Here is a 72,089-nt window from a genome sequence, read left to right as displayed (position 1 = left end):
GGGATTACCCCGAATCATCGTAACACAGTACGCGGATCATCAACCATAACCTTTCACTTACAAATCCTAGTATGAGCACCTCTCCCCATGAGCTTGGCCTCCCAGTGAAGACCAACTGTCAACCTAGGAACTGCGCAGGGCTTGGCCGTACAATTCACCTCAGTTTCACATCATTTCTCAACAACGGAGGCAGCCTCAAGCGTAACCCCTATGACGTGTGTTCAGAGGGAACCCATACTAAGATGCATAAACTTCCGGTTAAGCCCTACCCATAATCAGGTATTGTGGGGGTACTTACTAATTGGAAAGGTATCGCATTCAAACCAATATCATGTTTATCAAAAATCACCATCTTCTCTTGGTCATATTCACCTTCAAAAATCATTCAATGGAATGCTTCATCATTCGAAGGTTTCAAATTCATTTCAATTCACATTGTTCCCATCTAGAGTAGTCAAGTTTTATTCATTAGCACTAGCTCTAAATCATGAGGGGTGCTATCTTGCTTTGCTTGATGGAGACTAACTTTACTACTCTAGTAAACTTCTTTATTTTGACCAAAGTTAACTATAAAAGCAACTTATCGAGAAAACAAGTAAAAACTTGTAATGTATAAACTTGGGATAGGCTTATGTAAGAAAAGATAAGAATCATGGTGCCTTGCCCCAAGGGGCTTTGCACTTTGCAAGAATATTAGCTTGCCTTGGTAGTTCTCAAAGTTCTCCTCCTCCTCCTCTTGGTAGCAACCTTCTTCTTCGATGTACTCTCCGGTGCTAGCGTCTAAATTTGAATACGAGTATAATTACTCACTAATTCAATGGCTATTCCATGTATCACATATAAACACACAAACTACTCTATGCACACAAATAGTCTAAATAGGGTGCATGGGTTGTGTTATTTGGATAGAATTTACTTCTTTTCATTTAATATGTAAATGATAGTTTCCATAGGGTTCTTGAGAAATAATTTCCTCTCATTGAAATCTTCTTAAGATTTAATTTCTCAAACAATCATATATGAACTTATATTGACCCAAGTCAAATATTCATCACCATCATTTGAGAAAATGATTTAAATGAGGTAGACCACCTCATACTATTTAATAGTGCTACATATGATTTAAATCTCCAAATAATTCATATAAGTAAGTTTGGCCAGGGGTCCAAACATCACATGAATTCATGTGAGACAAGGTTTAAATGAAGTATAAGACTTCATATAATTTACTTAATAGTTTTGGACAATATCAACTACATAAACTAGCCATATTGTCCATTAATTAAACTAGGGCATGATCATGCAAAGTGACCACACCATTTTATTGCATAATCAATTAGTGTAAGTCAAATGTGAGCTATTAGAGGTGGAATTAACTTAATATCTATTTTGGTTGATTTTTAATAATTATTTGAATATGAAAAAGTCCCTGCCTTCTTCTTTTTATAAAATTAATTCTACAACTAATCTGGTCATGGGACCAGTGGCATTTTGTAGATATTTTCATTAGCTTTCCATCAACATAAAATTCATTGAATTTGGTTAAGCCAATTTGAATCTATTGAATTTCAAAGTTTGGGCAGTATTGAAATTCATTTGGAATTGTTTAAATAGAATTTGAATTAAACAGGCCGGCGGGAAAACTAACTGGGCCTAAAGATTTAAAACGGCCCAAGGCCAGCCCACCACGCGTCTGTGCCCGCGTGGGCTGCCTGACAAGGGGGCTCCACCTGTCAGCGGCGTTTAAACACCGAATCGGTACGGGGAGTGTGGAGCGTTGGATTAGATGGCGATCTAACGGCTCTGGGTCGTCGTCGTCGCCGGCGAGAGAAGCTCACGGCGCGGCGAGGGTAGGGGTCGGAGAGCTCACCGTGGCTCCGGCTAGGGTTGGCGGTGTGCTTGACGAAGTTGTGGACGACGGCGAGCCTCCACGGTAGCGGTGGCGTCGCTCGAGGTGGTCGGGATCGCCGGCGATTGCTGCAGGGCTTACGCGGCGGTGATCTCCCGATTGAGCTTGCTCCGGCGACGATTGGGTGAGTGGAGTGGTGGTGGAGAAGCAGTGAGGGGTGGAGACCAAGGTGTTGTGCTCAGATCGACGAGGGGAGCTCGGTATTTATAGAGGCGAGTGAGGGTTGCGGGGCAGTGAGGTGGTCGACCATGGCGCGGCGATTCCAGCGATCGGTCGAGCTAGACGAGGGTGCGGCGGTGCTCTACACGTCCAGGCGAAGCTAATGGCGGTGACGGCGCGGTCGGGCGACGTCGGAATAGCTCGCATTGTTTCCATGTCGGGCGGCGGCATTCACGGGATTTCCTTCTCCTTCTCCGGCGGCGGCGGTCCAGGGTCTGGTTGTGGGCATGTCTGGCGGTGTCGCGGTGGCACGGTGATGCTCAACGGCTAGCAAGCGGGGCCAGGGCGAGCGGGACGGCGCGTGTCCAGTGCTTGTCCACGTGCGACGCGAGCGGCATCCAGGGGCGACCGTGGCACGCTTTCTCCGGCGAGGCTACGGCGTCTACGGCGAGTTGGTCGGTGCTAGGAGATGTAAGAGTGTGCGGTGGCGAGCTTTGGCACGGTGGCCAGGGCAGATAGTGAAGGAGGAGAGGGGGAGGTTGTCGGGGTGGCGACATGGCTGGCATGGCCATGCCCTACCTTGCTCCTCCTCCCTCCTAGGGTTACTATGCTTCATTAAGGTTTAGAGGGGGCAAGGGGACCATTTAGAATAGGTTGGGGTAGATTAGGATGGTGGTAGATCACTATTTCAAATAGTGTCAAATAGTTCCATAGTTGTAATTTGTGAATTTTGTCCAATTTTGGTTTAATTCAAATGGTTGACCAATTTGAATTGTGTGTGTTTAGTTGAGTTGTATTTGACCAGAGATGATGAGAGGTGGTGGTGGAAAAGTTTAATTCAAAGATTTGCAAAAATTGATAAGTGTGAGATTGTTGAACTTAATAAAAAGTTGCAACTTTGGATGAGCATAGCTAATGATCAAGAAAGATTTTGGCATGGTGATCTTTACAAAAAGTGTTCACCTTGATGTTGACTTGGAAGTGGTGCAAAGAGTTAGCAAGGTTTGGTTTGAGAAAATTGAATTGCAATGGCTCAAAGTAGTGATCAGGCTATAATTTGCAGAATTGACCATTATCATATGTGAGCTGAAATTTATTTGAATTGTGATTCTTTGATTCCAAAAGTTGTAATAAGTGTTTAGTAACATTATTCAACTAATGGTGAAGACCAAATTGGTCTAGGGTCAAAATTTATAAAAATGCCATCGAGCATATGTGAGGGTTTTTAGGGTTTTGCATTTATTTGATTTTCTTTCTCTCTTTGATTTATTTGGTTGGTGATCTTCATATGATCACATTAGGGTTTTAGAGTATAGCACTGTTGACTGCCAAAACCCACCGGCGGGCAGCGGCCTTGTCAACACTGTAGAGCCGGGGGGAGCCTAGAGCTGCGGCTGGCTGAGACCCCTCCGAGCGACGGCCCGCAATGCTCTTCTGGTCACACGCGGCGTTGCGAAGTGCAAGGGCGTGCCACCTGACCTATACCTGGTCGGGGAAGGTGATGAGGTTGCCTCGCTTAGTTTCTGCAGGGCATACATGTAAACATTAAATACGAGCCTCGATCGGCTCTCAGGTTATCCTGTGAATCGGCTCAAAGAGCCGATCCACCCATGATCCGTGCGGGGTGCACGGATACTTGGCGGTCCTGCTTGATCAAGATGAAGCTAATGAGATCTACGACGATTTAGGGTTTTCACCGCATAACCGGATCATCCTACTCCGGAGTTGGGCCTTGCGGCCACGCACGGTGCTCGTAAGCCGATCCTAAACAAGGCCGGAAAACCAACATGAAGTTGATCCTAGGAACATCCCGTTTAGGACTTGCGAACGCCACCCTACGTGCCACCTGGATCCTCCCCCATTGTAAGGCCAAACTATTGCAGATATTAAACTAATCCTTGTAGAACAAGGAGCAATCGTAACGGATCAGATCTACTAAATAATGATCAAGCGGGGTGCCGCCCCCACACCGAGATAGGCGTGAGGGCGGCTAGATATGCAAGGGTTGCACTACGTAAGCATGCTTAAACGAAGAACAATGCTAACCCTAACACATCTAATGATAACTACGTTGCTCGCCATCAAAAGCGCTTCGAGTACGAGCAACGCATGAACAACGTGGGGCTTGTGCTTGCCTAGATCGCAAGATGCGATCTAGGCAGCATGTCGCTTACGATAGAAACCCTCGAGACGAAGGAGTTGGCGATGCGCCGAGATTGGTTTGTTTTTGGGGTTGAACGTGAGTTGTTGTTTATTCCATAAACCCTAGGTACATATTTATAGTCCAGGGGACTTTCTAATGTGGGCATGCACTGAACCGTGCACGACTAAGATTCTATCTCTAAACTAAAATAGGTCTAATATGTTACAGATACACGGGCGATTAAGCCCAACAGGCCGATTCATATAATTCTCCACGTATATTTCCTTAAGCCCATCTTGACTGCGGCCCACCTCTGACTCGGTCAAATCTTGGTGATAACACATGCCCCCCTGGTTTTGGAATTGGTAATTCCAAAATCACTCTGCTTTCCTTCATCGGGTCATGTCGTGGCAGAACCGTCGCGAGTATCCCTCATGATGATGCCTTGCCTTCTCAACTTCTCCGCGTGACCCGGCAGTTTTTTTTTTTCTTTTAGGCACCACTTCCTCGGAAAGCTCGCTGTGGCATTGAATTTCCACTATATCCTCCTTTGATTTAACCGCTCTGAACAGTTCTCCTTTGTATCTCCTCCGCATTAGCACTCCAAAAACCCTCCCAGCCACCATGTCTTCCTCCTCCTCTGCTCCATCGGATCTTGCTAGCCAATCCTCCACGTCCCGTGAGCCGACGCCGGAGTACGACGCGGCGGCGGTCCATGCAGCCAACACCCGCCGCGCCATTGCGGCAGGGGAGGAATCAGACCACGACTTCGCCGTCTGGTCCGAGGACGACCAGTCCTTGACGGACGGGGAGAGCGACCTCCGCTTCCTCGCCGTTGGGGAAACGGAAGAGGGGAGTGACGACGACAGCTTCTCCTGCGACTTCACTTCTTCCGGGGAGGAGGAGGAGCGAGGAAGAGGAGGAGGAGGACGACGACGAGGGCTCCTCCGACGAGCCGCCGGCCAAGCGGTTCCGCCCTTGGCCGGGCAATCCGAGCGACTTCGACGGCGACGAGGACGGCGCTGACGAAGAAGATGAAGACAACGAGGGCCCGGTCGGCGGCCATTGGAGCGACGACGAGCCCGCCGGGAGCGGCGCCAATAGTGGCGACGCCGGCGGCGACGAGGGCGGTGATGGCCCATAGATAGGACCTCTAGAATAGGGCCGGTAGTAGTAGATGGGGCAGTGGATCCCCTAGCATTCCCCTTTTGAGAGCAATTAGCTCCTTATGTAAGAAATCTCCTCTTAATCAATGAAGAACTTTTCCCCAATCTTGATTTTGCCGATTCCTTTTAATTGAGCCGATTCTCTCTTCTACTGACCTTGCCGATTCGTCCCCTTTGCCAATGCGTAATGAGCCGATAACAACGCACCGGTCCTTCAACAGAGCAATCTACCAGGCCTGCTGCCCCAGAGCCTCGGCCAACGCAAAACGGAGACGAGGATACGCGCATGAGCTGTGCGGACTGGGCCTCGATCGTGTGCGGGAAGTCCCTTATGCGGCGTCGGCCGATTTGAACACAAATCGGCTTCTCCGAGCGGAAAGCCTTCAAGGTGAGCTGCCCCCCGAGCTCTTACTCGAGGCGAGAATGTGCCACGGCCGATCCTCTTTCTTCCTCCGACAGTCGATAATCTTTCGTTTCAGCTGCACTAGCCCCACAGATTGGAAATCCTGGATTTGGTGAAGGCTTGACAATCCTCGCACAACTAGAGTCGATGGCTACGCATCGGCTGTTTCTTGATTCTGAAGTCGATGCCTGCTGCATCGGCTGTGCTCGAAAATTTTCGAATTTTCACTTTTATTTTTACGGCCGACCTGTGCATCGGCCCCCATATTCCAATACCCATCAACAAAAGATGAGACGCTTCTGTTGCATATCCTCGTATTTTCATATACCTGGGTGCCCCCCCGAGCCGATTCTGTCAAGAAAATTGATGGTATCGGCTCTGTTGGATAACATGTTGAACCCAGGCAGAAAGGTAGGTGAGGATAATTTTGGCCGATTGCTGGAATCGGCCTCCACGTTGCTTGCTCGTTGAAGGTCTTGTAAGTTCCCTTCGTAAATTTTTGGGGCCGATCACAAGGATCAGCCTCTCCTGGTTTGCTCATTGGTTTGATCTTGCTACTTGGTCAGGCTGGATGAAACCAACCCAACCTCTGACTTGATGCGCCTGCTGTCGTCCACCTTGAGTGCTCCGTAGAGTCGTGGAGGGCTAAGCTCTGTCGGCAAGACGAGTACCATGTTTGTGCCAGCCGATGTCTCATCATCGGCTTTCCTCTGTTTGGGGCGCCACTCCATTTTCCGTGGACGACCCTCTTCGTCCAGGGTTCGCTGAACTTTTGCAGCCAGATCAGGCCGTGCCTTCCTTAGCGTATGCAGGTACAACCTTTCGGCCTCCTCCAGGCCGCGCAATCGCTGAACCCTGCGCTTTTGGGAACGGCTGAGTCCGTCAGGGCACCACCTTGGCCGGTGGTACTGTCTTCTTCCACTTCTCCCTCGTCTTCGAATCCTCAAGATCTGCCCAGCGAGGTGACTCAGCGCGTTTGCTTTGTGACGGGAGAGGCCCTAGGCGCTCGAACACGGACACGTTGGCTGCCTTCTTCTTTTTCGATTGCATTACAGGCAATTGCCGATTGTGGGCAATCGGCTCATTCCTGAATCCCAGCGAGTGTGCGAAGAAGGGCAGTCCCAATGCTCGGCGTTATCGTCTTGCTCCCTTGATGCTTCCGTGGCATAGCGCTCGTGCTCCTCCTCATCGTGATCCTGCAGACGATATCTTCGGCTTCTCTAGCCAAACGATCTTCTCTATCACCGTAATTGGGTCGCCGGCGTTGACCATACTCGACTAACATATTTGTTGAGGAGGTGATCGAGAGAGGGTCGCTGATATCTTATATTCTTCACCTCTCCCTCTCGTGACATAGCGCTTGCCATCATGACGGAGCCGATCGCGTGGAGCGGCCTCTTCGTATCCTTGCTGTGAGAGCAGCTGCCCTCATCTCCATCTTTGCCAGAGTGGTTTCCAGGTCCTACCATGTTGATGCTGAGCGAGGGACCTGGCTGGCAACCTTCAGGGTAGGTGATTTCCACCATGTTAACGGCGGGGAAGGGTTGGGTGTCGACCTTCATGGCGTGCTGGTTGAAAATTAGCCGCCCCTTCTCTATCGCCGCTTGGATGTGCTGACGCCACACCGGCAGTCGTTGGTGGCATGGGAAAGCGAGTTGTGGAATTTGCAATACGGCTTTCCATTTAGCTCTTTCGCCGTGGGGAACTTGAGACCTTCAGGAATCGTCAACTGTTTCTCCTTGAGCAGGAGGTCGAAGATTTGTTCAGTCTTGGTTACGTCAAAATCAAATCCCCTGGGCGGCCCTGGTGGCTTTACCCATTTGCAGGCCACGGGGGTTCCCCCCTGAGTCCACTCAGCCACTGCTACCTCTTGGCCTCCCGCAGGCACTTCATCCTCTTCCGTATCGACCATAACTATTGCACGTTTGAACTTGTCTTGGTACAGGTCGGGGTGGCGCTGTTCATATGCTGATAGTTTCTGAACCATGTGCGCCAGCGAGGGATAATCTGCTTGGGAGGCCATGTCCTTGAGCTGTGTTGCAAGGCCTGCTATTGCCAACTCGACTGCTTCCTTTTCAGTTATACGAACCGAATAACATCGGTTCCTAAGATTCCTGAAGCGCTGGATGTATTCTGTCACCGTTTCTCCGCGCTTCGACGTAGTTGTGCTAGATCGGCAATGCCGGACTCGGAAGCTTCTGAATGGTATTGCATATGGAACTGTTCTTCCAATTGCTTCCAAGACTCGGATGGAATTTGCTGGCAGAGAGGTGTACCACCCAAAAGCCGATCCCGTGAGGGACTGTGAAAAGAGCCTCACGCGTAGCTGATCCGACACTGAAGCCGGTCCTAGTTGAGCCAAATATCGGCTGACGTGCTCGATGGAGCTGGAGCCATCTGATCCACTGAATTTGGAGAAGTCAGGAACCGATATTTAGGTGGCAGCGGGATCATCTCGTAATCGTCAGGGTACGGCTTGGAATAGCCGACTCGCCCTTCTTTTCGGCATCATGCCGAACTGGTCTCTCGGTATGGTGCTGATCCGATCCGCTGTGTCTGGCCGTAGGAGTTGCACTACGAAGATTTGCCGGGGTGGCGTACTTGGCCTGCCATGTTTGCTTTTCCGGCTACGAGCCGGCTACGGGAGCTGGGCTCGGGAGTTTCGTCGGTGTGGCGTATTTAGTTAGCCACGTCTGTTCTGTCGCCGACGTTCCTCCTGTCTTCGCCGGAGTCCCCGATGTTGCGGCCTGGTTTGTGAGTGCCCAGTCACCACAATCCGGCACATACATGCACGCGTATCCTTGAGGGATCTCCTTAGGCGCCTCCATTAAGAGCCGGTAGTCACCGGGGTCGCCACCAATTCCGTAGACGAGGAATGCCGGTGTAGTCGGCACTTCAGCTGGTGCTGCCAACGCAAACGGCAGCGGTGGACGGGACTGGAAAGGCAACTCTCCTTGATGAGTCCCGAGAGCTGGTCCTGACGGCGAGTGCTGGTGGCTCATGATCTCCTGGATCACGCGCGGAGCGACACGCTCCGAGCACGTTGACCAAGTTCTCGAGTGGCGGTGTAGCGAGTGAGCCACCGGGTAGTTGATCTCCTGCCGCAGACCCCCGGTGCGTTCCTCCGACGGGGAAGAGAGGTCTATCCCATCGAGTGCACCTTCCGGTGAGAACCCCTTCCATCCGATGCCACCGAACGGGTTCTCCGAAAAGAGCCGATGAGGTCGGCTTCGAGGGTAGCCTTGATCTCGTTGTATTGCTTCTTGAGGTCGTCGAGCGGATCCTCGTAGGTGACTGGCGTGCCGTCCGCCATCTCGGATGTAGATGGCGATGTGGTTGATGTAGACGATTGTCCCACCGGCGTGCCGGAATGTGTTGATCGCCAAAACCCACCGGCGGGCAGCGGCCTTGTCAACACCGTAGAGCCGGGGGAGCCTAGAGCTGCGGCTGGCTGAGACCCCTCCGAGCGACGGCCCGCAATGCTCTTCTCGGTCACACGCGGCGTTGCGGCGTGCAGGCGTGCCACCTGACCTATACCTGGTCGGGAAGGTGATGAGGTTGCCTCGCTTAGTTTCCTGCAGGGCATACATGTAAACATTAAATACGAGCCTCGATCGGCTCTCAGGTTATCCTGTGAATCGGCTCAAAGAGCCGATCCACCCATGATCCGTGCGGGGTGCACGGATACTTGGCGGTCCTGCTTGATCAAGATGAAGCTAATGAGATCTACGACGATTTAGGGTTTTCACCGCATAACCGGATCATCCTACTCCAGGTTGGGCCTTGCGGCCACGCACGGTGCTCGTAAGCCGATCCTAAACAAGGCCGAGAAAACCAACATGAAGTTGATCCTAGGAACATCCCGTTTAGGACTTGCGAACGCCACCCTACGTGCCACCGGATCCTCCCCCCATTGTAAGGCCAAACTATTGCAGATATTAAACTAATCCTTGTAGAACAAGGAGCAATCGTAACGGATCAGATCTACTAAATAATGATCAAGCGGGTGCCGCCCCACACCTGAGATAGGCGTGAGGGCGGCTAGATATGCAAGGGTTGCACTACGTAAGCATGCTTAAACGAAGAACAATGCTAACCCTAACACATCTAATGATAACTACGTTGCTCGCCATCAAAAGCGCTTCAATACGAGCAACGCATGAACAACGTGGGGCTTGTGCTGCCTAGATCGCAAGATGCGATCTAGGCAGCATGTCGCTTACCTGATAGAAACCCTCGAGACGAAGGAGTTGGCGATGCGCCGAGATTGGTTTGTTTTTGGGGTTGAACGTGAGTTGTTGTTTATTCCATAAACCCTAGGTACATATTTATAGTCCAGGGGACTTTCTAATGTGGGCATGCACTGAACCGTGCACGACTAAGATTCTATCTCTAAACTAAAATAGGTCTAATATGTTACAGATACACGGGCAATTAAGCCCAACAGGCCGATTCATATAATTCTCCACGTATATTTCCTTAAGCCCATCTTGACTGCGGCCCACCTCTGACTCGGTCAAATCTTGGTGATAACAAGCACATACAAGTAATAATAATCATCATGGCATATCAATCAAGTGCACAAGTCCTATGCATGGCACTATATGAAATTTAAAAAGTTTTTGTTGGTTTGAAATTTTGCTCTCTGGAATTCTCTAACTTTCTTTTTATTGAAATTTGGGATGTTACAATCTCAGATCTGACAAACCAAGGATAGCTGAACCATGCCACACGAGCAAGGTGACAAGTAAAAAAGAGATGTATGTCTGTTTCTTCTACAGCACACCTGGAACACAGAGTGCTTATGTGAGTGGAATACTTACCTGTTCTTGCTCCTGTCGGCACTGCTCTTCTTAGAAGTCTCCATCCAAATGTCTGCACTCTCGGAGTCAATTTTTTATTTCGCCAAATCTGTTGCAGGAGACGAACTGTTGCAGGATGTACTTGTCTTGGAGCCGGTTCGCCTCGTTCCCGCAATCTCTTTAAGCAAGCACGATATGCGCTTTTGGTGTTACATTTACCTGATGGTGTGAGTCTCCAGCATAAGATATCTTTCTCTTCAGAGTTGATAAGAGGAGTTTGTTTAATGATTGTAGCAAAGGGTTGTTGGAAAAGATTATCAATAAGTTGAGTGTTCCATGCCTTTTGCTCCGGGAGCCACAGATCCCTAACATAGGCCGGGTAAATATAGCCTGTTTCTTGAATTATGAGATAATCATATATAGCAGACCACTGTTGACACCAGGGAGTGCTCCAAACAGATATGCCTTCTTGTGTTATTTGGTAAAAGCAATGGGTTTTCAGAATGGGAAGCACTTTGTGGATTGAGGCCCAAAAGGCTGATTTAGGAACATTTGGATTTGGGCGCCAAATAGATGAGTCATGAAAGTATTTGGATTTGAGAACAGCATGTAAGAGATCATTAGGAGCCTCCGCAATTCTCCAGGCCGCCATAAGGATTAGGGCCTGGTTCATGGCTTGGATGTTGCAGATACCCAAACCGCCTTCATTTTTGGGTGCACATATGTCCTTCCATGCCCGGAGACACATGGCCTTCGAGTTTTCTTCTTCTCTTACCCCCGTCCACCAGAAATTGCAAATAATAGCATTAAGTTTGGCTATGAATTTCTTGGAGAAGAGAATGTTTGACATGTAGTAAACGGGGATAGAAGAGAACACATATTTAATGAGTTCTAGCCTAGCAGCATGTGAAAGCTTATCTGCCTTGTAGGTGTTGACTTTAGACTTGAATTTGTCGAAGACAAAATTGTAAGCACTTGCTCTATCTTTCCCAGGAATGACGAGAGGGTGTCCAAGATGGATGAAGTTGTTGTCTATGTTGGGAACATGAAATATTTGTTTGATTGACTGCATGGTGCTTGGAGGGACATGTTTACTGAAGATGATACCTGACTTAGACCAGTTTGGAACTTGTCCCGACCTTTCACAGAAATCATGGAGAATGGCGTTCATACGAGTTGCCTCCTGCATTGTAGCCTGTCCACAAACCAATAGATCATCTGCAAAAAGAAGAGAGTGGATTGGAGGGCAATTTGGCCCTAAAGATATGCCTGCAAGAGAGTTAGTCATCATGGCTTCCTGGAGCGCAATGGAAAGTTCATTAATTGCAAGAACGAATAAATAAGGAGATAAAGGGCACCCTTGCCTAATACCCCTGTCTCCTCTGAATTTTGCAAAAGGTTGGCCATTAATAACTACAGAGAAAGTTGGCGAAGAGACACAAGCATAGACCAAATTTATGAAATGAACATGTAGACCTTTGCGAGCAAGGGCTGCAACTATGAAATTCCATTCAAGTCTGTCGAAAGCTTTTGCAAGATCTATTTTTAGCATAAAAGCTTGATTCTTCCAGGAGCTTAAAGCAAAGGAGTGCGTTATTTCTTGAGCAATGATGATATTGTTTCTAATACGCCTACCTTTAATGAAAGCTTGCTGAGAAGGATGAACATAGTCAGGTAAGTGAGGTTTGAGTCTATTCGCTAGGCATTTAGCAATAATTTTATAAATGACATTACAAAGACTAATGGGCCTGTAATCTGCAGGAACTAAAGGAACAAGCTTTTTTGGAATCAAAGCAATATGAGTGTCATTAATATGGGATGGCATGACACCTGTTTGGAAGAAGTTTCTTACCAAGTGCACAACATCTTGTTCTATCCACGACCATGCTGCAATGTAGAATTCTACATTGAATCCATCCGGCCCTGGAGACGCATTTCGCTTCATATCCTTGAGTGTCTCCCAAATCTCCCGGCTATCCGGAATTGAGTAGGTGTAATCTTGACTTTCTTGCGGGATTTGGGATCCAAGAAAAGGCCTGCCATTGTTAGCATTTGGAGAGGCAAAAAGAGATCTGAAGTAGTTGACGAAAGTATTGCTAATCTGCTCTGGCATGAACTGCATAACATTATTTTCATCTTTGATTGATATAATAGTATTCCTCCTCCTACGTTTGATAATGGCATGGTGAAAAAATGTTGTGTTTCTATCTCCATCTTTAGCCCATTGTTTCTTTGCTCGTTGCATATAAGAATCGGTTAGTTTGGTCATAGTTTGTTCATACCTGTTGGCCAAAGCTGCTTCAATTGCATGGTCTTGTTGTTGCAACGGCTTCATTTGGATTTGCTTTATTTGATCTTCTATATTGTGTAGTTCCTGCTGCAACGGCTTTTTCTTCTTGCACCAAATTTTTAGGGCTCCTGCAAGGTGATTAGTTCTGGCCGAGAAAGATTTATTTGCGGATGAAGACCATGCAGATTTTGCAAGAGATTGAAAGTCCTGCTCTTTTAGGCACCAATTCTCAAATTTGAAAGAACATTTAACTTTCCGAATAGGACCATCAGTAGATAGTAAAATAGGCGCATGATCACTAAGGGTATGAATAAGAGGCATATTATAAACATTTGACACCGGATAAGCATGGCACCATTCAACATTAACTAAACACCGATCAAGCCTTTGATAGATAGGATTTGAAGAAAAGCGCCTATTTGTCCAAGTATAAGCAGGACCACTAAAACCCAAGTCAAATAAGCCACAATGTTTCACAAAAGCACGAAAAGCATTCATACGGGGACGATTCAGATTTGGGGAGCTTTTTTCCATATCATACAGCAGGTCATTCATATCCCCAATACAAAGCATCGGTATACTAGGGTTATCATAAACAAAAGTGGCCACTTGATCCCAAATCTGGCTAGTCTCGCGATGATAGGGATCGCCATAAATACAAACAAGACCAAAATGTTGATTACTAGTACTATTTACACATTTAGCTAGGATAACATGGAAATTAGCACTAAGAACATGCATTTGTAAATCACTCGTCCACATTAGCCACAAGCCACCAGAGCGTCCCCGAGAAGGAACCACAACACTATCAGACATATCAAACCGAGTAGTAAGATCAGAAGGCTTTACCTTGGAAGATTTAATTTCAGAAACAAATATTATTTGAGCTTTTGCGGAGTGGATCATCCTGGCAAGGTGGCACATTTTTGTACCGCCAAGGCTCTTGCCATGCCTTGGCAGTTCCAACCTATGGCTTTCATGGCGCCCGTGGCGCCTTACAGGCTGGCGCCGCTGCCTCTTGATTCAGGTACATGTTCTCGCCCCCATGTGCAATGAAAATGATGCTCCCCTCAGTCTCCATCTCAGGCCGCATCTCCCCTAGCTCCAACTGATCTGCCGGCAGGGACCTTATCGAGACAGACACCTCCGACAAAGACATCCAGATTACCACCTGGAGCCCTGTATTCTTTCTCAGGAACAGCACCGACTGAGATTTCGAGTTACAGCGGCCAACTGCGCACGGCTTAAGACGCGAAAGAGCCAAATCAGGCATGGATCCGCCTCCCAAGGAGGGAGGTTCCATTTGGGGACTTTCTGAATAGCTGTGTCAAGTAAACTACCAGCGACTTCAGGGTGGGATGTGAGGACGATCACCTGCAGTGGAAATCGGGAGAGGGGTTCTAGGAGGAAGGTGTTTGAAATGGGGAATCAGATCTAGATGAGGAAGAAGGTCTTTTGCGTGGAGGTTTGAAGGGGGTTATCAGTAATTGTGGAGATGATTGAAGGGGGATTGGTGGAGGAGAAGTCAGGGGACTCACTGGAATCAAGGAAGGGAAGAAAGATTGGGATAATTAGAGGAAGAAGATCGGCATCTCGCCATTCTCCGGCATGTCGCCAAACGCCATACGGCACCACTCTAGAAAGAAACTCGCAGCAGAGCTACTCCTGATTTGCATAGCTACGCAGGATTGTTACATACACTGTCTCGCACTTATAGATTCCTTTTTGAAAAATGTCTTACTACTAGACAACAACATGTGTGGTAGGCGCACAAGGAGATGGCACGGCGCACAAGGATGTGGTCGGGTTGACTGACTTGCAGCCATTTCCTAGTGGAGAGTGGAAAGTTTGCTCGACATACAGGGACGAGTCCTAGCGACAGGTCAAATTTCCTGCAGTACATTGCAGTTTTTTCTTGTGAAAAGTAAATGATCAAAATACAACTGCAAAGTCAATAGCCGGCCCTTTGGAGAAGTACTTTATCCATTGTAATTTCCATTTCTGCGCAAAAAATAATAATTAAATTTCCATTGTAGTATGTCTAAAGTGGAGCGTGCTGCACTTCTACCACAAGTAGCTGGCCTTTTTTAAGAAGATCGGATGATGTCGTGACAATATACCTGTATGCCTGCGCCCCCAAACCGTCTAACAACGGCATCGGATTGAGCGTTTTAGAGGGAGGACGTGTTTTGTTCGTGCCACGTTTGAGGGACGTCGCTTCCCAGTCGCGTCCCCCCAAACGTTCTTTCCAAATAAATATTAGTGCACGGAAATAAAGGTTTTCTCAAATTTGATTATATATTACAAAGTTTGAAAGAAAAATGCTAGATCTAAACCCTAGCCTACTGGCCACCAGGCGGTGCGTTCGGCGTTCGACGGCCCCGTCCCGTCGTCACCTCCCCTCCGCCGTAGTTCCTGCTGCGCTCGCCGCCTCTCCATGCGTAGGGCTGAGGCCAGACGCCGCTGCTCTAGCAGCGCGTCGTCGCCTGCTCTCCCCTGCTGCGCCGCCTGGACGGAGAGCTCGACAGCGCGGCGAATCTGTGCCCCTTCACGGGCATTTGCGTCGTCCTGGAGCTTTTTCTCCGACTCGAAGGACTCGACGAGCGTGCGTTGCTGATCGGCCGTCTCGCCCGGGTGCGGCCCGTCGTCGTCGGACCACTCGAAGTCGTCGTCGTCGTCCTGCTCCGCATCCTCCTCCTCTGCCTAGGCCTCCTCCTCCTCCTCCTCCTCCTTCATTCGCGCCTCCAGGCGCAACGCCAACGCGTCGGCCTACGCCGCCAACGCATCCGCCCGCCTCCCCCAGGACGCCTCCGTTGCTGCCAGCGCCGCCTACCGCTGCTGACGCTCCTCCACCGCCAGCTGCTGCTGGTGCTCCATCGCCTCCCGCCGCCGACGCTCGATCGCCTCTCGCCGTTCACGGTACTGCGCCTCCTGCTCCTCGCGCTGGCGTCGGTGCTCATCACATCACCGCTGGCCAATCTCCTTCATCCGGCGCCGCCACGCCTCTTCTGCCGTGGCGGCGTCGAACGCCACAATGGTGTCCGCCAGCGCCTCCTCCTTCCACTCAGTGTTCTTCTCACCTGCGGGGTCTCCCGCTGCTGACGGGCCCGCTGCTCGATTGCCTCCCGCCGCTGCCGCCGCTCTGCACGCCAAAGCTCCGTCCCGCGCCGCCATGGAGCGGCGGCGATGTCGAACTGCGAATCCGGTGGTGGAGATGGTGGTGGAGGAGACGGCGGTGGAGGGAACTGGCCATCGCCGGGGCGGTTCATTATTGCGCAGTGTTGTTCGAGCGACGAGGGCTGTGCTTGTGGCGGAGAAAGGGGTGCCGACGGCTGTGGTGGCTGCCATTGAGCCGGGGGGGGGGGGGGTTATAGACGCTAGCGTCGGGAAGAAAGCGCGGAAAGAGGTGGGAAGAAAGCGCGGGAACGCGCAGTGGCGTGCGAACACCGACGACGCGTGGAGGCTGCGCCCCTCCTTCCCCTGCTCCGTCGCTCGGTGAGCACGCGCGACGCTGGGTTGCCGATCTTTCAAGCGTTCTTGATGCAGCAGGTGGAGGTGTTCCAACCATGATCAACGCCCCCATCGCTCTCTCGTGGTGCTTCAAGGTTTTCTGCCTCCATGGCCGATTGCTGCAAAGGTAGGCCACCCCTTGCTGCCATCCTCTATGGAAGCAAAGGAATTCGAGCGACGGGAGATGGGAACCGGTGTTGTGTTGGTTTTCCAATGCGGGAGGTCAGAGGTGAAGGGGTGCACCTTCCGGCAGTGTGCTCGAATCGTTGTAACATCTGTAGCAGCTCGGCGCGCGCGTTCTGCCCCTTTTCTCGCGCCTCGTCCAACCTCTCGTGGACCAATGTTTATTTCTTTCAGAACTATTACAATTTACAATGACCAATTATGAGATGCACAAGTGGATAGTAGCATATTACTCCAATATTTACCGAGATGCAAAATTACAATACCCTAACCCGATTGTGAGATACGAAGGTGGACCAGTACCTTATTACAGCATTAGTTATTGAGATGCAAAATCATTGCCTAATCGTGAGATACAAAGGTGTATCAGTAGCATTTTACAACACCATTTTAATGCAGCGAAAACTGGCCGGCCATATAACCTGAATAGTGAAAACCGTTGCTGAGTGTAAGTGTACTACAATACAATATACGGTATACATTGCCATATCAATCAAAAGACGACAAATATGCAGCTGGCGCTTGAAACAGACAAAACCAGACAATCCAGTGATCTACCGTGGCAGAGTTGCCGATGCCATGAACTCTTGCTCCAGGCTGTAGCAGTTTTGCTCCCTTTGAGAAGGTAAATTAGCTCGGTTCCCTATACCATCTTGAACACCCAATAGCGGAAGGTTGACTTGCCTTGATCCACTGAACAAAGGTTGCATATCTTCACTTGTCACTGCAACCTGAGATGATCTTAACCTTTTGGATCTGATATCCTGCAGTTTCACCTCCACTTGTTTCATAGTAGGCCTCTCTATACCTCGTAGTCGCAAGCAAGTCTCTGCAAGGTTAGCGACATCGTTAATTTCTTCATCTGTTGCTTCTTCCAGAACTTGAGCAGCCACTATATCTGCAAGTGGTTTCTCCCTCATCTCCCAAAAAAAGTAGTTGGACAAGTTTTGCTTTAGGCCAGAATCACTTGTAAAAATAGGCTCCTTTCTCAACAGCAACTCTACAAGTACTACACCAAAACTATAGACATCACTCTTCTCATTTAACATGCCCGTGTGGTAATACTCTGGATCCAGGTACCCAAAGGTGCCTTGTATATTCGTAACGACATGAGTTTGGTCAATAGGAACCAACCTTGAAGCACCAAAGTCCGATACTTTCGCGGTGTAATTTCCATCCAAGAGTATGTTAGTGGACTTCACATCACGATGAAATATCGATACCGAAGCAGCCGAGTGGAGGTAATAGAGTGCTCCTGCAGCTTCTGCAGCAATTTTCAAACAATCATCCCATGACAGAACAAAACTGCCAGTGGTATTGGCATGGAGGATTCCAAATAACGAACCATTTGGGATGAAGTCATATACTAGCAGTGGGACTTCAGTCTCAAGACAACATCCGAAGAGCTTCACGATATTTCGGTGATTTATCTGTGAGAGGATGGCAACCTCATTGATGAACTGACTAATTTCAATTTGCTCAATGACTTTAGACTTCTTTATGGCCACTACCCGTTGGTCAGATAATATGCCTTTATAAACCATGCCATGTCCTCCATGACCAACAATTCGTGTGGCATCAAAGTTATTTGTTGCCTTTTCTAACTCTGATAATGAGAAAATCTTGGTGTTGTCACTCGCATTTTCATCAGATGATATCAATTGTTCGAGGAGTAGACCTTGGTTTTTCCGAAAGTGCTTTCTTCGTAATTTATTTTGGATGTCTTTTTTCCATCTACGGATGAAAAATATTACAATCAAGATAAAAAGCATAATTCCGAAACCAACGCTAATCCCAATGGTGATACCTGTAATGATTATGCTTGTCATTACTATATCCATGATTTCATTTATCTCATTACGATAGAATCGATTGTGTAGTAGAACTCACCTAGGACCATATTTTCTTCTTTAGTCGATCTGCACATACTTGTTGCACTGTCATACACTGTTTTTGCAGGACATTCGGTGCAAGAATAATTTCCTTGAGTGTTACGGCAAATCGCACTACATGTGCCCGGTATTTCGCACTCATCAACATCTGCAACAATGAATAAGTAACACGAGAGGAAATACATAAGCATTGTAGTTAAACTGCTAGATGGAGGCCATTCTGCAAGTAGATCAAGAATATCTTTCTTTTAGACTTCAAGTAATGATCGATTACAAAACAAACTCAAGCGGATGTACATATACACAACTTTGAGAGCTTTCTTGCAGATCTAAAAATTTCCTCTTTGAGATTGTTTTACAGTATCACTTGCTGGAAGAGAATTTTTTACGGTAGACAGGCACTCTCCCTGCCCTCTACTTTGGCCATACGTCGCCACTACTGGGCACATCCCGCCGGCTCCAGGCTCATCCCTTCCCCTCTACTACCATGGGTGTTGTCTAAGTGATTGTGGACTTGTGTCCCATGGGGACACGGTGGAGAACCTAACCTCCGGCCACGGGTTAAGTTAACCTAGCTAAGACTATTACTAAACATCCAATGGTTTTTGGCCGAATGCTTGGAGATTACAAAAAAGTGAAGTTACCATAAATAATAATGAGATTGTTGTGACTACCATTTTGCCCCTTAGATTGAAGTACTCACTGACTTTTCGAGTTACTACTCCGTGGATCTAGCGGCAGAGTACCAAATCATATTGGACAATGGATTAAGGAAAATGATGATCTATATTAATTTTGGGCTATGGTAAAAGTCCCCTTCTAAAAAGATGCACGAGCACCCAGTTATTATAGCATCTCCATAACAAAGAGAGGAGTGCATATTAGGAGGTGCGCAAGAGATGATGAGGATGAGGTAGAGTGTACCTTGACACCCGTTTGTGATATATGGATTCCCATCAAAGCCGGAGATACACTTGCAACGGTAACCAATATATTTTCGTGCAGAGTGGACACCCCAACACGTGCTATTCATGCTAGCACATGCATACCCTGTCCTGTTTTGCTGTGCTTCCCGACATGTTAAATTGGCTACGGCCCACTGTTGAGATGCTGATTCCCCAGATGCAACATAGAGTTCAAGATTTTCATTAATCTCCAACGAGAGTTGTTCTTCCACGTATGAATTATATTTGACCTTCAATATCCCATTGTTGATATCTATATAGTTTACTAGGACGTTATTGTCCGGAGCAATGTAGTAGGCATACAATGTCGAATTTGTACAATTGAGCTGAAATGACATCCTTGCAGAACAACCGTCTTCTAGGCCGAATGGGAAAGGAATACTGATGTTCCCACACCATTTAGAGCAATTGGTCTTCCGTTGTAAAGGATCATACCCTGATTTCATTAGAAAGAAAAGGTCAGTACATCTTTCATTGGATCACATCACAAAGGAGAAGAAAATTTCACCCAATACAGGAGGTCACATGCTATAATTCTTTTACTCTCTCGACGACGGGAATGGGCATATCTTTCTTCTAAGAACAAGAAGACCATACGCGCGGAAAATGATTCGTCCTGCCCGTTCCCGCGAGCGGCAGGGCGAACCCTAACTCCCTCACCGCCAGCGCCCCTCCTCCCCCACCCCACTCCGCCGCCGCCGCCGCCAGAGGGCGTCGCCGGGAAAATCCAAGGGGGCGCCAGCACCGGTGAGGCCTCTTGTCCCCCTCACTCGGCGGTGGCGGCGCGGGCCGGTGCAGTCAACGGGGGCGCGGAGCTGGTCGTGGGGCGCGGCGTCGTGGCAACTAGACGGCAGCGTGGTCTTGTCGTTCTCTCTCCGGGGCGTGGTAGGAGGCATCAGAACACAACGATTTTACCGGCAACGGTACCTACTGGTGTCACATCTACCGTCCAGTCCCTGCTTTGAGATTGGTGAGCCATTTGATATTTGTTTAATATAAAACTAATAATTGAAACACAATTGAAACTTTTATGAAACGAAAGTGATACATGAAAAATATTGTGAAAAAAACTGAAACCGATGACGTCACTCTAGTTTGTTTCAAAAAAATATCCGTGTTTCAGTTGTGTTTCAGATTTATTTCATAATTTTGTGAAAGAATTGTTCACCACATGGGTGACATCACTGCCGACATCACTACTGTAGGTGTCGTTGCCTTTAAAAAGAGGTTTTCGGGTGGCATCGGCCTTCTGCTGGTAGATGGGTTGAGCAGTTACTGGGAAGGAGTAAAAGGTGGAGCAGGGCCACTTGCCACCGCCGCTCCACCGTCACCGGCGCGTTTATTGAGATATGCATCGGTGGACTTTTTTAAATAAACAAAAAAGAGGGTACTGACAAATGGTTTTAGAAAATTGCAAAATATTCCAAAATTTTGAAGTCTAACTCTCACAAATGTCGCACGAGACCGTTATTGCAGTGCCACGTCAGACTAAATCATCAATCAGAAACCTCGTTAGCACGGCTTAAAAGCGGGTTAAGTGTTTTTTTGAAAAACAGTTACCCAATTTATGTGGGGCTTTTTTTTTATCACAAAACATAATTGTGGTGATTTTAGTGTAACTTGCTCCTTTAAAAGTTTTGGTTAACTAATAAAATTAAAGAAATTTGGCCGTGTATAAGCACTGTAAGAAAAAATAAAATCGCAGAGTAATTACCTTTGTCACGTGAACATCCATCAGTTATGTATGGATTGCCTCTGTAACCATCTTCGCAATGACAATTATATGAACTGATGTAGTTTGATCCATCGTCACTGTAATCACGGCTATGGTTGCCGAGACATGCATAATCTGTCCTGTGCCGGAAGGTGCTAGCAGGGCCGGGTTGATCAACGACGATACCCCAGGTAATATAGCCATCAGCGGTTACATCAATCGTATCCCATATGGAGCTTCGGTTATTATTGTGCTCTTTGAATTTTGGTTCTCCAATCTTTTGGCGGACAAACTTGATCTCGAAGGCACCTACCTCGGAGCTAACATGGGTGGAGCAACACCCTGTGCCGTTGCAGTTCTGTTGAGCCACCCTGCCTATGATATCTTCGTCAGGACATGTAGCACTGCACACACCCACCGTATTGTTCTTGTCAAGCACTTGAATGTCGAAGTCGCAACCGGTGAACTTCAGTTGAAAATCATCATAGCCGGTGAAGGATCTCCCAAGATTCCAGGACATGTTGTACACATCCACCTCAGATCTCAAGAAGATGGAATGGGAAAACGATGCATAAAAATCTGCATCGGGTTCGAATGAGAGATACTCCTCTTGGGCGACCTCCGTGACGCCGTCGTGCAGGAAGAGCATCGGAGCATGCGAGGAAGTGTGATTTTTGCAGATGAGCTCAAAGTCTTGTGACCGGAAGCAGCCAGGCCCGATGCCGAATGGGTACTGGAAGCTCACGTTCCCACAGCTCTTCTGACAACCGGCAAGCGAGGCGGTGGAGGGAAGAGCCGTCCCGTTCGCCGGTTGGCTTCTTTTCACGCCGGATGCCCGCACCGCTGCCGCATGTAGCAGCAGCAGTGGGAGCAACCAGGAGAGTGCGTCGAGGAGCCTCATGTTCGTCCGCCCAATATTCGAGGTGTACAAATGAAGTAGACAGGATTGGTATATTGGCTAGTGAGGAGTATCTGAAGGCGTGCGTACTCAGGAGTGACGACACAGTATATATTTCTGTCCAAAGGCGCGCGAAGGAAGCTGAATTACCTATCAATTTCATGGTATTAACCCAACACGACTTTTAATAAACGAGAAGAAAATTGAACTATTCAACAACGTGGGTGGTACGGTACGGTATGCAACGTGGGAGCAACCAGGAGAGTGCTCATGACTGCCTTCCTACTGGATTTCAACTTCAACGAAGGCATATCCCTGCTAATGATTGCTGCATCTTTTGTGGAAGGAATGAGAGGGTGGAACACATCTTTTTATTCTGTCCTTTTGCTCAAGGTGTTTGGGATGCGGTGAAGGATTTCTTTCCAATGAAACTATGCAAGAAGAAGCTTGTTTGTGCCAAGCAATGGATGGATGATTTTCTGGCTCGGAGCTCCAGCCTGCTCGGCACTGTCCTGGCGGTTACCATCTGGCACATTTGGGAGGCCAGGAATGATGCTCGCAACAATGCGACGGAGCCCAGCTGCCGTCGTGTGGCGGAGAAGATCAAGGCGTATGTTGAAACGATTGTGCAGCACCTGTCCAAGGCAGGCACGACCACTAGGTGTGTTTCCTCATCCTCAGTTCTGAAATGGAGTCCACCGCCGGCGGGTCTGGCCTTGATCAATGTGGACGCGGCCCTATTCTCGAGCTCCAGCAGCATGGGGGTGGGGGTGGTCATCAGGGACAGCGATGCTCGCTGTTTGGTGGCATGTAATGAGCGCCTGGAGCATGTCACAGATCCGGAACTCGCTGAGGCTCTGGCTTGTCGTCGCGGCCTAAACCTGGCTCGCGATGAAGGCTTCTCCAAGGTTCTGGTGGCCTCGGATTGCTTGTCTTTAGTCCTGAGACTTCAATCTGCTGCAAAGGATCGCTCGGGAGTGGGCATCGTTGTTGCTGATATCAAGAACCTTGCAGCAAGTTTTTTAGTTTGTTCTTTTGCCCATGTTAAACGTCAGTTGAATGTACCAGCTCACATTCTTGCTCGTTCTTGTGAGCAGTCTTTTAGCCAGGTCTACCGTGGTGTAATCCCGGGGTGTATCTGTAATGACTCTATTGTCTAAATAAAGTTCAGACTTTCTCTCAAAAAAAAAAAAAAAAAACCAGGAGAGTGCGTCGAGGAGGCTCATTTTCATCATACAGTATTCGATGGAATGGTTTTCTGGTGTGTTAGCTACGCAGGATTGGTACATACACTGTCTCGCACTTATAGATTCCTTTTTGAAAAATGTCTTACTACTAGACAACATGTGTGGTAGGCGCACAAGGAGATGGCACGGCGCACAAGGATGTGGTCGGGTTGACTGACTTGCAGCCATTTCCTAGTGGAGAGTGGAAAGTTTGCTCGACATACAGGGACGAGTCCTAGCGACAGGTCAAATTTCCTGCAGTACATTGCAGTTTTTTCTTGTGAAAAGTAAATGATCAAAATACAACTGCAAAGTCAATAGCCGGCCCTTTGGAGAAGTACTTTATCCATTGTAATTTCCATTTCTGCGCGAAAAAATAATAATTAAATTTCCATTGTAGTATGTCTAAAGTGGAGCGTGCTGCACTTCTACCACAAGTAGCTGGCCTTTTTTAAGAAGATCGGATGATGTCGTGACAATATACCTGTATGCCTGCGCCCCCAAACCGTCTAACAAACGGCATCGGATTGAGCGTTTTAGAGGGGGGACGTGTTTTGTTCGTGCCACGTTTGAGGGACGTCGCTTCCCAGTCGCGTCCCCCAAACGTCCTTTCCAAATAAATATTAGTGCACGGAAATAAAGGTATTCTCAAATTTGATTATATATTACAAAGTTTTAAAGAAAAAGGCTAGATCTAAACCCTAGCCTACTGGCCACCAGGCGGTGCGTTCGACGGCCCCGTCCCGTCGTCACCTCCCCTCCGCCGTAGTTCCTGCTGCGCTCGCCGCCTCTCCATGCGTAGGGCTGAGGCCAGACGCCGCTGCTCCAGCAGCGCGTCGTCGCCTGCTCTCCCCTGCTGCGCCGCCTGGACGGAGAGCTCGACGGCGCGGCGAATCTGTGCCCCTTCACGGGCATTTGCGTCGTCCTGGAGCTTCTTCTCCGACTCGAAGGACTCGACGAGCGCGCGTTGCTGATCGGCCGTCTCGTCCTGGTGCGGCCCGTCGTCGTCGGACCACTCGAAGTCGTCGTCGTCGTCCTGCTCCGCATCCTCCTCCTCTGCCTAGGCCTCCTCCTCCTCCTCCTCCTCCTCCTCCTCCTCCTCCTTCATCCGCGCCTCCAGGCGCAACGCCAACGCGTCGGCCTACGCCGCCAACGCATCCGCCCGCCTCCCCCAGGACGCCTCCGTTGCTGCCAGCGCCGCCTACCGCTGCTGACGCTCCTCCACCGCCAGCTGCTGCTGGTGCTCCATCGCCTCCCGCCGCCGACGCTCGATCGCCTCCCGCCGTTCACGGTACCGCGCCTCCCGCTCCTCGCGCTGGCGCCGGTGCTCATCACACCACCGCTGGCCAATCTCCTTCATCCGGCGCCGCCGCGCCTCTTCTGCCGTGGCGGCGTCGAACGCCGCAATGGTGTCCACCAGTGATGTCTACGCACACTCCTTTTCCTGTAGACAGTGTTGGGCCTCCAAGAGCAGAGGTTTGTAGAACAGCAGCAAGTTTTCCCTTAAGTGGATCACCCAAGGTTTATCGAACTCAGGGAGGAAGAGGTCAAAGATATCCCTCTCATGCAACCATGCAACCACAAAGCAAGAAGTCTCTTGTGTCCCCAACACATCTAATAGGTGCACTAGTTCGGCGAAAAGATAGTGAAATACAGGTGGTATGAATAAATATGAGCAGTAGTAACGGCACCAGAAAATAGCTTGATGCTACAACTGGCGTGTGGTTGATGGTGGTAATATTACAGGCAGTAGAAATGCAGTAAAACAGTAAACAAGCAGTGATAGCAGTATTTGGAAACAAGGCCTATGGATCATACTTTCACTAGTGGACACTCTCAACATTGATCACATAACAGAATAAATAGATAAATGCTATACTCTACACTCTTTTGTTGGATAATGAACACCACTAATTGTGTAGGATTACACGAACCCTCAATGCCGGAGTTAACAAGCTCCACAACATTCGATGTTCATATTTAAATAACCTTAGAGTGCATGATAGATCAACACAACTAAACCAAGTACTAACATAGCATGCACACTGTCACCATCACACTATGAAGGAGGAATAAATCACATCAATACTATCATAGTAATAGTTAACTTCATAATCTAAAAGAGATTACAATCATAACCTACGCCAAGTACTACACGATGCACACACTGTCACCATTACACCGTGGAGGAGGAATAGAGTACTTTAATAACATCACTAGAGTAACATAGATGAATAGTGATACAAAACTCATATGAATCTCAATCATGTAAGGCAGCTCATGAGATCATTGTATTGAAGTACATAGGAGAGAGATTAACCACATAGCTACCGGTACAGCCCTTAGCCTCGATGGAGAACTACTCCCTCCTCATGGGAGATAGCAGCGGTGATGAAGATGGCGGTGGTGTCGATGGAGGAGCCTTCCGGGGGGCACTTCCCGTCCCGGCGGCGTGCCGGAACAGAGACTTTTGTCCCCCAGATCTTGGCTTCGCGATGGCGGCGGCTCTGGAAGGTTTCTCGTAGCGTGGCTTTTCCGTCTCGAAGATTTAGGTCAGGGACCTTTAAATAGGCGAAGAGGCGGAGTCGGAGGGCTGACGAGGCGACGACACAATAGGGGGGCGCGGCCCCCCCCTCTGGCCGCGCCGGCCTACTGTCTGGTGGGCCTGTGGCCCCCCTCTGGCGGCTCTCGGGTGTTCTGGAAGCTTCATGCAATTCTAAGATGCTGGGCGTTGATTTCGTCCAATTCCGAGAATATTTCCTTACTAGGATTTCTGAAACCCAAAACAGCAGAAAATAGGAACTCGCACTTCGGCATCTTGTCAATAGGTTAGTTCCGGAAAATGCATAAAATCATCATAAAGTGTGAACAAAACATGTAGGTAATGTCATAAAACAAGCATGGAACATAAGAAATTATTGATACGTCGGAGACGTATCAGCATCCCCAAGCTTAGTTCCTGCTCGTCCCAAGTAGGTAAACGATAACAAAGATAATTTCTGGAGTGACATGCCATCATAATCTTGATCATACTATTGTAAGCACATGTAATGAATGCAGCGATCAAAGCAATGGTAATGTAATGAGTAAACAAATGAATCATATAGCAAAGACTTTTCATGAATAGTACTTTCAAGACAAGCATCAATAAATCTTGCATAAGAGTTAACTCATAAAGCAATAAATTCAAAGTAAAGGTATTGAAGCAACACAAAGGAAGATTAAGTTTCAGCGGTTGCTTTCAACTTATAACATGTGTATCTCATGGATATTGTCAATGTAAAGTAATATAACAAGTGCAATATGCAAGTATGTAGGAATCAATGCACAGTTCACACAAGTGTTTGCTTCTTGAGGTGGAGAGAGATAGGTGAACTGACTCAACATAAAAGTAAAAGAAAGGCCCTTCGCAGAGGGAAGCATTGATTTCTATATCTGTGCTAGAGCTTTGGTTTTAAAAACAAGAAACAATTTTGTCAACGGTAGTAATAAAGCATATGTATCATGTAAATTATATCCTACAAGTTGCAAGTCTCATGCATAGTATACTAATAGTGCCCGCACCTTGTCCTAATTAGCTCGGATTACCTGGATTATCATCGCAATACATATGTTTTAACCAAGTGTCACAAAGGGGTACCTCTATGCCGCCTGTACAAAGGTCTAAGGAGAAAGCTCGCATTGGATTTCTCACTTTTGATTATTCTCAACTTAGACATCCATACCGGGACAACATAGACAACAAATAATGGACTCCTCTTTAATGCTTAAGCATTTAGCAACAATTAATATTCTTATATGAGATTGAGGATATTTGTCCAAAACTGAAACTTCCACCATGAATCATGGCTTTAGTTAGCGGCCCAATGTTCTTTTCTAACAGTATGCATGCTCTAACCATTCAACTAGTGGTAAGTCGCCCTTACTTCAGACAAGACGGACATGCATAGCAACTCACATGATATTCAACAAATAGTAGTTGATGGCGTCCCCAGGAACATGGTTATCGCACAACAAGCAACTTAATAAGAGATAAAGTGCATAACTACATATTCAATACCACAATAGTTTTTAGGCTATTTGTCCCATGAGCTATATATTGCAAAGTTGAAGAATGGAAATTTTAAAGGTAGCACTCAAGCAATTTACTTTGGAATGGCGGAGAAATACCATATAGTAGGTAGGTACGGTGGACACAAATGGCATAGTGGTTGGCTCAAGGATTTTGGATGCATGAGAAGTGTTCCCTCTCGATACAAGGCTTAGGCTAGCAAGGTTGTTTGAAGCAAACACAAGTATGAATTAGTACAGCAAAACTCACATAAGAACATATTGCAAGCATTATAAGACTCTACATCGTCTTCCTTGTTGTTCAAACACCTTACCAGAAAATATCTAGACTCTAGAGAGACCAATCATGCAAACCAAATTTTAGCAAGCTCTATGTATTTCTTCACTAATAGGTGCAAAGTATATGATGCAAGAGCTTAAACATGAGCACAACAATTGCCAAGTATCACATTATCCAAGACATTATACCAATTACCACATGTAGCATTTCCCGTTTCCAACCATATAACAATTTAACGAAGAAGATTCAACCTTCGCCATAAATACTATGAGTAAAGCCTAAGGACATATTTGTCCATATGCAACAGCGGAGCGTGTCTCTCTCCCACACAATGAATGCTAGGATCCATTTTATTCAAACAAAAACAAAAACAAATAGACGCTCCAAGCAATGTACATAAGATGTGATGGAATAAAAATATAGTTTCACTAGAGGAACCTGATAATGTTGTCGATGAAGAAGGGGATGCCTTGGGCATCCCCAAGCTTAGACGCTTGAGTCTTCTTGAAATATGCAGGGGTGAACCACCGGAGCATCCCCAAGCTTAGAGCTTTCACTCTCCTTGATCATATTGTATCATGCTCCTCTCTTGATCCTTGAAAACTTCCTCCACACCAAACTCAAAGCAACTCATTAGAGGGTTAGTGCTTAATCAAAATTCACATGTTCAGAGGTGACATAATCATTCTTAACACTTCTGAACATTGCACAAAGCTACTGAATGTTAATGGAATAGAAAAATCCATCAAGCATAGCAAAACAGGCAATGCAAAATAAAAAGCAGAATCTGTCAAAACAGAACAGTTCGTAAAGACGAATTTCTAAGAGGCACCAGACTTGCTCAAATGAAAATGCTCAAATTGAATGAAAGTTGCGTACATATCTGAGGATCACTCATGTAAATTGGCATAATTTTCTGAGTTACCTACAGAGAATTAGGCCCAAATTCGTGACAGCAAAGAAATCTGTTTCTGCGCAGCAATCCAAATCTATTATCAACCTTGCTATCAAAGACTTTACTTGGCACAACAATGCAATAAAATTAAGATAAGGAGAGGTTGCTACAGTAGTATCAACTTCCAAGACTCAAATATAAAACAAAATTGCTGTAGTAAAATAAACACATGGGTTATCTCCCAAGAAGTTCTTTCTTTATAGCCATTAAGATGGGCTCAGCAAATTTAATGATGCACTCTCAAGAAATAGTATTTGAAGCAAAAGAGAGCATCAAGAGGCAAATTCAAAACAAATTTATGCCTAAAATTCTTCCTATGCATAGGAATCTTGTAAATAAACAAGTTCATGAAGAGTAAAGTGACAAGCATAGGAAGATAAAACAAGTGTAGCTTCAAAAATTTCAGCACATAGAGAGGTGTTTTAGTAACATGAAAATTTCTACAACCATATTTTCCTCTCTCATAATAACTTTCAGTAGTATCATGAGCAAACTCAACAATATAACTATCACATAAAGCATTCTTATCATGAGTCTCATGCACAAAATTATTACTCTCCACATAAGCATAGTCAATTTTATTAGTTGTAGTGGGAGCAAATTCAACAAAGTGGCTATCATCAAATATAGGAGGCATATTGTAATCATAATCAAATCACTCTCCATAGTAGGCGGCACCAAAAGACCACTATCATTATAATCATCATAAATAGGAGATAAAGTATCATCAAAGTAAATTTTCTCCTCAATGCTTGGGGGACTAAAAATATCATGCTCATCAAAACCAACTTCCCCAAGCTTAGAATTTTCCATATCATTAGCAACAATGGTGTTCAAAGTATTCATACTAATATGTTCCATGGGTTTTTTAATTTTCGCATCAAACCATCCATGTCTTAACTCAGGAAATAGATTAAAAAGCTCCATGTTGCTATCCAGTATGCCTAACTAGTGTAAAACAAGAAACAAAAAGATGAAATTGCAGGATCTAAAGGAAATAGCTTCGAGTACTTACAACGGCGGAAAATAGCTTAGTAGCCGAGATCCGGAGTGTGAGTACCTTTTACCTTTCCTCCCCGGCAATGGCGCCAGAAAATAGCTTGATGTCTACGCACACTCATTTTCCTGTAGACAGTGTTGGGCCTCCAAGAGCAGAGGTTTGTAGAACAGCATCAAGTTTTCCCTTAAGTGGATCACCCAAGGTTTATCGAACTCAGGGAGGAAGAGGTCAAAGATATCCCTCTCATGCAACCCTGCAACCACAAAGTAAGAAGTCTCTTGTGTCCCCAACACACCTAATAGGTGCACTAGTTCGGCGAAGAGATAGTGAAATACAGGTGGTATGAATAAATATGAGCAGTAGTAACGGCACCAGAAAATAGCTTGATGCTACAACTGGCGTGTGGTTGATGGTGGTAATATTGCAGGCATTAGAAATGCAGTAAAACAGTAAACAAGCAGTGATAGCAGTATTTGGAAACAAGGCCTAGGGATCATACTTTCACTAGTGGACACTCTCAACATTGATCACATAACAGAATAAATAGATAAATGCTATACTCTACACTCTCTTGTTGGATAATGAACACCACTAATTGTGTAGGATTACACGAACCCTCAATGCCGGAGTTAACAAGCTCAACAACATTCGATGTTCATATTTAAATAACCTTAGAGTGCATGATAGATCAACACAACTAAACCAAGTACTAACATAGCATGCACACTGTCACCATCACACTATGAAGGAGGAATAGATCACATCAATACTATCATAGTAATAGTTAACTTCATAATCTACAAGAGATTACAATCATAACCTACGCCAAGTACTACACGATGCACACACTGTCACCATTACACCGTGGAGGAGGAATAGAGTACTTTAATAACATCACTAGAGTAACATAGATGAATAGTGATACAAAACTCATATGAATCTCAATCATGTAAGGCAGCTCATGAGATCATTGTATTGAAGTACATAGGAGAGAGATTAACCACATAGCTACCGGTACAGCCCTTAGCCTCGATGGAGAACTACTCCCTCCTCATGGGAGACAACAGCGGTGATGAAGATGGAGGTGGTGTCGATGGAGGAGCCTTCCGGGGGCACTTCCCCGTCCCGGCGGCGTGCCAGAACAGAGACTCCTGTCCCCCAGATCTTGGCTTCGCGATGGCGGTGGCTCTGGAAGGTTTCTCGTACCGTGGCTTTTCCGTCTCGAAGATTTAGGTCAGGGACCTTTAAATAGGCGAAGAGGCGGAGTCGGAGGGCTGACGAGGCGACGACACAATAGGGGGGCGCGGCCCACCCTCTGGCCGCGCCGGCCTACTGTCTGGTGGGCCTGTGGCCCACCTCTGGCGGCTCTCGGGTATTCTGGAAGCTTCATGCAATTATAAGATGCTGGGCGTTGATTTCGTCCAATTCCGAGAACATTTCCTTACTAGGATTTCTGAAACCAAAAACAGCAGAAAACAGGAACTGGCACTTCGGCATCTCGTCAATAGGTTAGTTCCGGAAAATGCATAAAATCATCATAAAGTGTGAACAAAACATGTAGGTAATGTCATAAAACAAGCATGGAACATAAGAAATTATCGATACGTCGGAGACGTATCAGCCAGCGCCTCCTCCTTCCACTCAGTGTTCTTCTCACCTGCGGGGTCTCCTGCTGCTGCCGCCGCCTCACGCTGCTGACGGGCCCGCTGCTCGATTGCCTCCCGCCGCTGCCGCCGCTCTGCACGCCAAAGCTCCGCCCCGCGCCGCCATGGAGCGGCGGCGATGTCGAACTGCGAATCCGGTGGTGGAGGTGGTGGTGGAAGAGACGGCGGTGGAGGGAACTGGCCATCGCCCGGACGGTTCATTATTGTGCAGTGCTGTTCGAGCGACGAGGGATGTGCTTGTGGCGGAGAAAGGGGTGCCGACGGCTATGGTGGCTGCCATTGAGCCGGGGGGGGGGGGGGGGTTATAGACGCTAGCGTCGGGAAGAAAGCGCGGGAAGAGGTGGGAAGAAAGCGCGGGAACGCGCAGTGGCGTGCGAACACCGACGACGCGTGGAGGCTGCGCAGCACCGACGGGACGTCGCGCCTGCACCTCCGTCGCCGTTAAGGCAAAGCTACGACGCTTCGGTCGTGTGTCACTGCGCACGAATAACTTCCGCCGCGAGGTAGGCGACGGTTAGATCCAAACTTAAATGTGCCACTGACGCGTTGGCCCCGCCACTTTCCGCCTCGCTTTACGTTGTGTCCGGCATGCCCGGAGCGTCGCCCGTGGGGCGGGGACGGGCTCGAGGCGCCGGACACCGTATCGGGCCGCGCCGGATAAAAAACAGGTTTGGGGAACGCGGCTGAAAACGTTTTTTTTGTCCGGCGTCCCAAATCGCTTTGAGGGAAGGTTTGAGGGACGCGAGTGGAGATGCTCTAACTTCAGCCAGGTCTCACTCCAGCGTCGCAGCGGCATAATTGTTATACTTCCCCATGCTCCTTGCTTGCATTCCACAGGGAATAGAACTTCTGGCTGCTTCTACCAGAAACTGCTTCGAACAAAGTCTGGTTATCCCAGAAGGTCAGCTTCATGGACGAGGCTACCGCCGCAACTGCAGCGTCAAAAGCTATACAAGATACCTAGGAAGTATTGGGTGTGAGTTCAAGGAAAATAGGAGTTAAAGTTAGGAAGGGCTGGCAGTTGACGGAGTGAAGAAAGGCAGTAGGCTGGTAAGTGGTAATGGGAAAGTTCCAAGCCCCAGCAGAGGGCAATCACAACCTGACGTCTTTCTGCTTGTGCGACGCATGGATAGGCTGCAACAGCAAGACCATCTTTAAGTTGAAGGTTCTGAAGCGCAGCCGCGTGGGAACAAGAGCCCATGCGTCTGAAGTTCTAGTGACGAAGGATGGCACGGAGGAGGGAGAAGAGGAGAAAGGGAGGAGTACGACGGTTAGGGCATCTACAGCGATGCGACGCAAACGGACGGCGATCGTTTGCGTCCGCCCGGATCGAGAATGCGTTTGGTACCATCTTCAGCGGGGCGACGCATCGTGATCGGGCCGTCCGCAACGACACAAACTTGTCACATATTTGCGCCTGGAATGCGTCGCGGCGACGCCCCAAGTGACCGCTCGCTTCTCCACCGGACCCGCCTGGCAGCGAGCCTGTATCCAGGCCATCGCTTCCGCGGTTAGCGCTTCCGCGTCTGCGCTGCAGCCTTCGCCATCAATGTCGCGGCTGCCTCTTCTGCGCGCGCACTGGCGGGCGGCGGCTGGGTTTCTGCGCCGTCTTCAATGGCATCGTTTCCCGCGCGCGAAGGGCCTTAAAAGTCCACCTGCATCGTTCTTGCCATTGCCCATGCCTCCACTCCCAGCACCACTGCCGCGCGCCGCCGCAATATCATGGGGAAGAAGAAGAATGACTTCGAGGTGTCCGGCAGCGGCACCAAGAAGGTGGAGCGGCCGCACAAGGTGCCACTGCCCGTCAGCGTGGGGCGCCTGATGCACGCGAACTGGACGCCGTGCGACGCCTGGGGGTACGTGCACATGCCTGGCGGCTGGCGCCTCAGCTACCGCCGGGTGCCCATCCCGCCCGTGCCTGCGCGCGAGCCAGATAGGAGCACCAAGATCCGGCGAAGGAGGCGGTACCTGCCGCCGGACCTCCGCGGCGATCCCGCCTACGCCATCGACTCTGACAGCTGGCGCAACTAACTCGAGACCGAGAGGGATCTGAGGAGGAGGGCGGGCTTCATGGGCGACATAGACTTCCCCTTTGACCGTCCACTGGCGCCTCGTCGTCGAAGACGGCAGGCGCCGACGCCTTCACAGGACAACCCCGACGACGACGGCGAGGACTACAGCGAGGCGCTGGCGTACCACAACGAGGAGGCCAAGGACGACGAGTACCCAGACAACATGATGGACGACGAGATCGCGAGGCTCGGCGTCCTCATCTCGGAGGTGGACCGACCTGTGCAGCCGCCGCTTCCCCGGTACGCCACCGGCATCATGCCGCCGGGCCTCACGGAGGAAGAAGCCCTACGACTGGCGCTACAGGACTCGGCCACGCCACCGCTTCAACCGTTGCCTCCACCTTCGCCGTACAACCCGTGGGGGCCTCCACCTCCGGCCTGGGCTTCTCCACCTCCGTCACAGGCCTGGGCTCCTCCACCTCCACCTCCGCCACAGGCCTGGGCGCCTCCACCTCTAGCACCACCAGCGCGCCCGGCTTATGTTCCGCCGCTTCCCAACTGGCCGTGGGTGGTACCGGAGTTCGTCGTGATCGACAACGACGAGGAGAACCAGTAGGCGCAGGCGTTTAGTGTTTTTCCCCTGTCTTTTACTATGTAAATTATGTATTCACTACTCATTAACCCGTGCAAACTTGCACGGGCTAGTTATTTAGAAAACATGAAAGTAAAGAAGTATTTGAAAAACTTTGTACGTGAATTTAGTTGGCCTGAAACATGTGAGAATAGGAACATACGTTTGAAAAGGTCCAACTGATCAATATATACCATGAACCGCTCCTATTGATCAATATATTTCATAGTTATGGAAACCTATATTAGAATGTGCTTATTTAAGGAACCACATGCCTAATTCATTGAGAATAAAGAGCAATACCATTCCGTAGTCATTAGAGTTTGCTTAGTTAATACGATTCGACATACAATTATACATGGATGGCATCAAAGAATAATAGTTTATCTTGAACATAAAGGATGTAGAGCTATAAATTTATTCGCTGTGTATCAATAGATAGCAACACAAATTTTATTTACATTGGTATATGTACCAATCCAGGAAAGTAAAATAGAACAAAATATGTTCGTGCATGTCAGAATAAGCATTTTATGTCCTCAACAAACATAAATAAATTTCGTTCTCTTAAAATAAAAATAGAAGAAATTTGTCTTGTTTGCATGGAGCACATTTTAAGATCGTATGAATAAAAAATTGCAACCAAGTAACTTGAAAATTGACCTTATTTTGAAGTTCTTGTCAAGCTAGTTATTACTGTAACTAATCATCTGCAAGCGTAGCCTGACTCCATGTATAGGCATGCATCACCCAGGTTGCCCTACTTGGCTTGGATTTATTCAGTTATGTTAAATGTTATAATGGTAAGAATTGATTTTGGAAAAGTTATGGAGTTCCATCTATCATAGTCCGTAATGCCTAGATTTTTTCCTAGAGCTTCTAGCTTTTCTGCCAAGTGAAACTGATATTTATTATATGCACAGTTCGCACTGGCTTAGAAAATAGGGAAAATATATTAAAAGAAAATTTTATGAACACGGAATCGTTTTCCTTGGTTAGCCATATGTTGAAATATAATTTATATCTTGGATCAGATTGTGATAACCGAGGGGAATTCTAGTTGTGTGTTGTGAATTTAATATAATAATATATGGAAGTGTTCTAGCGATAACGCAAAAACAATTCATTCCTTATTTTCACACTGACCATGCGGTCTAGATGAATTAGAATTATTTGTCCAAGACTTATAACATGCATAAGTATGTATATGAGATCTATGGAATACACATAATCATACATATGATATATTTTCCATTGCTCTATTCACACAGATGGCTTATTTTCTCCCTTTTAGTAAGTACATGGCAACTCCTTTTTTTTCGATAAAGGATGTTTTATTCACATCGTGTGTATACACACATGGCAACTCCTGAATGAGATGTTTCTTGTACTTTTTGTGAGAGGGATTTTTTTATACACATTAGCTGGGGCCAAAATAAATACATAGACCATATGTGTATACACACGATGTGGGGCCTGTGTATGTATAAACAGGGAAACATCAGTAATCCACTATCTGCATAGCTTATCATCCATGCATCATGCGCTGAGGGACTAAGCAATCGAGACAAATCCATGCTAACAATCAAATTTCGTTCAGCATGGATCTGTACAAAACAAAACTGCATGTAACTAATACCTGCATTTTCAGACATAGGATGCAACCATGGCGTGGATGAGAAGCTCATGCAGCCAGTACGTCCTCCCCGTCGCCATCGGCACTCGGCTTGATTTGTCTCCTTTTGGCTTGGACTTTCGAAGAAAAACTATTCGTAACGACTCGCTCAGATTGATAAACAATACACCTCAGAGCATTTATCATTCATAGGAATTTGATTGAGCATCTAATGAACAAAAAAGCAGAGTAAAAAATCGTAAACATAATGCCATCTAATCAACTATTACAGGATATCACAGCCGCATTATAGCAGGAGAAGGAAAACGTGGATGAGGTCCATCAAAAAGAAAGAAGCTTACCTGACGACAGTCAATACGTTCTAATTGCCTGATGTAAAGACACTGCCGATCGTACAATGAGAAAACCAATCCAGTGAGAAGAAATAAACTTACCTGACGATAGTCAATACGTTGTAATCGTCTGATGTAAAGACACTGTGCCGATTGTATAATCCGAGAACCAATCCAGTGAAGGTGATAAATAATGCAACAACTAAATCCCATGCAATCAGAAAATCAATGTTAGATGATGGTATGAAAAGCCATTAGAAAATCTCATGTGCCGATTGCATAAACTTACCTGACGTATATCTCTCGCCGCCGGCACCACCCCGCCGGCTTGTTGCCCAGATTCCGCCGTCCCTCCTTCCCCACCTGCCTATATTCCGCCGTCTTTCGACGACGGCCTATCTGGCTGCTCCTCCGCCGGCCTGTTTTCCGACTTTGGCCTACTCCTCGTCGCTCGCGGCTCGGGTTGCCTTGACCACGCCCGTCAGGTGTTCGTCCATTTGCCTCGCCGGCCATGGACTCGGACGAAGAGGAGGAGCAGATGTTCGTCGAGCTTATGCAAGAAGAGATGGCAGCAGCCGCCCAAGACGAGGAGCACATGATGATCCTCGGTTGCTTGTCAAGCATGTACGCTGGACTGACAACTGGTCGACGTGGTGGGTCGGCACCAGGTCGCCGGAAGTGCAAGCCGAGACAGCTGGCGTATGGAGCTCCCGGTGATAGTGCAGATGACTATCTTCGGATGGCGGATTCCACCGCCCTTGATTGTTTCTACCGGTTCTGCAGGGCCGTCATAGCAGTGTTCGGGGACTATTACTTGAGATCACCCACTGTCGAAGACACTCAGAGGATCCTTGCAACAAATAAAGCTAGGGGTTTTCCAGGGATGCTTGGAAGCATTGACTGCATGCATTGGCAATGGAAGAACTGTCCGTTTGCGTGGCAGGGAATGTACAAGGGTCACAAAAAAGGCTGCACTGTGATACTTGAAGCAGTGGCTACCCATGATCTCTGGATTTGGCACTCTTTCTTTGGTATGCCTGGATCCAACAATGACATCAACGTCCTAAACTGCTCCCCGGTCTTTTCCAAGCTTGTTGAGGGTCATGCTCCCCCGGTGGACTATGTGATCAATGGTCGGCACTACAACAAAGGATATTACCTTGCGTGACGGTATCTATCCAAAGTGGGCAACATTTGTGAAGACTATCTCGAACCCTAGCACCCCCAAACTTTGCGAGTTTGTCAAGAAACAAGAAGCTTGCCGAAAAGACGTCGAGCGTGAATTTGGTGTCCTCCAGCAGAGATTTGCTGTCGTCCGGTTCCCCGCTATGACTTGGTCCAAAGATCAGATGTGGGAGGTGATGAACTGATGTGTGTGCCTACACAATATGATTATTGAAAATGAGCAAAAGCATCCGGTTCCTCTGGCTGAGCAACAAGCACCATATGAGAGAGAGGGTCCTCTTGCATAGCCTAATCACCAGGTGCCTCCATCATGGGCCGCCTTCATTGCTATGCGCCAGGAGATTCGAGACTCTACAATGCATCAGCTGCTGCAAGATGATCTGGTGGAGCACATATGGACGCTCCGAGGCAACGCCAACGCCGACGCCAACTAGTCTGTCATAATTTGTTTGAAATATGTCAAATGGTCGAGGTTGGGGGTTTCCTGCCGGGGGGACGGCTGGAACTTCGGCGCTCCCCAGGCCAAATCTTCCTCCAATCCGGACGAAAATTTCGCCGGATTTGGGCGTGGGGAGCGCCAACGAGTGGGGATGCTCTAATGTTCAAGTAAAATAGACACTTAACATCAGTGTTTTTGCCCTTTGTGCACCATGAAACTGAAAAAGTTATCTCTCATCAACTTGTAGAGCAGGCAGTAATAGTTGCTTACGATTATTATTCTTATATGGTTGGAACTAATAAATGAGAATTGGAATCAAATCGGCAGAATTTTATCACGCGTTTATAATAGGGATTAACCAAAGATTTTTTTTGATAAAGGGAATATATTAATATTAAAAAGATACCAATTACACCTAGCCTCTGCAACAACGTACCACCCTAATGACAATACGGATGCACACAGCCAAAAAACAAGAAAAGAAAACTAAGAAACAAAAGTCCCGCTACAGTATCTCAGACCTAACAACTGCAATACATCCATCGCCTAGACAACACCTGAATTATAGACTCTCCAAAAATGACGCCTCCAAGAAGGGAACAATGCTCAAACACCGTCGTCGTCCGATCAAAGATCTTAGGTTTTCACCCTGAAGATAGTCCCCGCTCTCAAAACAATGCCTCCACCAAGGTCACTGCCAGGCACAACCAATTAAGGCCAGACCATGGGTTTTCACCTGAAATGTAGGACTCTGCACTTCACCTGTGTTGTTGCCGCCACTTTCATACTGCTGCTGTGAAGCCCGGAACACCAAGCAAGTCCCTCAACAACGCAGAGACTTGAACCTCCCTTAGCTAGTCCTCCCCTCCGGCCTTCGTGAAATTCTCTTCTTCCGACTTTCATCATGGATCCATAGTCACTTGATGTCAATACAGAAAAAGAGCTTCGCGCCGCTCCCTCCAGAACCAATCGGTCGGAATAAAAACATGGATGCGCACGACCGAATACCTCCGATCCAGCAAACTCCAGGCAAAAGCACTGTTACATTCGCCGACGGAGCCTTCCGGAACTCAACACTCCAGCCAGATCACGAGACCAGGCCTCCGGTAGGTCCTCCTCTTCACGCTAGAGAGGCCCTAGGACCGCCACCTTTATTCAGGTCGGACCCCCACGTCGACGACCATACTGGGCTGGCCACTCCAACCCTCCACCGCCGACACCATCGCCGGCTTCCAAGCTCCTCCATCTCGTCGCCGGAAGGCGGTGATAGATCAAAAGATCCACCACCACCAACCGCAGGCCGATCCTCTCCGGTGAAGAAGAGGGTCACCTCCACCGTCGAACCCAAGGCTGCTGCCCCGGGCGTCCTCGTACCGCGGGAGAAGCCCAAGATCATCGCCCCTCACCGGCAAGAGGCGGAGGGAAAGGCGCTGTACGCCTCCACCAGCCACCACCGCCGGCATGCCGCTGATGGGAGGCGGGGAGGCCGCATCCCGTAGCTGGATCGTCCCCGGGAGGACCACCGCCGCCCCTCCACCCTCGTCCGACCGCCGCCACCCCGGGAGGCGGAAGGGCCGCCGCCGCGTGAGAGACTCCTTGGCCGCCGTTCCCGACGCGTCATGAGGGAAGGCCCCCGCCGCCGCCATGCCCCGAGATCTTTGCCCCGGCGGCGCTGACGGCGGCGGCGACGACGGAGGGTTGGGAGGCGGGGTGCGGGAGGCTAGGGTTGGAGTGTTTGATATGTGGCAAAGCTTGAAGTGTCTGAAAATATCATTTGTTTTGGTCATAAGGTTTGTACGGCCTTTGGCTTCTGACCATTTTTCTTCAGCCCAACAAATCATAAGTACATATTCATATTCTCCCCCCTCGCAAAACAATAAATTACAATGCCCAATAGTGAGATACAAAAGTGATTCAGTAGCATATTACAACGTGATTGAGAATTTGAGATGCAAAATTACAAAGCCCAGTTGTGAGATACAAAAGTAGATCCAGATCAGTAGCATACAACAACACTACTGAAATGCAGAATTACATAGTAGCTCAAATGTGAGATACAAAGGTGGACGAGTGAGCATAACGGGCCGCGGATTGAAAGGTATAGCGAAAACCCTAACCTTTCTCCCCCGAGGCGGCGGCGCCGCCCGCCGTCCCCGGGGAGTTCCCCTCCACACCGCCCTCCTCCCCTCCCATATAGGCCCCCCTCCTCCGCCGCCGTCGTCGAGGACGCCGCGGGGCAAAGCCCCTGTGGTGAGGCGGCGGTGGCGGCACGGTCCTCCGTCGGCAGAGCGCAGCGCGGCCTGCCGGAGCGTGTGGGGGCGGCGGCCTACACCCTCCTCCTCCGTCGACTGAACGCAGCGGGATGGCGGTGGCCGGCGGATCTCCGGCGGCCGGCGGCGGATGTTGGCTGCGATGTGGTCGGATCTGGGCCCGAGGTTCGGATCGCGATCCATCGCGGCTGCGTCTCGTCAATGGCATGAGGAGGCTTCGCTGGGTCTTCTTCGCGGCTTGAGGACGTCCGGGTCTTCGGCCCGGGCATGGTGGTGGTGGCTGACTTCATCCACCGAAGGCAGTCGGCCAGGCTGGCTGTGTTGGATTTTTGATCCCACTTTCAACGCCGGCAACGAGTCGGGAATGCATAGTAGCCGGTGAAAACCGAGCCGAGTCCGGTCATGGCGGGCGATGGCGGCGTCTGCGCCGTTATCTTGTTGAAGGCATCGTCAAGCAACTATCGCTAACCTACTCGTTCCGGCGGCGAGATGGAGGAGCTTGGAAGCCGGCGATGGTGTCGCTGGTGGAGGGTTAGAGTGGCCAGCCCAGGATGGTCGCCGACGTGGGGGTCCGACCTGAATAAATGCGGCGGTCCTAGGGCCTCTCTTGCGTGAAGAGGAGGACCTACCGGAGGCCTGGACTCGTGATCTGGCCGGTGTGTTGAGTTCCGGAAGGCTCCGCCGGTGAATGTAACAATGCTATTGCCTGGAGTTTGTTGGATCGGAGGTATTCGGTCGTGCGCACCCATGTTTTTATTCCGACCGATTGGTTCTGGAGGGAGCGGCGCGAAGCTCTTTTTATTTGATTGACATCAAGTGACTATGGATCCATGATGAAAGTCGGAAGAAGGGAATTGCATGAAGGCCGGAGGGGAGGACTAGCTAAGGGAGGTTCAAGTCTCTGCGTTGTTGAGGGACTTGCTTGGTGTTCCGGGCTTCACAGCAGCGGTATGAAAGTGGGGGCGACAACACAAGTGAAGTGCAGAGTCCTACCTTTCAGGGGTGAAAACCCAAAGTCTGGCCTTAATTGGTTATGCCTGGCAATGTCCTTGGTGAAGGCATTGTTTTGAGAGCGGGGACTATCTTCAGGGTGAAAACCTAAGATCTTTGATCGAGCGACGACGGTGTTTGAGCACTGTTCCCTTCTTGGAGGCGTCGTTTTTGGAGAGTCTGTAATTCAGGTGTTGTCTTGGCGGTGGATGTATTGTTGTTGTTAGGCCCAAGATACTGTAGCAGGACTTTTGTTTCTTAGTTTTCTTTTCTTGTTTTTGGCTGTGTGCATCGGTAGTACCATTAGGGTGGTGCGTTGTTGCGGAGGCTAGGTGTAATTGATATCTTCTTGATATTAATATATTCCCTTTATCGAAAAACAAAGGTGGACGAGTAGCATATTTCAACATTAGTGAGATGCAAAATTACAAAGCCCATTCGTGAGATCCAATGATCAGTAGCATATTGTAACATTCTGGAGATGCAAAGAAAATTGGCACATACCAATTCAAGAGTAAAAGCCGCCCCTTACCGAGTGCACACTGTAACGAGAAAAACAAACAACCGAATATCAATAATGAGAATCCAATGATCTAGCGTGGCAAAGTCGCGGATGCCATGAACTCATGCTCCAAGTTGTAGCAATTTAGGCTCCTTTGAGAAGGTAAATTAGCTCTATCCACTATACCACTTTGTGCACCCAACAACGGGCGGGTGACTTGGCGCTGTTCACTTAGCAAGTCCTGCACGTTTTCATTTGTCATAGCAACCTGAGATGATCTCAACCTTTTGGATCGGACATGCTGCAGTTTCACCTCCACTTGTTTCATAGTAGGCCTCTTTTCGACTCGTAGTCGCAAGCAAGCCTCAGCAAGAACGGCAACATCCTCGAGAACTTGATCAGCTACAATTTGTGCAAGGGGTTTCTCCCTCATCTCCCATAGGAAATAGTTGGATAAGTTTTGCTTTAGCCCGGAGTCGCTTGTAAAAATAGGTTCCTTCCTGAGCAACAACTCTACAAGTACTACACCAAAGCTATAGACATCACTCTTCTCATTTAACTTGCCCGTGTGGTAATACTCCGGATCTAAGTATCCAAATGTACCTTGTATATTTGTGACGACGTCGGTTTGGTCAATAGGAATCAACCTTGAAGCACCAAAATCTGATATTTTTGCAGTGTAATTTTCATCCAAGAGTATGTTGGTGGACTTGACATCACGATGAAATATTGATATTGAAGCAGCCGAGTGGAGATAATAGTGCTCCAACAGCTTCTGCAGCAATTCTCAAACAATCATCCCATAACAAGACAAAGCTTCTAGTGGCACTGACACAAATTCCAAATAATGAACCATTGGAGATGAAGTCATATACTAGAAATGGGACTTCGGTTTCAAGACAACATCCGAAGAGTTTCACGATATTTCGGTGATTTATTTGTGAGAGGACAACAACCTCATTGATGAAGTGACTAATCTCAACTTTCTCAATGACTTTAGAATTTTTGATGGCTACTACCCGTTGGTCAGATAAGATGCCTCTGTAAACCATGCCATGCCCTCCACGACCAACAATACGGGTGGGATCAAAGTTATCTGTTGCCTTTTCTAACTCTAACAGTGAGAAAATCTTGGTGTTGTCACTAGCATTTTCATCCGATGCTATCAATTGTTCGAGGAGTAGGCCTTGGTTCTGCCGAAAATGCTTTCTTCGTAATTTCTTTTGGATGTCCTTTTTCCACCGATGGATGAAAAATATTGCAATCAAGATGAAAAGTAGAATTCCGAAACCAACGCTAATCCCAATGACGATACATGTATTGTTTATGCGTGCTATTATTGGCCAGAATTTTATATAGTTCATCAGGTAGAATTGATTGTACTGTAGAACCCACCTAGGACCAAATTTTGTTCTTTGGTTGATGTGCACTTCTTTGTTGAAGGGTCATACACTGTTTTTCTAGGACACTCAGTGCAATAATGACTTCCTATAGTGTTATGGAAAGTCCCATTACATGTGCCTGGTATGTTGCACTCGTCAACATCTGCAACAATAAGTAACGCGAGAGGAAACATATAAACAATGTAGTTAAAATTTCCATAAGATCGACCATGACAAGGTTCTGGCCGCCCCCTCTCCTCCTTAAACCGCGGCAAGGTGGCGATGATTGTACGGAGGAGAGGCACCACCCCCGTCAACCTTGGTCCTCCGCCGAGAGCTCGAGCCCACCTCATCCGCTGTCGCCCCGTAGGCTTGGTTTGGACAAGATAGGGCCATCTGCAGCTCCTCCACAACTAGGTCATGAACGAGCTTGTCCATGGGTAGGAGGCAATGGCCATTGTGAAGAGAGATCCATCCCTGTCGATCTTAGAGCATCTCTAGCAGTGACTTCGAAACTGTAAAATTCGGGAGACTGAACTCGCCGAAACTGAAAACGGCGAGTTCAGTCTCCCGAATTTTACAGTTTCGATGATTTTAGTCGAGGCGCAGAATAGAAACCGAAAAGACGATCTAAAAAAAAATCAAACATCGCGGGAAATCTGGATCAATGAACATGCAAAATGCAACGAGTTCGATGCTCCAATCGAGCTACATTCAAACATAATTTACATTTAACAGCAAAAATAACTACTAATCCTATGCCGCACGCCTAATTTGACCAAAATTTGGCCCTGGGATAGTCACCGGGGCCTCTACGCGCGACGTCAGATGGCTACGCGGGGCGGAAGACGCCTAGGCGACGACGAGGGCGGCGAGCTCGATCACCATCGCTTCGTCCGCGTAGTTCCCGCTGGTGAGGGGAAGCGCCGACCCGTCGTATTCGTCTTCGCTGTTGTCGAGGCGCGGCAGAAGCGGCGGGCTGCACGAGCCGCCGGACGGGGGCTCGCCGTCCCCATTGCGCGTCGACATGCATGGACACCCACGTGCCGCTAGCTTGCGCGCTCCCACGGAGCGCATCCACTTCATGCGCTTCGCCTCCGAGCGCAAAACCGGCGGACAAGGCGGCGAGCCTCCGCCGCCGATACGGCCGCCTCCCCTACCGCATCTTCGTGCGCGCGCCATGGGGAACGTAGGGGAGGTTGTGGCGGAGCAGTGATCGTGAGGGAGCGGCCGGAATTCCTCGCTGGAGTGCAAGGGTTTTTCGCGGCGGAGGAGCGGATGCGGCAGATGGGAGTAGGGTTTCAGAACCAAATCCCCTCTTCGACGTGGTTAAATAGGGGCCGCGCACATAGTTTCGCGGCCCCCCGAGAAACTTTTCGGCCCGACCGCCGATTTAGGTTCTAGTCATTGCGGCTTTCGGCCGGAACCCGTAAATCCACCGAAAAAATTCAATTCTGGTAACATTTACGGGCTCTGTTAGAGTTGCTCTTAGCCCCTTCGACTGCCAGCGCGGCTGAGGAAGGGCCCTGAGCTTGGGCCCCACATGGTTGAGAAGGGAGGAGAAAAGTCAATCAACGCCAACCTCCTCATCGAGCTCCAGAGGTCTGAGATGTTGGACGACAACAATTGATCTCAACATTTAGGTCCCGGATACAATGTCCCTTCAAAGCATCTCCACCGGCGCGCCATATAGCGGCCTCGATAGCGTTTTGGGGGTTGTCAGCGAAAATGAGCTCACACCAGCATGCCACAAAAAGTGTGAGCGCCTTTTCGAGCCCAATAGAAGCGTCGGCAACCCCGTGCCGACCCCTTCGCGAAGGGCACGAATCGGGCATGCCGGCGCCTGGCGGTACGGATTTTTTTGGGTGTGGGAGCCGCTTGTTAGCCACACATCCCAAAAATATACATCTTTTCCACCAATACCCCATCCCCCCGCTGCTTATTTTGTCCCGCCCGCCGCTCCATCTCCCATCCAGGCTCCAACCCGAAAAACCCTCGCTGCCGCCATGCCACCGAAGAGAAAGGCTCTGGCGAAGGCAACGAAGGCGCGTACGAAGGCACCGCCGAAGCCGCGCATCGTGGCACCGAAGGAGAAGCCGACGAACATGTCGCAGGAGGCGTGGGAGGATGAGAAACACCGCTGCTCCTTTGCGACGGCCGACCGCAGAAGGCGCCGCCTCGCTGCTCTTGAAGCCGCGAAAGCGTCGTCTGCCGCCGAAGTGTGCTTCAGCTTGGGCGGCCAGCCCGAAGGGAGCCAGAAGCCCGCCGGCCGCAACTTCTCGAGCTCACCCTCGTCGTCGGGGTACTAGGCAGGTACTACGCGGAGGGGCTATCGCTCTCGTAGATGTGGCTGTCGTAGATGGACGACCGCGCCCGCTACTCCCTCGAGTGGGACGATAGCGACATGATCACCTTCGACCCCAACGCGTCGTTCTCGCCGGATTCAGCGCCGAGGGGCAGCAACCCCTTTCGCTTGGGCATGGACCTGAACTTGTCGTCTGACCTACGCACCCGGGAAGCACCGATGACCATGTGATAGACGGCACCAGCCTTTCCCGCCACCTCTTCGCCGATGAGAGCAGGAGCGCCCACCAGGTGTTCGGCAGCGCGTCCGGCGTGTCCATGGGCGACGATGAGGTGAGTTTCCTTTCTTTTTATGTGTTATGTGCATTGTAGACACCGCCAGCGACTCAAAGTAGCTAACTTGTTGCATAGATTGCCGCCGGGTACGAGATCCTCACCGGCTTCATATGCGATGGCCACGTCTACGAACCCCCCGTCGACGAGTATGAAGAAGAGGCTGACGAGGACGAAGGTGAGGAGGAGGTCCAGGAGGAGCTGATCGACATCGACACAGGCGTGACCACGACGACGACAATGACGATTCGGTGGCCGTATGTTGGCCCAAACTTTATATTCAAAAACCTATTCGAATTTGGTGGCCGTGTGTTGTAAAAAAATTAAATTCGAAAACTTATTTGAATTTCAATGCTTTTATTTGAGTTTTTAATTCAAATCATCTATCAGGCCTGTCGTATGGGTGGGTGGGTGGAGGGGGGGGGGGTCGGGGCGCCTGTGTGGAAGCAGCTCCCCCAAATGAAGGATGTTGTGCCGACCCCCCCTACCCCATACGACAATGTCGGGCTGCCGGCGACTATTTGGAACGCGCCAGTGGAGATGTTCTCGTTGTGTGTTGGGAAATCTTGATTGGAGCATGTGCGCGGAGCGCACCTTTTCGTTTCTTGACTTTTTCATTATTGTATCTCTCAAATTATATAATATTTCGAGTTTTTTTTGCAAGTCACTCAAAAATAAAAAAGTATAATGGGAAAAATTTGTTAGAATTTGTTTTTTTGCAATCTAATTTCAAACTATTTTAAAATTCTAAATAAATTCTTAATATATATATATATACATAATGGCATAAAAAATTGAAATATTTTTCCCACATTCTAGTTTTTATTTTTAAGTGTTCTACAAAATTTCAAGTTCAAATATTGTGTGATGTGAGAGATACAAAAATGAGAAGTGTTTTGATAGGAAAAAACTTGCACGTATCTTGATGCAGTATAGACAGTCTAGATACACCTTCTCTGAAAGTCCTCTCTCTCTTGTGTGTTCCTTTTATTTTTTGGTTTATTTGTTTATATGTGCAGATGCATTGGGTAAGAATCTTCTATGCATCTCATGTTGAATCCTATGTAAATCTTCCTTGCATGCACCTGGTGATACTTCCTATGGTGATGAAACATAGATAACTCCTATGTAACTTTTGTGAATTTGTGTATGAACTTCTGTGAACTTTTGAATGATTCTTCTATGAATTTGTGTATAAGTATGTTTGATGATACTTTATATGAAAGCAATGTGTTCCTATATTTATGATACAATTTGCTTTCATGTAATTACCATGAAAACTAAATAAATAAACAGCTCCATTGATCTATGTTTGATACCTGACACACGTATGGAACTGATATCTTTATATTTCTTGTATGAAATTTGCTTGGATCTGCAGAGTTTGATAATTAACTACTCTTAATCGTGAGCATCTCGTATTAATCTGGATTAAAATTGGTAAGAAACTTCTATGATTCTATGAACCATGAATAAAATCGGGAACTGTATGAATGACCTAGGAAAAAGAAAATGTCTTGGATTTAAAAGAAGGTATGAAATATCCTGGAAAGACAGGGGTGTTGTGCAAAAATATCGTGGAAAGATACAACATATAAGAAATAATACGGTGGTAGTTGGATCTAAATATCCGCTATCTCATTAAATTTTATGCCTTGCCAATAATCTCATAGATAGTTCTGATATAATTTGTGATTATAGGTGAGATTCCCCGTGTAACGCCACCACAGCCATCCACCATAGTTTAATTGTAATATATTATTATTAAACACATATTTTTATTATGCAAACATACACTCTTTATGGTTATAGAGAAAACACATAGAGAGAGTGAGAAGAGAGAACCAACCTGTAGTTGGATCATTAGTAGGGCAGTGTCAGCCTTAGCCAACTAAAATTGAAACAACATAACACTTTGATGTTCATAAAAGCAGAATATTAGTCAGTGGAATTTCTATCGATAGCGAGGCTCTTATAGTGATTTCGTCGATCTCAACACTCATCGAATTGGTTTTTGAACTCAGTCTCTCGAAAACAGCTCATAGTTACACACATGCATAATGCATTCATATACGTGCATTCATAGAGATGAGCATGTCTCTATGTATATGTGACCGTCTACATCTATGCTATTTCTATGTTTCGTGTAAAAGAAAAAGAGAACGAGAAGGGGACGTAGTAAGGCGAGTTTTGATTATTCAAGTAGTATACAGAGTATTCGCAAAAAAAAAAAAAAGTAGTATACAGAGGAGATATGAAAGCGCCACGCTGGCTCGTCGGACAGGCCACCACACGCAGATAGGACTTGGACCGGGAGGGGTAAACTGGAGCGGGTGGCTAGAATCGATTGTGCCACTTCAGAGTGCCCCGGTTCTCATCTAGACATCTAGTCCATCTACACAGCCACACCCTGTGTTACTACTCTGCCTACATCTCTCCATTTCGGTCCAGTTGATTGAGCTAAGTGCAGCAGCTCCAATGGCTACTCCATCGTCTGCCATCTCCGCCAAGTTCGGTCGCACGGCGGCGCCCGCCTTGAGTTGGAAGGTAAATGGCGGCCGCGGTCTTGTGCTCATGATAGTACAGTACCTACCAAAGCTATGAAACAGTATTGTCTCTGTTCAGCTGTTCTTGTGTTCTTTGTGCAGTATTTTAGCCTGCTCCTTGATGCCGTGAGTTTGTTTTGATTATTTTTACATATGCTGCGAGTACTTTCACTTTCGTGAGGTTCTTGTGGTCTGCTCTTACGTGAGCCAATAATCGACTTAGGGGTTAGGAATACTTAGTAGTTCAGCTAGATAAGGAAAGAATGTAGTGTTCTTCTGTTTAAGTAACCGAAAAATATCGGTTCCTATTAATATCACAAATAGAATGAGCTTGTCTCAAAGTAAAATAAAATAAAATGAAATACGATGATATTAATTTTCCTAGAGGTCATCGGCAAGTGTTCTTTCTACACATTTTGGTATTTATGCAATGCAAGTTCATTGTGGCAGTGGCCCGGAAATGAGTTCTGACTCTCGCTCTGGTTTTCTTCTCCCATTTGACTGAACTTGCAGGGAGGCAGAATTTCAGGCCAGAACCTTATCTCCATGGGGACGAGGACGACGTCGAGAAGATCCCTTCGCCTCCGTGTCTTGTGCGCGGTAGGCCTATATGCATAGTTTGGCATGCTGCTACTGTAACATTAGTTAGCCTAACCGCGCGCTGGTCGTCTATCTTATCTGAACGTCACAGGCCAAGCCGGAGATGGTGACCAAGGTGATGGATATCGTCAAGCAGCAGCTGGCCCTCAAAGACGACGCCAACCTGACAGCGGACTCCAAGTTCACCGACCTGGGGGCCGATTCCCTCGACACGGTGCGCGGGTCGCCATTTCTCTGTTTCCCTCGCGTCGTTTCGGTTTGGCACCAGTGATGGCGTGTTTTACTGTTTTCTCAACCTTGTTTTCTCTGTTTCGCTTGGTTGGTTTTCAGGTCGAGATCGTGATGGCGCTGGAGGAGGAGTTCAAGATCACAGTGGAGGAGGACAACGCGCAGAGCATCACCACCATCCAGGAGGCGGCTGACCTCATCGACAAGCTGGTCGGCGACGAGGGGAAGGCCGCCTGAACAGTTTTGCTCTTGCTGCGTTTGGCCTCCTATATGGAATTTTGCCAAGCCATTCTTCTCTTTCTTTCCCTTCGCCAGTCTAGCAGATCGTTGCTCATTGGGATCGATATCATTTGCTGTTTCTTAGTTCCCTCGGCTCGGTGTGGTGTGCGTGGTTTGAACAGTTTTGTTAGGTCTGAAACATGGCTATGAACTCGGAATTATTTTGTTGTTGCTGCTTAACTTTGTTTTTTCTATTCTTTGCGTACATGCAATCGGGGATATATATGGCTCGGGTGCCATGAAAAATGCGTTTCTTGCAGCATTCACACACGATTCACCTACATACCGGGTCACAAAATTGAAATACTCCCGGCAATCGATCGACCAGGTTAATATCATGGTTCAGCAATTCAATCCTCTAACTGGTTGGAATACACTTTTTGGACAAAGAAAATATATTATTACCACTAAGATAATAGTTACACCAAGCCTCTATGTCAACAAAATGTCGGAAAGTCATTAAGGGTGATGGGTGCAAGACAAGGAAGAAAAAAAGGTCCCACCACGATGATCAACCACTCGCAGCAGCACCCAAACCACCACCAAAAACGACATCCGAACTACTAAAGAAAATCTCCAAATGTCACGCCTCCAAGAAGGAAATAGTGTACAAGTACCATCAACACCCAATCAATAGATCTTAGATTTTCACCCTATACGAAGTTCAAGGTCTCCAAATAATGAATTTAGCAAGATCATTGTACAATCAATGAAGGTCAAACCTTCGGTTTTTACCCTGAAAATCTAGACTCGATACTTGAAGAGAACCACCAAAGAAGTCAGCCAATGCTGCCACCCCCCACTTGCAACTTGCTGATGCCGCTACTGCCAATCACCAAACACCAACCTCTGTTCATCACATCCAAGATTCCCCCACCGCCATTACGTAGAAGTCTCAAACTCAACATGAGCCACATAAACCTACCAGCCCTCCAATCGCAGCCACACTAATATTCTCATCCTCTGTCAACACCATGGCAATCTTGGTTGTCGAGCTCAACTCAAGGGAGTAAGTGTTTAGGCAAATTATTATTTCATTTGTTTGGTTGTCACAATTAGTGATGCACATAGATAATCTTTTTTATTGTTTCTTCTAGAGAGGAGCCATAGATAGTTGAAGCCATATAAACTAGATTTATGGTGCACCTTGGCGCATGATCCCGTAAAATTAACACAAATTTACAATTTGTATAAAAACAATAAAAATTAGGTTGATAAGTGATAGTACAATTTTTAGGTTTTACAAAACAAAGCCAATAAAATGAATTCATAACAAAACACAGGAAATCATTAACGGAGTAGAAAATGCTTATATATAGTTACAAAAACCGAGGAATATATTACAGTAACTAACACACCAGGGTTTTCAAAAGCGACATAAGTAAGACATAAGTAAGGAAGAATAATAAAAGAGACATCTTCATAAGCTTATTGCAGCATGGTCTCCAGAGGCCCGCCAAGGCGTACATTTCTCGACTTTCGTAATGGTAAATCTTTTAGCAACCAGTGTATATGGCTGGTCATAGTGGGGAGTAACTTAGACTAGTAACATATGCCATGTTACTAGTCTAGGTTACTACCTTCATAGTGGGTAGTAACTTATATGTGGTGTCATGAATTGTATCATTTATTATGTTGTAGACTCATCTTGCCTTGAGGTGTGTGATGTTATGGTAACATAGCTAGTTACCACCTGTGGTGACCCGGCATACCACTGCATGTTGTAGTATGCAAGTCTGATATAACACCAATGAAACAACGTTCCACTAGTATTATATCGCTCAGAGTGGTACAACAGAAACATATGCGGGTCCAAGGCATGTCTATAGAATTACAACATTGACTTTGTTACAGAAGATCATCACAGCCTCCTACTTTACAATGAGGTAAAACTGCAAATAAACTCCAGGAGAACGACTCGTAGTCTAGTCTTATCACGAACTCTATTTGTAGAGTATTTAACTAGCTATAGGGGCTAAGAATAGATTCTAGCTAAATTGGAGCTAGGTTTAGGAAGCTAGTTCCCTTCTATGGCTAAACTAGGTTTTCTCCTTGTTGGATGTGGTATCTGACTCCTCTGACAGGGTCCTGTCTCTTGAAGTAGTTGTTGACTCCTCGGCCTTCGAGTTGCACCTGGAGATCCTCCTTCGATGCCTCCATATCTAAGCGGGGATTTAAGAGTGGGATGAGTACGAGCGTACTCAACAAGTTCATTATAGGAAAGGGGTGTTTAATGCATTAGCTACAGCATTAGACCAGAAAGTCTAATACCAATGCAAGTTTTCATAATCATTTCTTCAAAAGGGTTGCTTTTATTCAGAAGAACCATGTCCGTCAGCCTTCACCGGTTTACTAGAACTTCATGGAGTTCCTTTCCGGCAGCGTTCGCAGTTCCATATCCCGGAACGAGGAGTGACAGGTCACGGTTCTTTACACTCTGCGAGAGGTGTGTTGCTTTACCCATAAGAGATCTTAACCTTGGTGCCAACCAAGCTGCGAGCTTGTCCACACTTCCTATGGTGTGAGGCCCGGTATAAGGTCTAGCCAATCATGTTCCTCCGCTAACACCCACCCTTTGTTGCAAACTCCGACCCTGGGTCCACGCCGGCCCCATTATTCCCATAGATTTCAGGGTGGACTCCGACCACGACGTCAATTAATGCAGGGCTCTACCATACATTCCTACGCCGGCAGTTGCAACCCATCATAGACCCCATTACCGTTGGGACTTCTACGGGTTCCCACCCCTGCATCATGTCTCGCAAGATCATGTGCACCCGGTAATGAGCATCCGTTGATGAACGAGAGGTGGAAACACTCTTGACTACTCCGTCCCACTCCGGATCTTATGGTTAACACGGGTATTGCGGCACAAGAATCACTGGACGACATTTGGTGTTTAATCCTAGATGGATATAAACCCTTGCAATGGAACCTCCACCATATCAACACAATCCATGGTTCCATTGCCCACCACATAGTCATATTCATAGTTATGAAAATAGTGGTTTTGGTTTTTATGCAATAGTGATAAACATAGTACTTTGCAAGTAATTTGGTAAAAATACTCAAATGACATGAGCAAGCGATGAACTTGCCTTTCTTGATTGCAAGATTATGCAGACAAGGTCTTCGGTGCGCAATAACTCCAAATTCTGAAATAGCATCATCGTCCGGTAAGGACGATGTTTAAAAGATTGGCAAGGATGCAATAATGCATAAGTATGAGATACAATCGCTCTAAGCGTGACCTAACCCCGATGATTTAGGATTAGTGAGTGGTAATGATTAGTTCAAGGTGTGTTGCACTTTTAGAGTGATTTACAAACAAGGTTCTTATTCAGGTTTGTGTTGATTTAGAATCATAAGCAAGTGGTCAAATGCCTAGTAACAATAATACACATCAAGGAATAGTGGTTGTATAATAAGTAAAGAGCAGTTGTCAATTTTAAGTCCTATAGTGCATGGTTGATGATTATTTATTATATATCTCAAAAGAATAACTTTTGAAGAACATGTCCTTTAATAAAGAACAAGTATAATAATTAGGGTGGTGGAGTTCTATGGTTGATTATGGGTTCCAACTAGTTTCTGGGGTAAGGAGTAGATAGATCCTAAAGATGTTTGATTCACCAACCACTAGGGCTTGTATGGTTTTAGTGAATCATAAGTATCTTAAGCAATTAATAGTATATGATTGCTATCAGGGTTGGCATACCTGATTGGTGATAGATAGTTAGGGTTTGTAGGTCCTATAAGGCATGATGATGATTCCTTATTTTCTTCAAAAGAATAACTTTTGAAGAACATACTTCTTAAGTTGTAAGAAGTATCTCAATTAGGTTTTAAGGTTGTCTAGGGTTTGCTATTGGACTTACTAATTAAGGAATAGTTGACTCCTAAGTAAGATGACTAATAATCATCTTACACTAATAGGGTTTAGTGGAGTATGGTTAGGTAATGCAAGATAATGAGCATGGTTGCTATTTGGTTTCCTCACAATGATGTGATGCTAATCATGGATAGTTAAAGATGGTGGTCTTGGGAATAGGAACTAGGGTTTTACACTTGATTGATCCTACTAGATCAACAAGTTTTATTTAGATGAGAGCATAGCAATTATCTAGTGGTAGGGTTCTTACATTTTATGTGATCATGACAATTATTTATTTGCTATTATGGTTCTTTGTTTGAAAGTAAAGTATCATGATCACATGTTCTAATCTATGGTTTAGGTTAGAAGCAATTTAGGGTTTACATGTAATAATGGAACTAGGGTTTCTAACCGAATTTGGGTTTTGGGTTTACACACGAAATGATGAATTCCTGTTTTTCTACCATATGGAACTAGGGTTGCAATATTACTATTTAGTTTATAAGTTGATAACTTCCTTAATAAAGTTGAAGTTAATAATAACTTTGAAATAATAATATTGGATTTGGTATTTTATTAATTTTCAAGATCTAATAATTAAGGTAATTATTAATCAGGGTTTAAATTCCAATAATAAGGATTTAACAAATTAATAAATAAAGAAAATTAGTTTTAATGTTTTCTTTATTTATTTACTGGTTTTTGTTTGATTTGGAAAGTTTTCCTAATTATTGAATTTTAATTGAATTTAGAATTAATAATTAGGGCTTAAATAACAAGTATAAAATAATTGAATTTTTATTAAAAATAAAAATTTCATGTTATATTTTTATTGGATAGAGCTTACTTTTCTAAGAATTTTGATATCTTATTTTCATTTTTCTGAGTTATTATTAATTTTATATAAATGTGCAAAGTTGCAGTAATTATCGAAATGAAATTAAAAGAAAATGGCTGAAACTACTAAATGTACCCGGACTAGCCTATACCCAGTGACTGACTGGTGGGCCAGGGATCCACGTTGGCTGCCACGCAGGCGTGGACCAAGTCAAAATCGAAGGAGTGGCTCAGGGCTCACTGCTGGCGATCAGACGGCAACGGGGCCGCCGCTCCAGGGCTCCCGCGGACGAGATAAACACACCACTAGGTTCAGCTCGCCGCGGTGAACACAATGATACTAGCTCCGCTCCTAAATGGTCGCCGGAGCAAGCGTCGACGGCGAGACCGAGCGGCGGTACTCGCAGGTGAAAGGTGTGACGCCACTACAGCGCATGATTGAGCGAGCTAGGGATGCTGTGAGGTACGGGAGCTCACCAGGAGCACGCCGGGCTTGACGGCTTGGCCGGAGACGGCCAGGTTCGCCGGAATTGGTTGATGCCGACGCCGGAGAAGATGAGATCGTCGGCGTCGATCTCGGGCACCTCAACTCGATTCCTCCCGTGAGAGTAGCTTGTCGAGGACGGCGGTCCCGGTGGTGGTCACGGCTTGACCTGGGGAGGTCTCCATCGCCGGCGGTAATGGTGAAGTGGTGCGGCCAGGGTTTCGGCAGGGCAAGAAAACGGAGCAGAGGAGGAAGAAGATCGGGCGAGGTTTCGTACAGGGCTTTTATACGGCGCCAGGGCGCGCGCCTCGTCACGACGTCGAGCCAGGAGAGGCTGCCAGCGCGAGGGAGAAGGCGATCACGGCGTCGTGCTGCCCTCCAGCTCACGGGGAGGATGAGGATGAACTCCTCCTCGTTAATTTTTACGAAGGGGTATGGTGGGCTGGTCCGGGCCGTGCTGGGCTGAGAAGTTTGGGCTGCTGCGCTGGACTGCTATGCAGGCTGCTGCTGGGCTGGGGTGGCCCGATAGGTAAGCCTCCTCCTTTTCTTATTTTCTTTTCTGTTTTCTTTTTCTGTTTATTATTCTGTTTTGAATTCTAATTTGAATTCCTTTCTATTTTGCAGATCTTGCTTATTTGATTCATACAATTATTAGTACAAGGCACTGCAGATACTTTAAAGATTATTGTGGTGTATTATAAAATTCAATAGGAATACTAGAGCATTGATTTATTAATTACTATTGGGATTTGAATTAAATAACCATATATGCATTAGTTTGAATATTGCCCTTGGAAATATCCAAATTACTTTCCCAATGGTTGTTGATCTTACTTAATGATATATAGAGTTTTATTTGGTTTTTATCTTGCAAGAAACAATTCCAAAGTAATGTTTATTTATGAATTTCAAATAAGAGAGTGATTTGGATGGTATAATTTCATGTGCTAAAATGTCACTAGGGACTTGATCTCTCATTTGAGATTGTTGGTCACTTACAGATGAATTTATGTGAGCACTTGCTTGTTAAGGTCTTGTGAGGTTTATCTTAATTTCTATTTCAAGTTTATTACTTGTACTATTATTTTAATAACACCTTGAAATACTTAGAGTAGGTATTACTCTCATCAGGGTTTGGTCTTGGTCATAATTATAAATGGTTGATCACCACTTATGGGTTTTAATTATAAAATGTAGCACAGGGTTTCTTATGTTCATGAATTCAAGCATAAGATATTATTGAGGTTGCAATTCTGGTTATAGAGATGGGATGACATCATATTGCATGTGCTAGGGTTAATCTCCCCTAACCAAGATAATATGGTTACTTTCTTAATTGCTTCAGTGCTCATTTAATTACTAAGGATTTGAGAATTGGTTTTATCTTCTACCAATTAACTACAATTATTATCCTTAATTTATCATTAAGTTAACTACATTGGTTATAGTTCTTTTTATAGTTAACTTTGGTCTTATGGATGAATGGTTTCTCACCATATTAAATATGGAATGTTACTCTAAGGTTTTCTTAGGTTCTTTGTTTTATGAAATATAGGTATGGTAGGATTCTACTTATGATCACCAAATGGTTCACAAGTAAAAGATAAGATATAAACCTAGGGTTGCTTACTAGTTATCTTCCTATAATTTCATGTGGGAATGAAATCTACTTATTCTAGTAGGGTTTAACTTATCCTCACATACATCAAGAACATGATCATGGTTAGACATGATCCACTTGTTCTTGATATCTTTACCTCAAGTTCTTAGGGTTTATGGTCATCACTCAATTTATAATGATCAAGATTTGGCTTCCTAAATTATTTCTAATGGAATGGGTTCTCACTTCCATGATCAAGCATTGTCTTGATCAACTAGGATATATCACTTCTATTTTACTTTCTAGGATGGTCATGGTCATGGTTATCTCAATAGTTTTATATCCCAGGGAAATGCCTGAGATATTTACTTAAAGTTCCCTCAAGAACTGATGGTTTAACCATTTGGATATTTGAATAGATAGAACTAGGATTAGTATGGATGGTCTCTCTCATTTGGGAAGGACTTCAATGCTAACCTAATATTAGGCTCCATAGAGGTTGATGTGATCATCAAGATCTATGTTTAACATTAATGGTTATCTCTCTCTAGGGCTGTCTTGAAGATGATGATTTGAATACTTGGATGTATATCCAAGGTTTAACTCAAGTTTTGTTATTGCTTCTTTAATAATTATAATATAACTCTCACCTCTCTGGGTGTGATGTAAAACTATTTGGAATAGGGCAGAATATATATTTCTTAAGTTGAATATCCTTGTCTTGTTTCCAAGGTTACAGTAGAATGGATATCATAGGGTTTATGATAAGTGCATGGATTAGTTTAAGACATGGAGAAGATAAGTGAAGAATAGTTTCTCCAATTATTGTTACTTGATTTCCAAATAGATTGATGTTCTTAGGTTATGGCAAGGAATTCAATGTTATGATCTTTAATAAGATCTAGTAATTGTTCCTTGATTCATATGTTCTTGTGTTGGTTTTAATTCCATTTGATCTAACCCCTTAGATCAAATCATCTCTACCCAAAACAAGGTTTTAGTAAAGTCACATTGAAGTTTATAGCGCTTGACTTGATGAGCTACTTCAATTCCACCAAGGTCAAGTGAAACTTCGATTCTTGTGACTGTTTTACTTTAAAGCGCAAAAATTCCCCAGATTTTCTATGCATGAATGCAATGCACACATCTGTTTCCTCTTTTTTTTTGTAACCCCAATACCTGGGATATTACAGTCTCTACCCCTTAAACTAAACTTCATCCTCGAAGTTTGATCTCTCTCACGTTTCGGAGTGTGGATCTGACTTGTGCAGACTAAATCTTTTCTAGAACACCATGGTGATCTTACTGGATATAATTGAATACATCTCTTGTCCAGATTCTTCCTGGAATCCATTAGTGTTTGACATCCAACAACTATTACTTCCTTTACTTCCATGATTTCCTCCAATATTATAAGCTTGTTTCCTTTCTCATTGAATATTCAATGATTGGGACTTCTTCTTGTCCTGACAGTCTTAATTGAGGACTAATTGGATAACAATCTCCTATTTGATAAAATAGGTCTTTGTTTTTCCCTTACTACCAAAATTGCAGTAATGGTGCTTAATAAGGTACTAATTATGGAATTGGTCGTGATGGTTTATTTTTCTAATAATGGATTAGACTTATATAGTCCATCCAATCATGGTTTATAATTGATACCTATAACTCTTTAGATTCATTTAGGTTCCATGAAAGGAATCTTTCATGTAGTCTCTGATTCTGGTATGGTCAAATCCCTTCAGTCTTTGACCTCCTTGAGCTATATTTGGTCTCTGATATTTCCTTCGTCCAACTTCTTTATCTTTGACTTACTTGAGCTTAAGTACTTCTGAGTAGATATTACTTACTTGCTCAAGTTATAATCCACTTCTTACGTCCTCGAGGTATGAACCTCGGCTTCTGGTCTGACATCCTTCTAAAAGTAGTGTTCAACAATCTTATGAAAATAAGATCGAACTTCCTCTCAGTTCAGACCTTCTTCTCCATCTTACTCAAAGTATTGAGTCATTGTACATCCAACTCAATCTTTACTCTACCCCTTAGAGTTTACTTATGTTCTTCGACTCCTTTTCTTCCAACTATTGAGCTTATGATTGGAATATTAGTCTGGGTCTAGCTTATGGTTTGTACTTGTTCTAAGGTCTCGCGAAGAATGTTTGTGGTGTATCCACTCAATTGTGGACATCCAATGTGAATCCTTCGACTAAATGATTATAGATCTAGCTATTTGGCTGACAAGATTTTTTTATTTGTTCACAAACTTTTGTTACAAATAATTAAATCGTGGACTATTCGTAATACCAACTGATACCAGCTGTGGTTATTATACCAACTGTGGCTATTTGATATCTAAAAATGAATTCTATTATAGGTTCTGATCAACTGGACGAGACATCTTCTGCTTTATCTCGCAGTATTTATCCTATACCAATTGTGGTCTTCTGATATCAATTATGGTCTTCTTATATCTGCTATGGTTTTATAGGTCATCTTCCTCTCTTCAGGGTTATTTTGCAAGAAAACCACTATGAATATAGTATCCAAGGTGATTTCCCATGCATTCCCTCTTCTATATTAATTATGGATCTGCTTGAGCTTCACCATAATCATTAACTTTCTCACCTTCATGCTTCTTTCGTACTAACGTACTCCTCTATTGAGGTAAGCATGAGTTTCTGATTGTACTTCCTTCAGAGTATTGTGGTTACTTCCCACAACTTTGCTTCCTTTTTCTGATGAAACTTCATCTTGTCTTCAGAATCTTCAGAATTCGTCACTTCCTCACACGAATACCATTACCCTCTAGATCTATAGCACCAAGTAAGAACTTGATATTGCAACATGCATTTGCATATCAAAGTCAAACTTCATGTATGGACCTAGTCAATCAATGAAAGTCCAATAAAATCCAAGAAGATTCAGCTTTGTGTTTATAGTACACACCATCATAAGCCTGAATATGATTGTTGAGTAAGACATCTCTAAACATCAGGCTCTGATGTGTAGTATATAACACCACATAAGATAGGTCTGTATCGTGATACTTAGCACAAATATGTGGATTTCTACTATTTATCTCAACATTTACCTTAATTGCACATTTGCAATGAGATAAACTTGAAACAAAGTGGTTTGGGATGGTTAAGGTTAACCTAGTTTTCTTTGGAAGTTCTAATAAAGTGGTATACCATATATAAGTGCTATTGAGGACTACTTCCTATGATACATTGAGTTCTAACATGGCTACTCTGAATACATATCTATTAAGATACAACTCCTATACTTCCAAGTGTTTCTATCATAAAACTATGATCATGATGTGCTTGGCACACTTCCCATTGTTTCGGAACACAATTCTTGTACTATTGTTTAGCACTTGACTTCTTATTGTACTTCTCCTAAATATTTATGATGTTCTAATCCATCACATTATGATTCTCAGGTGTATCATATATGATTTCTATCTCTACCATGTAAGTAGTCATATATTATTCCTATTTCTCTTCCTTACCTCCCATGATTGACTCATCATGGTCTATACTACCTCACATAACTCATATTAATTCCTTACTATCAGTTGTTTTTACACGTTTGGATAATTTACTTACCAATTACATGTGTTGGTACACATCTTCCAATAGGATATCTTCCTTATGGTTGTATCCTCTCTTTGGACTACCATGTATTGTATACCAACTGTAATCTACTCATCTATTGTTTAAGGACTTAATGATGTGCTACATATTTGGGATTAGCTAACTAACTTTACTTAAGGAAGGTAGGTAAGAAATGTTGACTCAAGTGTGTCAGGATTATTCTCAAGTGAATATCCATCTCAAGTCATAAGAATTATTTGGTTTAACTAAGACAACTTCGTATAGACACTACCAATCCTATAGGTCTCCTTTTAAGGGTTTTAATCCTAGGGTCAAAGCATTTGCTCTGATACCAACTGTGGTGACCCGGCATACCACTGCATGTTGTAGTATGCAAGTCTGATATAACACCAATGAAACAACGTTCCACTAGTATTATATCGCTCAGAGTGGTACAACAGAAACATATGCGGGTCCAAGGCATGTCTATAGAATTACAACATTGACTTTGTTACAGAAGATCATCACAGCCTCCTACTTTACAATGAGGTAAACGCGCAAATAAACTCCAGGAGAACGACTCGTAGTCTAGTCTTATCACGAACTCTATTTGTAGAGTATTTAACTAGCTATAGGGGCTAAGAATAGATTCTAGCTAAATTGGAGCTAGGTTTAGGAAGCTAGTTCCCTTCTATGGCTAAACTAGGTTTTCTCCTTGTTGGATGTGGTATCTGACTCCTCTGACAGGGTCCTGTCTCTTGAAGTAGTTGTTGACTCCTCGGCCTTCGAGTTGCACTGGAGATCCTCCTTCGATGCCTCCATATCTAAGCAGGGGATTTAAGAGTGGGATGAGTACGAGCGTACTCAACAAGTTCATTATAGGAAAGGGGTGTTTAATGCATTAGCTACAGCATTAGACCAGAAAGTCTAATACCAATGCAAGTTTTCATAATCATTTCTTCAAAAGGGTTGCTTTTATTCAGAAGAACCATGTCCGTCAGCCTTCACCGGTTTACTAGAACTTCATGGAGTTCCTTTCCGGCAGCGTTCGCAGTTCCATATCCCGGAACAGGGAGTGACAGGTCACGGTTCTTTACACTCTGCAGAGGTGTGTTGCTTTACCCATAAGAGATCTTAACCTTGGTGCCAACCAAGCTGCAGGCTTGTCCACACTTCCTATGGTGTGAGGCCCGGTATAAGGTCTAGCCAATCATGTTCCTCCGCTAACACCCACCCTTTGTTGCAAACTCCGACCCTGGGTCCACGCCGGCCCCATTATTCCCATAGATTTCAGGGTGGACTCCGACCACGACGTCAATTAATGCAGGGCTCTACCATACATTCCTACGCCGGCAGTTGCAACCCATCATAGACCCCATTACCGTTGGGACTTCTACGGGTTCCCACCCCTGCATCATGTCTCGCAAGATCATGTGCACCGGTAATGAGCATCCGTTGATGAACGAGAGGTGGAAACACTCTTGACTACTCCGTCCCACTCCGGATCTTATGGTTAACACGGGTATTGCGGCACAAGAATCACTGGACGACATTTGGTGTTTAATCCTAGATGGATATAAACCCTTGCAATGGAACCTCCACCATATCAACACAATCCATGGTTCCATTGCCCACCACATAGTCATATTCATAGTTATGAAAATAGTGGTTTTGGTTTTTATGCAATAGTGATAAACATAGTACTTTGCAAGTAATTTGGTAAAAATACTCAAATGACATGAGCAAGCGATGAACTTGCCTTTCTTGACTGCAAGATTATGCAGACAAGGTCTTCGGTGCGCAATAACTCCAAATTCTGAAATAGCATCATCGTCCGTAAGGACGATGTTTAAAAGATTGGCAAGGATGCAATAATGCATAAGTATGAGATACAATCGCTCTAAGCGTGACCTAACCCCGATGATTTAGGATTAGTGAGTGGTAATGATTAGTTCAAGGTGTGTTGCACTTTTAGAGTGATTTACAAACAAGGTTCTTATTCAGGTTTGTGTTGATTTAGAATCATAAGCAAGTGGTCAAATGCCTAGTAACAATAATACACATCAAGGAATAGTGGTTGTATAATAAGTAAAGAGCAGTTGTCAATTTTAAGTCCTATAGTGCATGGTTGATGATTATTTATTATATATCTCAAAAGAATAACTTTTGAAGAACATGTTCTTTAATAAAGAACAAGTATAATAATTAGGGTGGTGGAGTTCTATGGTTGATTATGGGTTCCAACTAGTTTCGGGGTAAGGAGTAGATAGATCCTAAAGATGTTTGATTCACCAACCACTAGGGCTTGTATGGTTTTAGTGAATCATAAGTATCTTAAGCAATTAATAGTATATGATTGCTATCAGGGTTGGCATACCTGATTGGTGATAGATAGTTAGGGTTTGTAGGTCCTATAAGGCATGATGATGATTCCTTATTTTCTTCAAAAGAATAACTTTTGAAGAACATACTTCTTAAGTTGTAAGAAGTATCTCAATTAGGTTTTAAGGTTGTCTAGGGTTTGCTATTGGAATTACTAATTAAGGAATAGTTGACTCCTAAGTAAGATGACTAATAATCATCTTACACTAATAGGGTTTAGTGGAGTATGGTTAGGTAATGCAAGATAATGAGCATGGTTGCTATTTGGTTTCCTCACAATGATGTGATGCTAATCATGGATAGTTAAAGATGGTGGTCTTGGGAATAGGAACTAGGGTTTTACACTTGATTGATCCTACTAGATCAACAAGTTTTATTTAGATGAGAGCATAGCAATTATCTAGTGGTAGGGTTCTTACATTTTATGTGATCATGACAATTATTTAGTTGCTATTATGGTTCTTTGTTTGAAAGTAAAGTATCATGATCACATGTTCTAATCTATGGTTTAGGTTAGAAGCAATTTAGGGTTTACATGTAATAATGGAACTAGGGTTTCTAAACTGAATTAGGGTTTTGGGTTTACACATGAAATGATGAATTCCTGTTTTTCTACCATATGGAACTAGGGTTGCAATATTACTATTTAGTTCATAAGTTGATAACTTCCTTAATAAAGTTGAAGCTAATAATAAATTTGAAATAATAATATTGGATTTGGTATTTTATTAATTTTCAAGATCTAATAATTAAGGTAATTATTAATCAGGGTTTAAATTCCAATAATAAGGATTTAACAAATTAATAAATAAAGAAAATTAGTTTTAATGTTTTCTTTATTTATTTACTGGTTTTTGTTTAATTTGGAAAGTTTTCCTAATTATTGAATTTTAATTGAATTTAGAATTAATAATTAGGGCTTAAATAACAAGTATAAAATAATTGAATTTTTATTAAAAATAAAAATTTCATGTTATATTTTTATTGGATAGAGCTTACTTTTCTAAGAATTTTGATATCTTATTTTCATTTTTCTGAGTTATTATTAATTTTATATAAATGTGCAAAGTTGCAGTAATTATTGAAATGAAATTAAAAGAAAATGGCTGAAACTACTAAATGTACCCGGACTAGCCTATACCCAGTGACTGATTGGTGGGCCAGGGATCCACGTTGGCTGCCACGCAAGCGTGGACCAAGTCAAAATCGAAGGAGTGGCTCAGGGCTCACTGCCGGCGATCAGACGGCAACGGCGCCGCCGCTCCAGGGCTCCCGCGGACGAGATAAACACACCACTAGGTTCAGCTCGCCGCGGTGAACACAATGATACTAGCTCTGCTCCTAAATGGTCGCCGGAGCAAGCGTCGACGGCGAGACCGAGCGGCGGTGCTCGCGAGTGAAAGGTGTGACGCCACTACGGCGCATGATTGAGCGAGCTAGGGATGCTGTGAGGTACGAGGAGCTCACCGAGGAGCACGCCGGGCTTGACGGCTTGGCCGGAGACGGCCAGGTTCGCCGGAATTGGTTGATGCCGACGCCGGAGAAGATGAGATCGTCGGCGTCGATCTCGGGCACCTCAACTCGATTCCTCCCGTGAGAGTAGCTTGTCGAGGACGGCGGTCCCGGTGGTGGTCACGGCTTGACCTGGGGAGGTCTCCATCGCCGGCGGTAATGGTGAAGTGGTGCGGCCAGGGTTTCGGCAGGGCAAGAAAACGGAGCAAAGGAGGAAGAAGATTGGGCGAGATTTCGTCCAGGGCTTTTATACGGCACCAGGGCGCGCGCCTCGTCACGACGTCGAGCTAGGAGAGGCTGCCAGCGCGAGGGAGAAGGCGATCACGGCGTCGTGCTGCCCTCCAGCTCACGGGGAGGATGAGGATGAACTCCTCCTCGTTAATTTTTACGAAGGGGTATGGTGGGCTGGTCTGGGCCGTGCTGGGCTGAGAAGTTTGGGCTGCTGCGCTGGACTGCTATGCAGGCTGCTGCTGGGCTGGGGTGGCCCGATAGGTAAGCCTCCTCTTTTTCTTATTTTCTTTTCTGTTTTCTTTTTCTGTTTTATAATTCTGTTTTGAATTCTAATTTGAATTCCTTTCTATTTTGCAGATCTTGCTTATTTGATTCATACAATTATTAGTACAAGGCACTGCGGATACTTTAAAGATTATTGTGGTGTATTATAAAATTCAATAGGAATACTAGAGCATTGATTTATTAATTACTATTGGGATTTGAATTAAATAACCATATATGCATTAGTTTGAATATTGCCCTTGGAAATATCCAAATTACTTTCCCAATGGTTGTTGATCTTACTTAATGATATATAGAGTTTTATTTGGTTTTTATCTTGCAAGAAACAATTCCAAAGTAATGTTTATTTATGAATTTCAAATAAGAGAGTGATTTGGATGGCATAATTTCATGTGCTAAAATGTCACTAGGGACTTGATCTCTCATTTGAGATTGTTGGTCACTTACACATGAATTTATGTGAGCACTTGCTTGTTAAGGTCTTGTGAGGTTTATCTTAATTTCTATTTCAAGTTTATTACTTGTACTATTATTTTAATAACACCTTGAAATACTTAGAGTAGGTATTACTCTCATCAGGGTTTGGTCTTGGTCATAATGATAAGTGGTTGATCACCACTTATGGGTTTTAATTATAAAATGTAGCACGGGGTTTCTTATGTTCATGAATTCAAGCATAAGATATTATTGAGGTTGCAATTCTGGTTATAGAGATGGGATGACATCATATTGCATGTGCTAGGGTTAATCTCCCCTAACCAAGATAATATGGTTACTTTCTTAATTGCTTCTGTGCTCATTTAATTACTAAGGATTTGAGAATTGGTTTTATCTTCTACCAATTAACTACAATTATTATCCTTAATTTATCATTAAGTTAACTACATTGGTTATAGTTCTTTTTATAGTTAACTTTGGTCTTATGGATGAATGGTTTCTCACCATATTAAATATGGAATTTTACTCTAAGGTTTTCTTAGGTTCTTTGTTTTATGAAATATAGGTATGGTAGGATTCTACTTATGATCACCAAATGGTTCACAAGTAAAAGATAAGATATAAACCTAGGGTTGCTTACTAGTTATCTTCCTATAATTTCATGTGGGAATGAAATCTACTTATTCTAGTAGGGTTTAACTTATCCTCACATACATCAAGAACATGATCATGGTTAGACATGATCCACTTGTTCTTGATATATTTACCTCAAGTTCTTAGGGTTTATGGTCATCACTCAATTTATAATGATCAAGATTTGGCTTCCTAAATTATTTCTAATGGAATGGGTTCTCACTTCCATGATCAAGCAGTGTCTTGATCAACTAGGATATATCACTTCTATTTTACTTTCTAGGATGGTCATGGTCATGGTTATCTCAATAGTTTTATATCCCAGGGAAATGCCTGAGATATTTACTTAAAGTTCCCTCAAGAACTGATGGTTTAACCATTTGGATATTTGAATAGATAGAACTAGGATTAGTATGGATGGTCTCTCTCATTTGGGAAGGACTTCAATGCTAACCTAATATTAGGCTCCATAGAGGTTGATGTGATCATCAAGATCTATGTTTAACATTAATGGTTATCTCTCTCTAGGGTTGTCTTGAAGATGATGATTTGAATACTTGGATGTATATCCAAGGTTTAACTCAAGTTTTGTTATTGCTTCTTTAATAATTATAATATAACTCTCACCTCTCTGGGTGTGATGTAAAACTATTTGGAATAGGGCAGAATATATATTTCTTAAGTTGAATATCCTTGTCTTGTTTCCAAGGTTACGAGTAGAATGGATATCATAGGGTTTATGATAAGTGCATGGATTAGTTTAAGACATGGAGAAGATAAGTGAAGAATAGTTTCTCCAATTATTGTTACTTGATTTCCAAATAGATTGATGTTCTTAGGTTATGGCAAGGAATTCAATGTTATGATCTTTAATAAGATCCGAGTAATTGTTCCTTGATTCATATGTTCTTGTGTTGGTTTTAATTCCATTTGATCTAACCCCTTAGATCAAATCATCTCTACCCAAAACAAGGTTTTAGTAAAGTCACATTGAAGTTTATAGCGCTTGACTTGATGAGCTACTTCAATTCCACCAAGGTCAAGTGAAACTTCGATTCATTGTGACTTGTTTTACTTTAAAGCGCGAAAATTCCCCAGATTTTCTATGCATGAATGCAATGCACACATCTGTTTCCTCTTTTTTTTGTAACCCCAATACCTGGGATATTACACCACCTCACTCTCTTTGTTCATTTATTAGGCTGGTCATAGTGGGGAGTAACTTAGACTAGTAACGTATGCCATGTTACTAGTCTAGGTTACTATTACCTTCATAGTGGGTAGTAACTTATATATGGTGCCATGCATTGTATCATTTATTATGTTGTAGACTCATCTTGCCTTGAGGTGTGTCTTTGTTATGGTAACATATCTAGTTACCACCTCACTCTCTTTCTTCATTTATTAGCATGCCATATCACCAAAATATCTTGAGATGTGTGATGTTACTAGTTATGTTACTCCCACTATGAGCAGTCTTAGCATGCCATTGTTAGATATATGTATACAGGTTTTCTTTATACCATTTCCAATATACCGTATAACATGTGTACGGATACAAACCTTGTACAACTCTATGCCTATATTAAAACACGTAACCATACCGAGGCCAAGGTACGTTCCACACCACGAACTTTGTCATGGTATCAGAGCTCCTCTCTTCCGTGACCTAGCTGCCAATATCACGCCGCCGCCGCTGTGTTCAGCCGCCGCCGTCGCTGTGTTCAGCCGCCGCCGCCGCGCCAAGCTTCGTCGCCGTCATGCAGATCCCTGCCGTCGCCGCCACACACACACACACACACACACACACACACACACACACACACACATACAAACCAAGATCAAGCCAAGACCTACAACAAATCTCAAGCCAAAACCTGCCGCCGCCGCTCTCTAGCCGCCGCCGCCATAAACCCTAGATCAAACCAAAAGCCAAAACACACAAGAAATTTCGTCGCCGCCGCAGCTCCTTTGCCGCTGTCGCCCAAACCCTGAGATCGTCACCGATGGCTTCCTCCTCTTCCGTCATGGCACTCACTGCAGCTCTTGGAGCTCCTCCCACGCAGCTGTTGACGCGGGAGAACATCCTCGTCTGGAAGGCACTTGTGATCCCTGCGCTCCAGGGTGCCTGTGTCCTTGATCTCGTTGAGGGTCGCGACCAAGCTCCGGTGGAAACTCTTGAAACCGAAGATGCTAACCAGCAGAAGGCTACAATCACCAATCCTGCTTATGCGACTTGGATCGCCCGAGACCAACAGGTCCTTCGTTGGCTCGTTAATGCCCTGTCACCTGATGTTCTAGTACATGTCGTCGGGCCTAAGTACTCCGCCGAGACGTGGGCTACCATCAACGCCCATGTTTCTGCCGCATCGAAATCCAGGGTGCAGCATCCGCGCACTGCCCCGATTGAAACCAAGAAGGGTGACATGACCGTCGACAAGTATTTCTCGAAGATGAAGGCCATTGCTCAAGAACACACAGCTGCTGGAAGCCCGTAGATGATGACGAACTTGTCTGGTACGTGCTGAAGAACCTTGGTGGCACCTACAACAACCTCATCACCGCCGTTCGTGCCAACCCGAATACCACCCTCTAATATTTGTTTAGCCAAGTACAAGCCTTTGATCGCATGCACAAAGTAGATGAACCGGACGCCTTCACTTCCTCTGCTAGTCTGGCTCGCCGTGGAGGTGGTGCTCCGTCTCGCGGTCAGGATCGTTGGCGTGATGACCGTGATCGCCAGGATCGTTGGCATGATGATCGTCCTCGCCGTCGTGATGATGATGGGCGTGGGCAGGGTGGAGGTGGTCACCATGGTGGCTACCGTGGTGGAGGCTATCAAGACCGCCGCCGTGATGATAATGGTGGGCGTCGTCGAGATCGTCAGCCCACGCGTTACGTGGACACAACCTGCCAGATCTGCGACATACATGGTCACCCTGCAAAAGATTTTTGGTGGCGTTATGGTGATGATCGCCGTGATGATCGGCATGATAATGGTGACCGTGGACAAAAGGAAACTCACAAGGATGCCAACTTTGCCTCTCATGGAGTAGACACAACCTGGTACTATGATACAGGAGCCGCCGACCACATCACTGATGAGCTGAATAAGCTCTCCACTCATGCTACTTACCATGGTCAAGATCAGGTCCGCACTACTGAAGGAAAAGGTATGCATATTAGTCACATTGGTCATTCAGTTTTATGCACCCCTCATACATCTTTCAATCTCAATGATATCCTCCATGTGCCCCGTGCTTCCAAAAATCTTTTATCTGTTCATAGATTCACCCTTGATAACCATGTCTTTATTGAGTTCCATCCTTTCTTTTTTGTGATTAAGGACCAGGAAACTCGACGCATTCTGTTTAGAGGCCCATGCTATGGAGGCTTATATCCCTTGATGCCTACCTCTACTGTGCCCTCCAAGCATGCATACATCACAATAAAGCCGTCTTCATCTACATGGCACCGCCACTTAGGATATCCCTCTTCATTTGTGGTTCAACAAGTTCTCAGGACAAATAAAATAGCTTACACCCCGGAGAGTACTCCATATGTTTGTGATTCTTGTCAGTTAGCAAAGAGTCACCAGTTGCCATATCCTACATCTAGTAGTAGATCTACTGTTCCCTTAGAACAAATTTTCTCTGATGTATGGGGCCCTGCACCTCCCTTTGCTGGAAAACATTTATACTATGTAAGCTTTATTGATGATTTCAGTAAATTCACTTGGATTTATTTGCTCAAAAGTCGTGCTGATGTCTACCAAGCTTTCCTTAATTTTCAACAATATGTTGAGCGCAAGTTTGCTAGGAAAATTGTAACTATGCAAACTGACTGGGGGGGTGAGTATGAAAAATTGAACGCATTCTTTCAAAAAGTTGGCATCACCCACCATGTTTCATGCCCACATGCTCACCAACAAAATGGCGCCGCTGAAAGAAAACATAGACATATAGTTGAAGTAGGGCTTGCCTTACTTGCCAATGCCTCTATGCCTCTAAAGTACTGGGATGAAGCTTTTCTTACTGCCACATTCCTCATTAATCTTCTTCCTAGCAAAGTCATTGACCTTCAACTCCTGCTGAACGTCTTCTCCACATTAAACCAAACTATGATGCCCTTCGTGTTTTGGATTGCGCCTGCTGGCCTAACTTTTGCCTTCACCCCTATAATACTCGCAAGTTAGCTTTTCGCTCCACACGTTGTGTGTTTCTTGGGTATAGTCCCCTACATAAGGGTGTGAAGTGCCTTGACATGTCCACTGGACGTGTCTATATCTCTAGAGACGTTGTCTTCGATGAAAATGTGTTCCCTTTTGCCTCCTTGCGTCCAAATGCCGGTCCACTCCTTCGGAAAGAAATTCTCCTTCTTCCATCTACCACCTCTAGCTCTCATGAGGGTGCAAATACAACTGATGATTATGTGCCTATTGTGCCTATTACTAATGTGTCGCAGGTCCCTAAGGCTACTGGCGAAGATTCGGTGCCAAACCGTGCTAAAAATGCTGCTCAAAATGATGTTCAAGGTTCTGCAGAAAATGACGCACAGAATTTGATGAAGATACTGAGGAACATTCCTCCGCCGACACGGATCCCGGAGCCGATCCGCATGCAGGTGGCAGCAACACATCCTTTGCTGCCGACTGGTCCCCTCCTGCGCGTGGTCGCCACGCGCGCCTGGCCAGTGCCGTCTCGCCATCTGGCCAGCGGTCCCCATCCATGCATGCTGAGCGTGGAGGCCACACGCCTCCGTCGAATCCCCAGACGCCACCTCGCGCCTCGCCTGCTGGCTCTCCTCCTGGAAGTCACGCGTCAGTGCCCCCGTCACCATCACAGCCGTCGCTGTCGGCTGCTGCTGGTGATTCCACCGGATCTTCTGCGGCCAGCTCTGGTGGGGAAAATTCTGTGCACAACTCTGCAGCAACCATGCCAACAAATTCTCCTCCATCATCCCCGGATGTGTCTCCTCCACGTGTTCGCACACGCCTTCAGAAAGGTATAAGTCAACCAAAACAGTTTACAGATGGTACAATTCGCTATGTCATGTTTTCCTCCACAGGTGAACCATCCACCCTTCATGAGGCCCTTGGTGATTCGAACTGGCGCAAAGCAATGGAGGAAGAATATACTGCACTAATGGAAAATAAAACTTTGCATCTTGTACCTCCAAACAACAACAGGAATATTATTGATTGTAAGTGGGTATACCGTATCAAGAAAAGAGCAGATGGATCTATTGACAGGATAAGGCAAGGTTAGTTGCTAATGGATTCAAGCAAAGATATGGAATTGATTATGAGGATACTTTCAGTCCAGTAGTTAAAATTGCCACCATTAGAACTGTTTTGTCTATTGCTGTGTCACGAGGTTGGAGTCTTAGGCAGCTAGATGTCAAGAACGTGTTTCTTCATGGTGTTTTGGAAGAAGAGGTCTATATGAAACAACCTCCTGGATTTGAGGATCCACATACACCACATCATGTTTGCAGGATAGACAAGACATTATATGGATTGAAACAAGCACCTAGAGCCTGGTATTCCAGATTGAGCTTAAAACTACGTGCTCTTGGATTTACACCATCCAAGGCTGACACCTCATTATTTCTGTTCCAGAAGTCAGGTATCACTATATTTGTTTTAGTATATGTTGATGACATGTAACATCCCAAATTTTAAAACAAAGAGAAAAGGAATTTACTTTTTCCAAAAATGAGAACCAACACAAACTTTTATTGAATCAATGACTATGCATAGTGCTCATACTTAATCCTTGTGTTATTGCCATGATGATTGTTGGTATGCTTATCCAATGTTCCAAAACCCTAAACCTCACCCTTCATTTCACCATCCAAGAGAAAACAAAATAAAAAGAAATTAAATTAAAAAGAAAAGGCCTAGGTAAGCCTATGGCTATTTTTGCAAATAATGAACTAGGCCATGTTCTACCTTGCTAGATGGTTTGCAAAACCTCAACAAACCTAACCTATCATTTACCAACTAAATCTAAGGTGAAATAAAAAGAAAATAAAAATATGCATAGAGGCATATGTGGCACATAGCCATAATGACAAATCTTGACCTATGCCCTTATACCTTACCCAAATGGTTTGAAACCTTTACCAAACTCAATCTAACACTAAATAAACACTAACCCATGCCTAAGTGAAGCAAAGAAAAAGAAAAGAAGAAAATAAGAAAAATCACAATTCAACACATACATGTGCTTATGGCCATTTTGCAAAACTTGGACCTAGGCCAATTTGGCTTGTGCCATTAGTTGTATAATGTTACTAAACACTTAAGAACACTTTTTGAATCAAAGAAACTCAAATCAAATCAAATTTGAAATCAATTTGAGCTCACATGAGATAATGGTCAAATCTGCCATTTATATCATCTTACCCACTTTGAGCCTCTGTATTGAGAGATTCTTAAACTAAACCATTCCAACTCTTTGCACCTCATCCAAGACCACATCAAGGTGATCAACTTTGATCAAAACCACCCCTGCAAATTCTTGCTAAATTTCAAATTATGATCAAGCCAAGTGGCAACATTGAAACAAATTCTAGATGGTGCCAAATTTGAAATCTCACAAACCAACTCCATTTTTCACCCCACCACCACCATTATGCTTCAAATATTAAATGAATTGACTCCACCAAAATTCACTGAAAAATTCCAAATTTACCTTCTTGCGGCCATTTTACCGAGCACCTTGGGTGCACCATTTCTACCAACTACATACACTCAAAAACCCAGCAGTTTATTGCCCTAACCATCAACCCTAGGTCACCCTTTGTACCTCTAGCAACTCCTTGCATCACTCCAGTACCAGAGACATTATGGTTTGTGCAAAATATTGGAGAAACATGTCATGCCGAGCATGGCTTGATACACACACTTGCTCTCTCACTTTCTGCTCGAATCCAACGTGCCAAACCGTGTCACATAGCCTCCCCTTGCTCTGCTGGACACGCTAGACACGACCATCGACGAATCGGAGCAACGCACGCACCGGCACGAGCGCGCCCAGCGACGCCCAGTACATGCCAAGACACGCACGGGCACGCACCAGAGCGCGCCAGGCCGTGACGTCGCCCCACTGCCCTACGCCATCACTCGCTCTCTCCGCTCGCCAGCAGCTGCGCCACGCCACCAGGAGACACCAGGACATGCCCACCTGCCCGCGGGAACGCTGTAGACGACGACCTCGTCGACGACCACCGCCGCGGTACTGCCAGCCTTCATCACTCTCCTGCCCTCGTCCTTGCCTCGTTTTCACCGCAATCACGCCTGGCATGACCG

The 72,089-nt window shown here is 45.5% G+C and overlaps 2 protein-coding genes and 1 pseudogene across 2 annotated transcripts; 1 reads left to right on the top strand and 2 right to left on the bottom strand.

The window, feature by feature from the left end:
* Positions 1-16,884: 16,884 nt before the first annotated feature.
* On the bottom strand, positions 16,885-22,073 carry LOC124670514 (wall-associated receptor kinase 5-like). Its single transcript, XM_047207005.1, has 4 exons — positions 21,137-22,073; positions 19,382-19,858; positions 18,456-18,605; positions 16,885-18,372 (listed from the first exon to the last, which is right to left on the bottom strand). Exons 1-4 carry the CDS (start codon positions 22,035-22,037, stop codon positions 17,120-17,122), a joined length of 2,781 nt encoding a protein of 926 aa, XP_047062961.1. The 5' UTR covers positions 22,038-22,073; the 3' UTR covers positions 16,885-17,119.
* A 19,245-nt stretch (positions 22,074-41,318) lies between these two features.
* Positions 41,319-43,047, bottom strand: LOC124672249 (annotated as a pseudogene).
* Positions 43,048-47,641: 4,594 nt separating this feature from the next.
* Positions 47,642-49,075, top strand: LOC124670513 (acyl carrier protein 4, chloroplastic-like). Its single transcript, XM_047207004.1, has 4 exons — positions 47,642-47,793; positions 48,306-48,392; positions 48,484-48,606; positions 48,723-49,075. The coding sequence occupies exons 1-4, from the start codon at positions 47,725-47,727 to the stop codon at positions 48,855-48,857; spliced, it is 414 nt and encodes a 137-aa protein (XP_047062960.1). The 5' UTR covers positions 47,642-47,724; the 3' UTR covers positions 48,858-49,075.
* The last annotated feature ends 23,014 nt before the right edge of the window (positions 49,076-72,089 follow it).

This window comes from Lolium rigidum, chromosome 7, assembly GCF_022539505.1.
Source record: "Lolium rigidum isolate FL_2022 chromosome 7, APGP_CSIRO_Lrig_0.1, whole genome shotgun sequence".
Taxonomy (NCBI): Eukaryota; Viridiplantae; Streptophyta; class Magnoliopsida; order Poales; family Poaceae; genus Lolium; species Lolium rigidum.
This window is presented reverse-complemented; position numbering and strand designations above follow the sequence as displayed.

Coding starts and splice junctions, on each gene's coding strand:
- LOC124670514 (XM_047207005.1), bottom strand. CDS start 22,037: ATGAGGCTCCTCGACGCACTCTCCTGGTTGCTCCCACTGCTGCTGCTA. Junction 19,859..21,136: donor TGGATGTTCACGTGACAAAG/GTAATTACTCTG, acceptor TAATGAAATCAG/GGTATGATCCTTTACAACGG. Junction 18,606..19,381: donor TATCACAAACGGGTGTCAAG/GTACACTCTACC, acceptor TCATTGTTGCAG/ATGTTGATGAGTGCGAAATA.
- LOC124670513 (XM_047207004.1), top strand. CDS start 47,725: ATGGCTACTCCATCGTCTGCCATCTCCGCCAAGTTCGGTCGCACGGCG. Junction 48,393..48,483: donor GCCTCCGTGTCTTGTGCGCG/GTAGGCCTATAT, acceptor TGAACGTCACAG/GCCAAGCCGGAGATGGTGAC. Junction 48,607..48,722: donor GGGCCGATTCCCTCGACACG/GTGCGCGGGTCG, acceptor GTTGGTTTTCAG/GTCGAGATCGTGATGGCGCT.